Genomic DNA, 60,948 nt, shown 5'->3' with positions numbered 1-60,948 from the left:
TTTGGAATATAGCAAAACAAGTTTTACCTGTTATTGACAGGTGCTTCCTTTGTGGTTAACGGTCTTTTCTAACTTCTAGTGGTTGTGGTTACATTTTTAAGCTGAGCTGCTGCTATCTGCCTCTTAATGGAATTTTCCTCACCCTCTTCTTATGCTTTATACACACAGATAGCTTGACCAAAATTTTAGGCCTATTAGTTTAGGCCTACTACATTTTTCCTCCATAATGCCCAGAGGCTGTGGCCCCTGCAGGACGGGAAAGGAAACGTCTCCTAGCAGCAGCCAGTGCTGGGCAGGCTCAAACGCGGTGGAGTTTCAAAGGCATTGCAGGGCAGGTGGCCATGGGTCCCCTGGGAGCAGCGACGATATATAGGGCGCTCATGTGGGACCAAGTGCCCCCCTCCCCCGATTGGCCTGCTGAGTTGTGGGGCGGGGAGAGGGGCTCTGTCCTCCTGTTGCACCTGCCCAGCCGGCACGCTTGGCCCCTGTCCCCGGCAGCAGGGCCCAGGCAAAGGGCAACCCACCGCTGCTGCCAGCTCCCCAGCCCAGCTCTCTCAGGCAGCCGCTGTGCTGCGTGGAACAGAGACCTGGAGCGGCCGGTTCCAGCCGGCGTGAGACGTGGCTCCATCCCGCTCTCCACTCGGCCCGGCTGCCAGAGACAGTGACTGAACATGCCCGGGGGGGGGGGGTACAGTGGGAGAAGGACAGAGCCTCCCCCCACCCTCCCCGCTGCCTGCTAGGGCTCCGACTCCAGCTCCGCTGGCAGCAGCAGCTGTGGTTTGCGGCGCTGACTCCCGCGGTAGCAGGTCTGGCTTTGGCAGGAGCCGTGCTGATGGCTCTAGCAGCAGCAGCTCCAGTGCAGGGCATGGACCTGGGTGGGGCATTGGGATGGGCGGGGGAGCAGAGCAGGAGGTGCAGAAGCAGGGATGGGGGGGGTGAGGGAAGAGAGAATGTGGGACTTGTGATGCCATATGGGGGTCCACAATAAAAGCCTGCACCAAGGCCCATCTTTTTGTTTCTCTGTCACTGGCAGGGTTCCCCTTCCCCCACCTCTGACCCCGCAGTTTTGTGAACTAGTTACGTGCAGTGTTGTGTGTTTAGTGACTGTTTGGAAATTTGAATTGAAATTGAAACATTAACACACACTTTAAAAGCATATACAGTGTATGATAAAATATGTGCATCTGAAAAAGTATAATAGATTTGAAAAGTATGAACACAGACTAGCTTCCTTATTCAGCTGTTGTTTTTTATGACCATGTCAGTGCATTCATTTCGGTGATGTTGGTCAACCTAATAATTTCAAATTATGATTTGTAAGCAAAGTCTAAAGAGCTCTCCCTGACAGCTAGTGATGAGCTGTGGGCTGTGGGGAAAGGCTTCAGGACCAGATTATATTTACATTCACACCTAATCTACCTAGGTATTCAGCAAACAGAGCTGTGTTGCCCAAGTGATAGATTTTGGCTGGGTTGGGTTACAAATCACTTGAATGCAGGGGAAGGGCGGGTAATGAAATGTTGTTGTTCTTATTGTCTGAGTAAAGGGCAGTAGAACTATACTTAGCCTGTGCTGATTGAGGGCATCAAGAGAGAGGGTGGGGACAGGTGTTTTGCTTGATGGTCTGCCTCAGTCACAAGTACTATTTGACCTGCCCCTCTCCACTGTTTAAAGACAGAGCTGATTAGGCTCCGTAGAGAGTCTTTTGTTTTGTTAAGTGACCACTACAGCTGAAATCAGGTCTAAGTGCTTAGAGTTGCTGTGGGACAGTGTTTCTGTGGCAGAGACGGCCCAGTCTACACTAGCAGCAAGGTTCCCCCACTGAGAGCTCAGCTGAAATCACGGAGAGCCGGGTGGAACCTCAAAAGACCAACTAGCAGAGGTCACAGTGGCAAGTGTCAGCAGAAGGTGACGGTGCAGGGCCATTGGCAACAGAGTGATGGAGTGAACAGTGGCACAACGAACAGCAGTGGCCAGAGTGAACAGTGAGCAGCTGGAGGAACGAGGAAGGTGCCTTCTTGTCCCCCATCTGGGAGGTGAACTCATGTAAAAGCACCTCTGAACTCTGAGTCTCCACTGATCAAGGACAACGCCGGTGAGTGTTAATGTGGCTGTTAAGAATGCTGGAGACACAACGCAGTTCATGCGAACAAACATGGCTTTCTATTTAAACATACTTTCTATTTAAGCAAGAGATACCACACTCTACAAACTGGAGGCCAATGTTAAGTGCATGGTCACTTGTTCATCCTGAAGTTGAACACTGGTTCTGAACAAGACCAGCAAATGCTCACTGTCTTTCTGCAAGAAACTCAACTGACTGGCTAGACGCATGTGGTGTAACAGTGAAAGACTCAACAGTTGAAAAAATGAAGAACTCTCTCACCACAAAAAAAATTTGCATACATGGCTGATGAATGCACCAATGCAAATGGGCATCAAGTATTAAGTCACTGTGTACGTTATCTTGATGTCAGGGGTAGGCCAGTAGATGCATTTCTAGATGTTCAAGTTATAGAAGACACATCGGCTGCATCTGTGAAAACCCACATCTTAGAAGAGTTAAATGCCTGTCAATTGGACCCCAAACAGATGGCTGCTTGTGGATTTGATGGAGCTGCAAACTTCTCTGGAAGACATGGTGGAGCACAAGCTTTGCTCAGAGAAAAGCATAACCCTAATCTCTCCTATACACACTGCTCCAACTAGCGCTACTATAAGCGCCAGACTCTTCAAAAGACATTAAAAAACCTATAAATTTAAAGTCTTCATTATATTCTTTTTTCAGCAAGCATCCAAAAAGACTGAATATCTTGGAAAATATAGAAGATACACTGGGACTGAAGTTCAAATTAGTCCAACTTGGGAAAATCCTCTGGCTTTCTCATGAGCGATCCTTGGCTGTGGTCTTGAAATGACTGCGGCCATTATTACTCGCTTTGAAAAGTGTCTACCAAGATGGGATGGATCTAAGTAGTGAGGCTGGTGGATTACTTTTGCTACTACGTTCAGAGAAGACTATTGCCATTCTCTCCCTTGTAAGTCTACTGTTGAAACTACTTGGGTCATTAAACAATGCCATCCAGGCATCTGCTACAACAGTAGTAGATCTTTGTCCAGCAATAGAAGCTACATTTGGATCAATCAGAGAGCTATCCATTGAAAAAGTATTGGAAGAAGCAAAGACTTCAGTCCAGAAGTAATGAAGGCATTTCTATTGAATCCTTAAGTGAAAAGGACAAGAAGTGTTTGTTAAGACAACTGAAAAAGTACACAGACTTGATTCTTAAAAATCTACAGCAGCGACTTCTAGATTCTACTCAACCTCAATGTAGCTTTTACAGATCCCTGTCCTCTAAAACACCGACAGCTGAGTGGAGGGAGGCACTACCAGCAATGGGGCTGCCATGTGCTCAGGACAGAATAGAGAATTTGAACACAGAGTGGAATATCATACGACGAATGAATGAAGATTTGACTTCAACTTCTTTTTTATCATCACCAGTGGCTCTACCCAATCTTTGTGCTATGTTTCCTGGGATGAAAGAAGTAGGAATTCATCTCTTGTTACTCCCAGTCACAACAGCTACAGTTGAGTGTTCTTTTGCCTCAACTGAAGAGAATTTTGTGTTCTGAAAGAAGTCGCCGTCTGCCTGACCCTGTGAATGATCTAATGAGCATAGCAATTGAAGGAATGGAAGTATTGGACACATAAGAAGCCACCAAAGATAACGCATTGCATTCAAGATGTTCATTAACAGAGTTGTACAAAATTATAACAAGAAACCAAGAAGGATGAAGATGTCGTGCTTCATAGAAGGATTGAGTAGCCAAATTTAATTTTTGTGATGATTTTAAAACAAGAGTTAAATCTATTTAAATGGTCATGAAACATTTTTCAGTTTTTACTATGGTGCCATAGAGCCACCTTCACCCTCACGGTCTCACCCCTCATTGGCCCTGACCCCTCCCCCCCCCCCCGTAAATTCGAACACTCCCCTAATTTCAATTCTTGGGAAAAACACTGGCAGAGGGAGATGGGGGTAAGGGGGTGGGACTTGGGGTCCAGTCAGCATTTGCTGACCTTGGTGACTGTTAAATCTTCCGCTGGGAATAATACCAGCATAAAGAGGGGAGATTATGGCCTGTTCTGCCTCACAAGGCACCATGGGCTGGGCGATGGGACTTTCTAGTGCAGGTTTAGCCTGAGATCGTCTCAGTGCTCTTCTATTTCCACCCTCACCCTATTTCGACATGACCCTTCTGCAGCCACAACGCTGCTGGCAGAGGTAGCTCCCCTCTCTTGTACTCCCCAGGGTAGCCAGGCAAATAATGTCCCCTTCTGCCCAGGGCACGCTCTGCCCACAATGTTCACAATGCAGGGCCAGGCACATTTGGGCTTTAATACTATTGAACTGTCTTGTGTGTACAAACAAATCTGAGACGTGGAACTCATTGAGCAGCCCTTGCTTTATTGACAGAGGGGAAGGTTCTCCAGAGGCAGACGCAGCATCTGAGGGTAATGAGTCCTGAACACCACAGGAAGAATTGCATGGCAGTGGTAGGAGCTGTCGTGGTGCTTCTGGTAATGGAATCAAGAGACAGCAGAGCCATGCGGGAGAGGAGACATAACCTAGACAGAGCTGGCTGACATTTCTCAAATTATGAGCTCTTCTGTGGACAAACAGCTTTGGAAAAACATGAAAATTTTCATGAAATATCACTGATGTGGTTGTAACGTTTTGTTTGGCAGGAAAAAAATCATACTTTTTAATGCACAAAAGCCAAAAGCAAAAATGGGTTAATTTAGAAACTTTTGAAATGAAAACAACTGAAAAAGTCAATTTTTTCCCCACTAAACTATTTTAATCTTTTTTTACCTGCTCTAGTCCTAGTGCACTGCACTGGGTAAGTGTCTATGATGATGTCTGCCCCCTCGTGGCTGGTGCATAAAGAAAAGATCTTTAGTGTCATCTTCAGATTAATGTTCATTATGACAGGCCGATAACTGCTATATAAGAGCTCAGTATAATTATTACGGGTGCCTCCCTGATTGGCTACGCGGGCCTGATTTTCATCTCTGCCGTCTTGTAGGAGTACCTGTCCCCTTTGGATGAAATCCAGTTTACCCCATAGCTTTCATGGGCTCCATTCAGGTATAATCCGTTCAAGTTGGACCTATGACAATCCCTGTACCACCAGGCCCCTTTAGAGACTTCAGCACAGTTAGTTGAAGACCAGTCATTGTCACGGTCGTGAGTTGAAAACATCATGCCGTTTTGTGCCATTAAAGAATCCCCTGCGGAAACAATTGGGTTTATTTATTACATGTTTTTACAGAGACAAGGTGGGTGAGATAGTCTCTTCTTGTTTATTTTTTACATTTTTACAGCTCAGTTCCCACAGCCCAGCCTGGCGGTTCTGCAGTGGGGAACATTTCTCCCTTCACCAACCAGCAGAAATCTCCCTGGGGTCAGGAGAGAGATTGCAGTTCTATTTCCAGTAAGGAACATTTTTCACCATATTCTGAGTATATCTCCACACAGGATTGAATAGGAAACTCTTCAACCTGTCATGACTTAACCCAAAGACCAAAGTCAAAATGGTGCTGATCAGGGAACATCTATTAGCTGATTATGCTGCCCTCATAGCCCATGATGAAGATCTATTACAAGAACTCATGGACCACCTTTCAAGTACCTGTCAGGCATTTGCTCTCACCATCAGCATCAAGAAAACGGTTGTATTAGGACAGAGGGTTCCACAAGATCCTTCAATCACCTTAAATGCCAACCAGCTAGAAGTAGTCCAAAAGGTTCAGCGATTTAAGTTCTACAGTGACCACCAACCTCTCACTGGATGAAGAACTAAATGTTTGCATTGGAAAGGCTGCCACCACCTTTAGCAGACTAACTAAAAGAGCATGGAACAACTCAAAGCTGACCATCAAGACCAAAATGCTAGTGTGCCAAGCTTGCGTCCTCAGCACTCTCGTGTGTGGTGGGCAAATTCAAAGGGCAAATTTACCAAGTGTGACAGCCCTGCTCAAGCGAAGATGACTGCAGTGGCTGGGCCATCTGTGTAGGTTGGAAGACGGACACATACCCAAGGAGAAGCGATACGGGGAGCTATCAGAGGGAACAAGAACAACAGGATGTCCCAAGCTTCTCTACAAAGAAACATGTAAGCAAGATATGAAGGAATTTGGAATTGATCCTGACCAATGGGAAATCTTGACAAGTGATCGTAACAAGTGATGCCATCGTCTCCCTCAGAGTGTCAAAGTCCGTGACAGGAGCTGGTTCCTACGGCTTGAAGAGAAAAGAGCCCACAGGAAGCAAGCAGTTCCCAACCAAGGGTATGTCTACACTACCCGCCGGATCGGCAGGCAGCGATTGATCCAGCGGTGATCGATTTATCGTGTCTAGTCTAGATGCGATAAATCGACCCCCCAGTACTCTCCCATCGACTCTTGTGCTCCAGCTCCACGAGACATGCAGGCAGAGTCAACAGCGGAGTGGCAGCAGTCAACTCTCCGCGGTGAAGACACCACGGTAAGCCAATCTAAGTACATCGACTTCAGCTATGTTATTCAGGTAGCTGAAGTTGCATAACTTATATCGATCCCCTCCCCTAGTGTAGACCAGGGCTAATATAGATATATGTACAGCAACTGCCAAAGATCATGCAAATCTCAGATTGGACTATTCAGTCACATGAGAAATTGCAAACCATCTACATCAGAGGCTGCAATTCCCACTGTCTCTTGCAGATGAAAGGATGCCAAAAAATGATAGTCTGAGCTCAGTTACACCACTATAAACCCAGAGTAACTCATTGTAGTCAATATGCTCAGTCCTTGGGTGTCCTGAAATCTGTTTGCACCATTGTGATCGTATAATGTGAGCCCAATGTGGTCCTAACACTAATAGCTTAGCCCGGAGCCTGCTGAGGATTCAGGATCATAGAAGAGCAGAATCATAGAAATGTCGGGCTGGAAGGGACCTTGAGAAGTCATCTAGTGCAACCCCGTAGGCTGAGGCAGCCCCAAGTAAATCTAGACCATCCCTGAGAGGTGTTTGCCCAACCTGTTCTTTAAAACTTCCAGTGATGCGGATTTCACAACTCTGTTGGAAGCTTATTCCAGAGCTTACCTACCCTTATACTTAGAAATGTATATCTAATATCTAACTTAGATCTCCTTACCATAGATTAAGCTGGTCACTTCTTGTCCTACCTTCAGTGGACATAGAGAACAATTGATCACAGTCCTCTTTATAACAGCTTTTAATGTATTTAAATATTGTTTCCAGATTCCCCCCCCCCGCAGTCTTGTTTTCTCAAGACTACACATCACCAGTTTTTTAACGTTTCCTCACAGGTCAGGTTTTCTAAACCTTTTATCATTTTTGTTGCTCTCCTCTGAACTCTCTTCAATTTGTCCACATCTTTCCTAAAGTGAGGTGCCCAGAATTGGACACTTTTCTCTGGCTGAAGCCTCACCAGTGCTGAGGAGAGCAGGACAATTACCTACTGTTTCTTACATGCCACACTCTTGTAAATACACCCCAGAATGGTATTAGCTTGTCGTGCAACTGCATCACATTGTTGTGCATTTGATTTGTCCTTCCTAAGTGAAAAGTGATTCACTTGTCTTTACTAAATTTTATCTTGTTGAATTTAGACCAATTCTTCAATTTGCCAGGGTCATTTTGCATTCTAATTCTGTCCTCCAAAGTCCTTGCAACCCCTCCCAGCTTGGTGCCATCTGCAAATTTTATAAGCATATCCTCCACTCAACTATCCAACTCATTAATGAAAATATTAACTTCTACCAGACCCAAGACTGACCCCTGCAAAACCCAATTAGAACCTCCCAGCTTGACTGCAAACCATTGATAACTACTCTTTGAGTACAGTCTTTCAAACAGTTATGCACCCACCTTACGGTAATTTCATCCAGACTGCATTTCCCTCGTTTGCATTTTGAGAATGCCACGTGGGATTTTGTCAAAAGTCTTACTAAAATCAAAATATATCATGTCTACTGCTTTCCCCTTATCCATAAAGCCAATAACCCTGTCAAAGAAGGAAATTAGGTTGGTTTGACATGATTTGTTTATGAGAAATCCATGGGGGTTATTGCTAATTAATCCAATTGTCCTCTAGGTGTTTACAAACTGATTGTTTAATAATTTGAGTGAGTGTCTTTCCAGGTGTCAAAGTTAGGCTGACTGGCCTACAGTTCCCTGGGTCCTGTTTGTTCCCCCTTTTAAAGATAGGTACTATGTTTGCCCTTCTCCAGTGCTCTGGGATATTGACACATCCTGCAGGAGTTCTCCAGAAAATTATTCATGGTTTTGAGATTGTTTCAGCTAGCTCTTTTAGTCCCTTAGCATGAGTTTAGCCAGGCCCTCCTGACTTGAATACATCTAACTTATCTAAATATTGTTTAACCTTTCCCCCGAATTTGGGCTTGCATTCCTTCCCCCTTGTTGTTAATAGTGTGTTAAGTATGTCATTACCAGTAACCTTTTTAGTGAAGATTGAAACACACTAGTCATGAAACACCTCCGCCTTCTTGATGTCCTCAGTTATTACCTCTCCATTCCTGCTAAGTTGAGGAACTACATGTTCTTTAATCTTTCTCTTGCTGCTAATATATGTTATATTATATAATATAACATATAATATATATATTCTGCATCATTTTTACTTTACATTTTTCTATCTGCCACAAAGGGTAAAGAATGAGCTCAGAACATACCTGCAGTACCATTCACAAAGGGTCCAATGATCAGCCTGTATGTCTCAGTCTCCCCGGTAACTTTAAATGATGAGAATGTAGCAAATTCATACTTGTTGTCAAAATCTCTGAGATCGACACGAAGCTCATTTGGACCTTTAGAAACAATTTGAAAGCAAAATGTTCAGCACCTTCCATTAGTGTTTATTACTGTTATTGAATGTTTTTATTGCAGAAGCCCCAAAAGGCTCCACACACAAATCAGGCTCCCTTATGTTGGGACCAGTATGATCATCTAGTTTGAATTCCCTGTATCACACACATCACAGAATTTTACCCTCTGGTTCTTGCATCAAGCCAATATCTTCCTATTGACCTTTATCAATTCAATTTCCATCCACCAACCTGACCTCCCTATTAAAAACCTGCTCCATGTTATGCTTTGCGAAGGTAGTTCAGAATCGATGACCTCATCCAGGCTGTACCATCCCTTATTGCTGTACTGTGGGCGAACCACCCGAGGACAAAATGCTGCTCCAGGAATCGTGACTGGATCCAGCCCATCTACCACAGCATTATTGGCTTCAGTAGCTCTGTGTGGCAGGACTGGGCTGTAAGGAACAGGAAGGGGTGTCTGCAGCGGAAGCGTTACCTCTACCGATTAGTACAACTCTATACCCTGTGTCCGTGGCTAAAGTGTGGGAACAAAACTTGGTGGAGAAGGTTGCTGTAAGGAAAAGAATGCATCAGTGATGTCTTTACCAAGGGATGTCAGCAGGTGGATATTGTCGTTCCCCAGCCAGAATTCTGACAGCTGGCTGCCAAAACCTCTCTTGTATGTATTCCAGTCACGATAAAAATCCACAGAGCCATCCACCCGTCTCTGGAACACCTGCAGGGAAACAGGAGGTTCTCAGCTGGGAAATCCCACATTGTTTTCCATCCTACTAGAGCAGAAGACCAGAAACTCTGAGACTGTAAATCACTGAATGAGACTTAATGTGGTCAGATCTATTTCAGCCTCAGGTGACTATTGAAGAGGGAGGCTTGTCTCAGAGGATCCTATTAAATCTTGGCAGCAACAGCACTAGGTTAAAGGATCACATGGTCCAAAATCTACAGCACTGGACTGGCAATCAGGAGGCCTGAGATCTATACCCAGTTGTGCCACTTGAGAAAGTCACAGCACCTCTGTTTTCTGTCTGGTCCTTTGTCTGCCTTGTCTATGGAGACTGTGAGCTGCAAAGGACAGGGGCTGTCTCTCAGTATGAGTGTTCAGCACCCAGCGCAATGGGACCCTGATCTTCATTGGATTCTCTAGACACGACTGGGATATAAATAAGCATAATAATAAATTGGAAGGTTTAAATGTGATGAGTATACAGAGTTCAAACCCCTCATCTCCTCAGCTCCCTAGAACACTCCTCCACTCGTACTCAGAGGTTGCTAGAGCGACAGAGCAGCTAATGGACTAGAATTGGAAGGAATTCTGGTTCCGGAGTCTGGGCAGCTATTGAGCAGGCTCTGAGAGCTGGGCAGAGAATAGCCAGGAGAAGGGAAACCTGTGTCAGAGCAGTGACAAATGTCCCCTCAGACAGGGTCTTTTAGACTCTAAAGCTCCAGGTTCCTTCTTTGAAACCCATTGTGTTCACAAGCAAGTTATTTCCACAACCAAGGACTAGGGAGGATTAGAAGGGCTCAGGAAGTGTCTGTGTTTTTATTTCAGCTAACCATGGCGAGGTAACAACTTCAGAGCTTCTGTCCTCCTGCTTTTCTGCTAGCTGCAACCCACTGGCTAAGGACCACCTCCCATTCTTGGGACAGAAAATTGTTGTTCAAGAAAAAACGTCCAATGAGCTTCATTATGCTCTGTTCTTACAATCCATCCTCCGCCATCTGTGTGCATGTCACACAGCACGGTCATGGCTTTACAGTCACTAGGGTAGATGGTGTACCAGCCGCTCATGTGGATTCCTCTAGCTAACAGCTCCTTGCAGTTCTTTGCTCCTGGTTGAAAGAAGAATTGAAACATGTAAATTGGTTGTATAACTCTCCTTGGAGCAGGGATTCATGGGCTGCTTTACATTGCACTGAGGGCCAGATCAATTGCAGAATCAGGTAACTCGAAAATAATCTTTGAGCCACCACCTCCTGTCCTCCCCACTGTACTGTCTGGGAATTGGGTAGTTTCTCTTTAAATAGAACTCAGAGGGACCACGCACTATCTTTGGAAGCCTAATGCAGCAGTGTACATACCTAGCGAGGCTTTTCATACTCTCTGTAGTTAGCAAACTAAATGATTTAGACTCCAGTGTCCCAGTCTGGTTTGTATTAACTTTGTTTGTGAGAGGAAAAGATGCAACCACCTGCCTAACCCCATCTGTTCTGTGTGAGAACAGATCAACCTGAACAGAGGATTGGCTCAAAGCATCTTAAAAACTCATGGAAATTGAAATGTGTGTGAAGATTTGTACTCCAAGTGCCCATGCAGCATTTTGAAATCTCTCTGTGAGTCAGAAGGGCTCTCAGTTATCATGTGATAACAGATACTCACAGGAATACTCACATTGAACAGTTTGCAAGTGAACCCATCGGCTGAAATGTATTTCCACAAAAGATTCACTGGCCAATTGCTAACAGCAAAACACCTTCATTTTAAAAGATCAAAGTCTCTTTGCTGATAGTTTGAGAACAGCAAATGGGGTAAATCACAGATGTATTTTTTTGCAATTTGTCTGTCTCTAATGGGTTTTGATGTTTGGGTCTCTGGATGGAATGAGATGACATTTAGGGGTCGTAAGAAACTCACCTTTCTTACACTGTCTGTCTTCCAGGTTTTCTTCCACTGGTCATGAAAATAAACACAGTAGAAAGTGAAATGGAACCAGAAAATGTTCTACTGTCTTTTAAACTATGTAATTGGCCAACAGTGACAGCTGGGTTAGCAAAGTACTCGTTATCTTGAAAATGCACTAGACAGGTTTTAATTTTGAAAATCCAAGTGCTAATGGATTCACAAACGTCTCTGATCTGAGCCTTCCAGCCTGAACCATCAAGACAGCTCTCATTAGGTAGCTAATGCTATTTTATAACCCTCTCACGAGGCTCCTACTTGCAGGGTTAAGAGTTGGTTCTTAATAGACGAAGTTAATTGCTGGTCAGTTCATAGGAGCAATGCCCACAAAGTCAGGGGAGTTGCATGTGCTTACGCTAGCTGTGAACTTGACTCAATATTCTTTTTAAAAAAAAATTCCAAGTGACAACGGGAGAATAACCATTAAATAAAGTACTGGTGGAAAAAGGGTTGTTCCTTTAACTAGACATATAAATAGGATCCATTTCTTGTGGTTCATACTCCCCACTCCTGCTATGTGGGAAATATAAAGAGGGGTAGGAGAAAGTAACCTTCTCTAGGATACACCTCCAGATCTACAGATTTCACTTACATTTCAGCTGTTCTCTCTCATACCAAAGGTCATCTGGCTAGTGTTGTTCCAGATGTTACAACAGATGGATGGCCACTTGTTTTTGTAGGCACAGCTATTTCTCTCTTTATAGAGCCCAAATCTTACAGGAGGATCAGTGAGCTTGATATTGTGGACATGGTAACTATTCAAGATGAATATCGAATGAAGTGAGGTGTAGCTCACGAAAGCTTATGCTCAAATAAATTGGTTAGTCTCTAAGGTGCCACAAGAACTCCTTTTCTTTATTCAAGAAACAAGCTTCTTCAGCCTATTAATTTTTACTGCTGCAAAAATAAAACTGATATGATGTGTTCAGTATAAAGGAGAGTGCAGAGGATCTCACCAGGTGTTCCAGGGGCTCCTGTAGCTCCCAGGGCTCCTTTATCTCCTAAAAAAAGAACTCAGAATAAAATCCTTGTTTTACCTGGAGGTCACCTCCATAATTCACCATCTCACTACAGCAATCGCTTGGGTTTAATTCTATGGAGGGGCTAGTTCAAGGCCTGTGTACCAGCTACACTCCGCACAATCTGTTAAAGTTGGCGTTTCGTGGGAATTAAGTGATGTATGTTGCCAACTCTCAGGATTTGGTCATGAGTCTCAAGATAATTATTGTTTTCCTTAAAGCCCCAGCTCCTCGGGTCCAGTGGATGTGACATGATTTCAGCCTTTGGTCTTAAAGAAAAAGTAAGTTTCTAGCCCTCAAAGCTACGGCGAAAGCTTCAAAATGTGACCCCCGTGCTCCCTAAATACTCAAAAGCAGAAGGCAAATAAAAAGAACACCAGATTTATTATCTTTACATAATCTCATGATTCCAAAACCAGTCTCCGGATTTTTGATGAACCTAACTTTAAGTTTTTCAAAGATTTGGGGTTGGCAGAACTGCATTTATCTTATCTTGTCTTCTGCATTGGTTGAAATGAAATAGGCTTAGATTATGTCTACACTGCAGTTGAGATCTATTTCCTGTGACTGCATAGGACCTCATGACAGATCAGACATTACAATTAGAGCTGGGTGAAATTTTATTCACAATTTTGAAATGTTCCAACTCTTCATTTTGGAACAATGCTGTGTTTTGTCATTTGGCTATTAAACAAAAACAAAAAGGGGACATTTTTGTCTAACCGGAACCAGTTTCATTTCAAGCTTTTTTGTTTGGCAAGGAGCTGAAAGGAAAAAATTGTACAATGGGGGGATTGTTGCTCCCAATTCCTCTATCACCATGAATAGCACCAAAAAGTGCCCTGCTCTGCAGTGAGAAGAATCATCTGAGGTCTCTCACCTTTCACTCCAGGGCGGCCAGCAGGACCTCTTTCTCCTGATTGAACAAAAAATAAGAGAGCAAAGACTGATCAGAGATAGTGAGAGCTTGACAGTGGATCAGAACTGAGGTTCTATTGCAACAATAAACCCTTTATTGTCAAATATAGAGTTGTCATAAATATAAAGGGAAGGGTAAACACATTTAAATCCCTTCTGGCCAGAGGAAAAACCCTTTCACCTGTAAAGGGTTAAGAAGCTAGGATAACCTCGCTGGCACCTGACCAAAATGACCAATGAGGAGACAAGATACTTTCAAAGCTGGAGGGCGGGGAGAAAGAAACAAAGGTTCTCTCTGTCTGTGTGAGGCTTTTGCCAGGAACAGAGCAGGAATGCAGGTCAGAACTCCTGTAAAGGGCTAATAAGCAATCTAGCTAGATATGCCTTAGATTCTGTTTTGTTTAAATGGCTGATAAAATAAGCTGTGCTGAATGGAATGTAGATTCCTGTTTTTGTGTCTTTTTGTAACTTAAGGTTTTGCCTAGAGGGATTCTCTATGTTTTGAATCTGATTACCCTGTAAGGTATTTTCCATCCTGATTTTACAGAGGTGATTCTTTTACTTTTTCTTCAATTAAAATTCTTCTTTTCAGAACCTGATTGCTTTTTCAATGTTCTTAAGATCCAAGTGTTTGGGTCTGTGTTCACCTATGCAAATTGATGAGGATTTTTATCAAGCCTTCCCCAGGAAAAGGGGTGCAGGGTTTGGGAGGATTTTGGGGGGAAAGACATTTCCAAGCGGGCTCTTTCCCTGTTATATATTTGTTAGATGCTTGGTGGTGGCAGCAATAAAGTCCAGGGGCAAAAGGTAAAATAGTTTGTACCTTGGGGAAGTTTTAACCTAAGCTGGTAAAAATAAGCTTAGGGGGGGTTTCATGCAGGTCCCCACATCTGTACCCTAGAATTCAGAGTGGGGAAGGAACCTTGACAAGAGTAAAGGGAAGTTATGGTGGTTTTGGAGCCCACATATTATAGGAATTGATGTTTTATAACTAGGTGTTGTATCAACCAGGCAAGGTACTAACAAGCAAGCATGCTTTTACTATATTTTGAATTTGCTGATGTGGTGGTTTTTCATTAGTTTTCCTCTTGCAATTGTGTGTCTGCAGTGGTAGTGAACTTTTCCACAAAGGAGTCACAGCCTGGACTGCGGCTCCTGTATCCATGCTCATTATTTTGGCTTCAGCTGCAGCTGACTCAATCTGAGTAGCAATGGTTATTGCTTTTTCTAGTGTAAGTTGTGGTTCTAGAAGTAAGTGTTCTCTCACACGAAGCATGGTTGTTTTCTCAATGAGCTGGTCTCTAATCATCTCATCTGCCATATTCCCAAAGTCACAAATTACAATCAGACTCCTCAGGGAAGTAATATACTGCATTGTAATTTCCCCTCGTTTTTGCTCATGCTGGCGAAATCTGTAGCGATTAGCTGCTACATTCACTTTTGGCACCAAAAAAATTCTTTAATGCAGTGAGTGCTGTTAGGATATAGATATTCAGGCCTGTCTGTAAAGGCCTGTACTCTAAGAATTTAGGTGTATTCTTATCACTTGGCTAGTGATAGAGGTATAAAAGAAAGAATCAAAATCACTGTCTGCTGGTGTAAGGGCCTTCTCTTACTGTGACAGTTTGTGGCCCTGTTCTTAGGCTAAGGCCTTTGGCTAAGCAGCAGAGGCAGCCATAAGCTGGGAAGCGAACGGTCACATCCTCACATTCCAAACTAGTCACATTGAAATAAGGTGCTATTGGGCTGTTAGGCACTATCAGGACAGGATTGTATTCCTATCACCTCCAGAGAAAGGGAAGTGCCTAGAAAATGTAAAAGGAAACTTAGTTTGATAGCATCCTGTCTGGCAAGAACTCACTTATCAATACTGGGATGTGAAATCCTCACTTCTGTATTGTTTTGTCATTATAGTTCCCACTTTGCTGTTGTTTGTCTGTATAATCTCTGTCTGGTTCTGTGATTGTTCCTGTCTGCTGTATAATTAATTTTGCTGGGTGTAAACTAATTGAGGTGGTGGGATATAATTGGTTACATAATCATGTTACAATATGTTAGGATTGGTTAGTTAAATTTCAGGAAAATGATTGGTTAAGGTATAGCTAAGCAGAACTCAAGTTTTACTATATAATCTGTAGTCAATGAGGAAGTGACTGGGGTGGGGGTGGGGGTGGGCATGGGGGTGTGTGAGATGGGAACAGGGAATGGGGGTAAGAAAATTGGAATCATGTTTTGCTAAAGGGGGAGATGGGAACAGGGAATGGGGGTAAGAAAATTGGAATCATGTTTGGCTAAGGGCAGGAATGGGAACAGGGACACAGGTGTAAGGCTTTGTGGTGTCAGAGCTGGGAAGGAGGATACTAAGGAAGGAAACGAATCATGCTTGCTGGAAGTTCACCCCAATAAACATCGAATTGTTTGCACCTTTGGACTTCGGGTATTGTTGCTCTCTGTTCATGCGAGAAGGACCAGGGAAGTAAGTGGGTGAAGGAATAAGCCCCCTAACAAGTGCTGTCTCATATTTTCAAGGGGAAAAGTAAATGAGTACTTGTGGCACCTTAGAGACTAACCAATTTATTTGAGCATAAGCTTTCCTTATTCCTTTCAAGTACTCCTTTTCTTTTTGTGAATACAGACTAACATGGCTGTTACTCTGAAAGGGGAAACGTGTAAAATATACGCTGCCCTTCTGCTCCAAGGCAGTGGATTAGCAGAGCACGCTTTCTCACTTCAGATATCTCTGTAGCACTGATTGCAATCAGATAAGTCCCAAACATATGGATCCAGGTAGTAAAAGCAATTGGAGGCTCACCTGGGCTTTGCAGAAAGGGTGCAGGTGGGTTCAGAGGCAGAAGATCCATCCTCATTGCCAAAATGTTGTATCAACCAGGCAAGGTACTAACAAGCTTCAACAGGACTTTATTTTCAAAGTGGAAACCTCTTTACCAAGCTGCTGTTGCAGCCTCGGTAACGCTCTCCCAGCCTCTCAACTCCTTCCCCCTCCTTCCTGTTTCCTGTTCTTTCAGATTCCCAACAGCCAGTGCTCCCAATTCTAATAATTATAAGCAACATCTAAACACCACATTAGGTCTAACTGATATTTGATTAAAAACATATTTCCTATTCTCAGGTCACCTATAGGAAAACACAGTTCTCTGCCCTTTGTTACTTTACCTTTTGGGCCAGTTTTTCCCACCTTTCCGAGGATCCCCGGAGGTCCCCGTTCTCCTGCAAACACAGAAAACTGACTGAATGTTTTCCAGGGCACCGTAAATACTCAGTACATAATTACCACCTACCACCCCAAACTGGAATTACAGTAACCCATCCGTGTCAAAATTCAAATCCTGTATCTGCATCTGGCTCGCTGAGTCCCTGATCTCACATCAGGATCCCCTAGCATGGACTCTTGCATGGAGGCCTATGTGAGTCATATGAAGTCATGTGCCATGTGAGTTTCCTCATATCAGGGTTGAGGGGAATCTCCAAATTCCGAACATATTACAAAAGTAATTCCCATTTACATCAGCACCAGCCATGCCTGATTCCCATTCAGTGCCTGAGAACGTACCTTTCATTCCTGCATTTCCTGGTTCTCCTGTGGGCCCTGTGGCACCTGGAATTCCAGGGCTGCCTCGGAGAATGGAGAGTTTATCGATACTGTTGAAACCCACTAAGCTCACCTCTGGGGAAAGAAATGAACCCATAATCAATTATTGTTAGCTTCTCAGGATTGGAAACAATCTGCAGAAATCCAGAGGGATAAACCCAGCAAATGAAAGCCTAGATAGTTCCTTGATTTTCTCTTCTCTATTTGTGATAAATCCAACATTTTCTTCAGTTTTATGCATTTCAGAGACAATACCCTAATATTAAAAGTTGGGGGTTATTACTATTAGTCTTTGTTTTAAGTTATAGTGAAAACAAAAGTTAAAAAGATGTTATTAAATATTTGTATTCAAAAGAAATGACTTCAGACTTAATTTTGATGTACACATCCCTCTGCAATGTTTGCAACCCGACCATTGCAGCATTGTGTCAGTTCATGAGAATCTTTTAACGAAACTACCTACAGAGAAACAAAAGTGGACTGAAATGCAGAGGAAAAACAAATACCTGCCACTTAGTGAAGAAATTGAGCAAAAGTAACATAATTTTAAAAACAGTTGTTCTTACAAGCTCAGGTAATACATTTTAAAGAACTAAATATGTTTTTAACCTAACAGTCCCCTCTCTATATTATACACATTGTGAGATTTAAAATTATTTATAGGGACATCAGTGGAGAAAAATAGGGACATACCAGTCAACTCCATTGAGCTCTGTTGTTGTGAAAAATTTTGAGGTAAACAAAATGTGGACATGGGCAATATTACCTGTTATATAGGAACTCTACCTCCTAATCTGGAACATTTGGGCATAAATTGTACATAGTAAATGATTTTCAAAATGATCATGAACGTAAGGAGATGAACCGTGAAGGCAGTACTGCTCTGAAATAATACATTAATTTATGCATAAAGTGGCAAAGCCTGTATTCAATCCTTGTTTAGCAAACCACCCATTTCCTTCAAAGAGACCATTTGCCTGAATGAGGTCTCCACAAATTTGACTAAATCTTGCATAAGGATCACAGGATTTCATGATGAACTAAATAAAACCTTCAAATGCTGCTGGATTCTCAACCCAAAGCGCAGAAATAAATGTGTTGACATGGAAAGAGTTGTATAGTGGATTTGCAGTGATATGTACACAACAGTTGCGATTTTACAAATAATCATCTTAATTTGGTAAAGGTGAATTTTATAAAGCAGAGGGATCTGAAATCACAGGCTCACTCTGAGCTTTGAAGATTGAGATTTTATTTTCCAGAATTTAGCTCATCTGCCTGTGTGGGTCAGTCAGTCGCCAGACTAGAAAGGCTTTGGCCCCAATATGCAAAGGAGATGGGAGCTTTAGACAGAGAGATTCCAGCAGCAACACAGGGAGGTTAGAAGATAGTAAATGAGCATGAGGGAGAAGAGGTCAAGTCAAATTTTGAAGAATCTCAATGAAGATAAGAGACACCATTTTCACAACATGGTCTGTGAAAACTGTGTCTGATTTCTGAACACCTCTAGTCTATGTTGTACACTCCTGCAGTATAGATTAATGTTGACAAAGGAATTTTGAACAAAGAAGCTGTTCTTATTGTTTTAAAAGCACCATGAACAATCAAAGCACTTTATAGACATGTAGGACAATGAACATTCCTAAACAGTTCCCAGTTCTCCAGGTTGTCAAGAACCACAGTATGAAACGCTGTTGGGAACAGGATGGTCTTTCACTCACCTGGGCAGATGTCCTGAGCCTGACAAACCGTTGCTGCTAGACAGAGTAAAGAGAGGAGAGTTTTCAGAGCAGCTCTCCCCATGGCTAGTGCTGGTCTCTGCAATGGCAGCTCCACTTGTCTTCTCACCTTCTCCTCTCCTTTAGTATTTCAGTCCCTTTAAGCCTTTTATATGCAATAATGATAGAGCCTAGAGCAAATAAAGTTCTTTGCCTCTGGCATGTCAGCGCCTCCTTCCCACTCTCCACATTCCAGCAGTTCCCACTGAGATTTTTATGCTGCAGCGGTCACAACTGGAGCTGATTAAATGGCCTGATAGGAGACGTTCAATACTGGACTAGCAGCCGTTGCTTCCCCCGCACAGCAAATGCAGTATCGTGCAATGATGATTATTGAACAGAGCCAGTCTGAATCTTTCCTCACAAAGTTGATTCCTGTCAATGTGTCTTCTGAAATAGTAAAATAGGGTGCCAAATAATGAGCCCAAACTGACTTTCTCCATCCCTTCGAAGCCCCCTGTTGGCTTCAGTGGGAACCTTTGGGAGAACAAGGAGAACAGGATTGGGTGGATTTACTCGCCAACTGCTCTGTTACTATTATGTGTGTGACAGTAGCCACAGGAGGCCTCGTGTCAGATTGGACCCCCCTGTGCTGAGTGCTGTGCAAACCCCCAGTAGGAGCCAGTCATGGAAGGATCGGTTCCAAGACTAGAAGTGACCACTGTGATCATCTCAACTGACCTCCTGTATAACACAGGCCACAGAACTTCCCCAAAATAATTCCTAGGGCAGAGCTTTTAGAAAAACTGTGATGTTGCACCCCATAACACTTTATAGAAATATGCCATGTAATGTATCTTTGCAAAGGTTATGTTCTGCTGCATGTATTCAACCTATTCGTATGCATGCATGTATCATTTTTATATCTGAAGTTATGAGCATTAGCTCTATGCTTGTATTTAAAGTGTTTGCTGTAGAAAGCACCTAAGGCAGATTTGAACAACATAGTGTGAAGGGGTTATTCAAGTAAATGGAAGTATTTGGTGAACAATGGACCTTGATAGACACCAATCCACATCTGAGCTTTCCTGGGAATGTGGCATCATCAGGTAAAGTTCTGAGTCATACATGGACATATGACTTGCCCATGTGACTCCAAAACTCCATCTTGCATCTGGATTCTGCATAGGAGAGGAGAAGGGGTTTCCACCCAGAAAAGAGAGACTATTTAAGCTCCTGGAAACCTCTCCATTTTGTCTTCAGCTGGCTCAAGAGGTAGCATCTCCACCCCCACAAAGGATACCAGAAAGAAACTGGAACAAAGGACAGTAACTACAGGGGTGTGAGTGATTGCTGGACCCAGACTAGAAGGAGACTAGTCTGTAAAATAAGCTTATTGGAACATCTCTGAGGGTGAGATTTCATCTGTAATCACTTTCTTACTGTATTAGGCTTAGACTTGTGTGTTTTATTTTATTTTGCTTGGTAATTCACTTTGTTCTGCCTGTTATTCCTTGGAACCACTTAAATCCTACTTTTTGTATTTAATAAAAACACTTTTTACTTATTAATTTACCCAGAGTATGTATTAATAACTGGGGGTGGGGTCAAACAGCTGTGCATATCTCTCTATCAGTGCTATAGAGGGCGAACAATTTATGAGTTTACTCTGTATAAGGTTTATACACGGTAAAACGGATTTATTTGTGGTTTAGACCCAGGGCTGGCCTTACCATGAGGTGAACTGAGGTGGCCAGACTGTGGGGGCTGCCACTAGGAACCAGAGTGTAGAAAATGATGTCTGCTGCTGGTGCATATGTATTCTCTCTGCTCTAGATGCACAGAGATGGGGGAGTGCTGGGCTGGAGGGAGGAGGGCACAAGAGACAGAACAGGCAGGCAGGAGAAAAGGGGAGAGGGAATAACAGAAAGCAGCAGGAGCTGCAGGGAGAGAGAGGAGGAGGAGTCTCTTATGTCCCTCTCTAGCACCCCCAGGAGCCTGGACTGATTAACCCCAGCTCTTCAGGGAGCTTCCTGTGTCCTGCTGCTTTCCTGAACCCACTTGAGGAGAACAGGCAGTCAACTGAAGTAGTAGGATCCAGTTAGGCCCTTAAGACGCTGATATCTTCCCTCACTCAGGCCCTGCTACCAGGCTGCTTATTTGTCCCCTTCAACTGAGTGTTGAGAGCCACTATAGCTGACACAGAACAGCAGTCATGAGTGAAAGAAGAAAATGCCCCTCTGGGGCAGCATTCAGAAAAAGAAAGAAAGCAAAGGAAGCTTTTCTATCTAAGCAGGAAGGAGCTCTCCTGAGAGACATAGACACAAATGGTCACGGTGAGCCTTCCGGCCCCAGTGAGGATGTGAGTGGTGAGGAGATGCCTGATCTTCCAGTTAGTCAAAGTGCAGGTGACCTGCCAGCTACTGCAGCATCCGTATCTCCATCTCAAATGGATGTAACCATGCACATTCCTGAATAAAACTGTAGATCAGAGAAGAGTGTGGTGGAGGCGCAAGAAACAGCTGTTGCTGAGTTTAGTTCCTTAAGTCTAGATGACCTAGGACTGTGGACCCACTTGAGCAGTAGCCTGAGGGACTTCCTTGTAGTACATGGGCCACAGCAAGTGAAAAACTTCATGTTCCCCAAGGACAATGAAAATAGAAGTTTCCATCTAACACATTACCAGCTTGAAATCCCCAATGGTGACAAAGTGGAGAGGCCATAGCTTATGTACTCAAAAACCCAGAATACTGCATACTGTTTTTGTTGCAAACTCTTCCAGTCTAATGTTCCAGCCACATTGGGTTCTACAGGAACAAAGGAGTGAAAAAATCTGACTAGAAATCTGGCATGCCATGAGAAGGCAGCAAATCACCAGGTGATTTCCATAGGTGGAAAGAGCTTGAGATGAGACTATGGTTAAAGGCTACCATAGCTAAACCATGGCTAAACCCGACGGAGCTGATTTGCTAAGAGCCCGTTAAGGAGGTCCTGCTGGGCAGCAGGAACCCCTCCACCAGGGTTACCTACCTGGCCAAGTGGAAAAGGTTTGCACTATGGTGTTCTCAAGGTCATGCTCCACCGATGCAGGTGCCTATACCATTCATTTTAGACTACCTACTGCACTTAAAACATAGGGCCTCTTGGTATCACCTCTCCAGGTCCACCTGGCTGCCATTTTGGCCTTCTACCCAGGAGCAGCTGGCCGTTCAGTCTTTGCCAACCTAATGGTCAGTCACTTCCTGAAAGGTCTGTATACCTGCAGGTTAAGCAACTTATCCCAGCATGGGACCTTAACCTGGCCCTTTCCAGGCTAATGGGCCCCCCCTTAGAACCCCTAGAGACTTGTTCGTTGCTCTATCATGGAAGGCGGATTTCCTAGTCACCATAACATCAGCAAAGAAAGTGTCTGAACCTTAACCTCCAATCCTCCTTATACAGTTTTTTATAAGGACAAGGTGCAACTTAGGCCTCACCCCGCCTTTCTTCCAAAGGTTGTCTCCCAATTCCATGCCAATCAGGACATTTTTCTGCCGGTCTTTTAACCTAAGCCTCATGCAGATGCTCCGGAGCAAAGGCTGCACTCCTTGGACATTCGGCAAGCTCTGGCTTTTTACATTGAACACACAAAGCCATTCTGTAAGTCGAACCAGTTGTTTATGGCAGTTGCGGATAGAATGAAAGTCCTTCCAGTGTCCTCACAGACAATTTCATGGCGGATCATGTCCTGTATCCGGGCATGCTATGATCTGGCAAAAGTTTCAGCCCCTATACTAATGGCACATTCTACAAGAGCACAGTCCTCCTCAACAGCGTTCCTGGCCCAGGACCCAATCCAGGAGAGCTGCAGGGCAGCGACGTGGTCCTCTGTTCACACTTTCACTCTCATTGTGCTATTACTCAGCATACCAGGGACAATGCTGCATTCGGCAGAGTGGTGCTTCAATAGGCGATTCCGCAAGCTCCAACCCAGACTCCTAATTAGGGCTTGGGAGTCATATAAATGGAATTCACATGAGCAAGCATGTGAAGAAGAAAAAACAGTTACTCACCTTCTCATAACTGTTGTTCTTTGAGATGTTGTCATAAATATAAAGGGAAGGGTAAACCCCTTTGAAATCCCTCCTGGCCAGGGGAAAGCTCCTCTCACCTGTAAAGGGTTAAGAAGCTAAAGGTAACCTCGCTGGCACCTGACCAAAATGACCAATGAGGAGACAAGATACTTTCAAAAGCTGGGAGGAGGGAGAGAAACAAAGGGTTTGTGTGTCTGTCTGTAGTCGTCTTGGCCAGGGACAGAACAGGAATGGAGCCTTAGAACTTTTAGTAAGTAATCTAGCTAGGTATGTGTTAGATTATGATTTCTTTAAATGGCTGAGAAAAGAATTGTGCTGAATAGAATAACTATTTCTGTCTGTGTATCTTTTTTGTAACTTAAGGTTTTGCCTAGAGGGGTTCTCTATGTTTTTGAATCTAATTACCCTGTAAGATATCTACCATCCTGATTTTACAGGGGGGATTTCTTTATTTCTATTTACTTCTATTTTTTATTAAAAGTCTTCTTGTAAAACACTGAATGCTTTTTCATTGTTCTTAAGATCCAAGGGTCTGGGTCTGTGGTCACCTATGCAAATTGGTGAGGCTTTTTACCAAACCTTGTCCAGGAAGTGGGGTGCAAGGTTTTGTGAAGTATTTTGGGGGGAAGGACGCGTCCAAACAGCTCTTCCCCAGTAACCAGTATTAGTTTGGTGGTGGTAGCGGCCATTCCAAGGATAACGGGGGTAATATTTGTTACCTTGGGGAAGTTTTGACCTAAGCTGGTAAAGATAAGCTTAGGAGGTTTTTCATGCAGGTCCCCACATCTGTACCCTAGAGTTCAGAGTGGGGGAGGAACCTTGACATGGTGGCGCAGCGGTGGGATTAACCTGAAATCATTTTGAGATCCAGTTGAGATTTTTTGAACTAGAAATACAGATTTTAAAAAGGAATTTTTAGGAAGTCCAGAAGGCAGCTTTGAAACTGAAAGCAGCTTGGTTTCTCTCTGCTTTGTGGCCAAGCAGAGACAAAAGGGGATTATCTTGTGAATTGCAGGTTTCATTTGCCTGGAGGCAGGGTACTTAACTCCTGCAGGGAAATTCACAGTCTTCCAACCCAGAGGTTTTTTTTTTTTTTTTTCTTTTCTTCCTAAAAGTAAATAGGGGGTGTGTGCTCTACCCATTTGCCTGGAGACAAAAGTGGCAGGGTTTTTTTTAGGATTTTGATTTTTTTTTTTTGTTTTACAAGGAGCACAGGTTTGAAAAGAAATTTTTTTTTTTTCTTCGTTGGGCTGGGTAAGCAGGTTCCCAAGTAGTTCGAGGTTTTTTGCTTTAATTTGGGCCCAGAGCAGAGACAAGGGAATTGTCTTTTTCTGTAGGCTGACAATCACTATCAGAGAATAGGTATTCTATTCCAGCACAGCAAAAAATTACAGCCAAGTTTTGTTTGTTTATTTCTAAACCTCGGGTGTAAAGTTAGTTAAAAACAGAGAGGTTAGAATGACCAAATCCTCAGCTCGACTACAGCTGGAATTAGCCAAATTTCAGGCTGAGGAAAAACAAAGGGAACATGAAAGACAGATAGAACTCATGCGGCTGAAGGAGGAGGTACAGGAGGCTGCCCACAAGAGGGAAATGGAGGCAAGGAAGCATGTGGAGGAGGTGGAGAGGATAAAGGCCCAGCAGAATATACCAACAAACCCTAGCAATCCTTCTCCAGGTACCACTTCCCATCCCAGAAAGTTCCCCACCTACAAGGCAGGTGATGATACTGAGGCCTTCTTAGAAAACTTCGAAAGGGCCTGCCTTGGGTACAACATCTCTACTGACCAATACATGGTAGAGCTGAGGCCGCAGCTCAGTGGACCCTTAGCTGAGGTGGCAGCTGAAATGCCTAAAGAACACATGAACAAGTATGAACTGTTTAAATCCAAGGCGAGAGTCAGAATGGGGATAACACCCGAGCAGTCTCGTCGGAGGTTCAGAGCCCTAAGGTGGAAACCAGACATGTCATTTACCCGACATGCCTACCACATTGTGAAACATTGGGATGCCTGGATATCAGGAGCAAGTGTTGAATCTCCAGTAAATTTGCCCTTCCTAATGCAAATGGAACAATTCTTAGAGGGTGTTCCTGAGGAAATAGAAAGATACATCCTAGATGGGAAACCCAAAACTGTAATCGAGGCAGGAGAGATTGGAGCCAGATGGGTGGAGGTGGCAGAGAAGAAGAAAACTGGTCGCAGTTGGAGCGGAGACCAGAAGGGACCACCCCAGACCACACCCTATTACCGGGGGCCGCCCAAAGCCCCACCTACCTCCCAAAGAACCCTCCAGACCCCTTATCGTCCCACCACCCCGTTCTCCAGCAACCCTCCTCGTCCCAGTGACCCGTCAGCTGGACGATGTTTTAAGTGTAACGAGCTGGGGCATGTAAAGGCCAACTGCCCCAAGAACCCCAACAGATTACAGTTCATTGCACCGGAATCACACCAGAGGTCCACAGGCCCAGATACCTCCCAGATACCCTTGGAGCGGAGGGAAACTGTGAGTGTGGGCGGGAAGAAGGTCACCGCGTGGAGGGACACCGGAGCACAAGTGTCAGCTATCCATGCTTCCTTAGTGGACCCCAATTTAATCAACCCAGAGATCCAAGTGACGATTCAACCCTTCAAGTCCAACTCTTTCAATTTGCCTACAGCCAAGTTGCCTGTCCAGTACAAGGGCTGGTCAGGAATGTGGACTTTTGCAGTCTATGATGATTATCCCATCCCCATGCTGTTGGGGGAAGACTTGGCCAATCATGTGAAGCAGGCCAAGAGGGTGGGAATGGTCACCCGCAACCAGGCTAAACAAGCCGTGAGGCCTAGCTCTGTTCCGGAAACTTCTATCAGGACCCAGTCAGAGGTGATGGACCTGGACCCCAGGCCAATGTCTGCAACAGCAGTAGTGGATCCAGTCCCAGAGACCCAGACGGAACCAGTCCCAGAACCGGAACCAGCCGAACAACCAACACCAGACCCCGTGTCAGCACTGAATCCAGTACTTGCAACCTCAACACCAGAGGGCCCCACCGAACCTGAACTGGCAGCAGCCGATAACCCTACACAAGAGGCTCAGCCGGAGCCTGAATCCCAACATAGTGCACCAGCGGAGAGCGGTTCACAGTCAACAGAAACAGCTCCATCCCCTATATCGCTTCCAGAGGGACCAAGCCTAGGTCCACAATCCCATGAGGAACTGATGTCTCCAGCATCAAGGGAACAGTTCCAGACCGAACAGGAAGCAGATGAAAGCCTCCAGAGAGCGTGGACGGCGGCACGGAGCAACCCACCGCCTCTCAGCTCTTCTAATCGATCCAGGTTTGTTGTAGAAAGAGGACTTTTATACAAGGAAACTCTTTCTGGGGGACACCAGGAAGACTGGCATCCTCAGAGACAGTTGGTAGTTCCAACTAAATACCGGGCCAAGCTCTTGAGCTTAGCCCATGATCACCCTAGTGGCCATGCTGGGGTGAACAGGACCAAAGACCGTTTGGGGGGATCATTCCACTGGGAGGGAATGGGCAAGGATGTTTCTACCTATGTCCAGTCTTGTGAGGTGTGCCAAAGAGTGGGAAAACCCCAAGACCAGGTCAAAGCTCCTCTCCAGCCACTCCCCATCATTGAAGTTCCATTTCAGCGAGTAGCTGTGGATATTCTGGGTCCTTTTCCGAAAAAGACACCCAGAGGAAAGCAGTACATACTGACTTTCATGGATTTTGCCACCCGATGGCCGGAAGCAGTAGCTCTAAGCAACACCCGGGCTAAAAGTGTGTGCCAGGCACTAGCAGACATTTTTGCCAGGGTAGGTTGGCCCTCCGACATCCTCACAGATGCAGGGACTAATTTCCTGGCAGGAACTATGAAAAACCTTTGGGAAGCTCATGGGGTAAATCACTTGGTTGCCACTCCTTACCATCATCAAACAAATGGCATGGTGGAGAAGTTTAATGGAACTTTGGGGGCCATGATACGTAAATTCGTAAATGAGCACTCCAATGATTGGGACCTAGTATTGCAGCAGTTGCTCTTTGCCTACAGAGCTGTACCACATCCCAGTTTAGGGTTTTCCCCATTTGAACTTGTATATGGCCGTGAGGTTAAGGGGCCATTGCAGTTGGTGAAGCAGCAATGGGAGGGATTTACACCTTCTCCAGGAACTAACATTCTGGACTTTGTAACCAACCTACAAAACACCCTCCGAACCTCTTTAGCCCTTGCTAGAGAAAACTTACAGGATGCTCAAAAAGAGCAAAAAGCCTGGTATGATAAACATGCCAGAGAGCGTTCCTTCAAAGTAGGAGACCAGGTCATGGTCTTAAAGGCGCTCCAGGCCCATAAAATGGAAGCATCGTGGGAAGGGCCATTCGTGGTCCAGGAGCGCCTGGGAGCTGTTAATTATCTCATAGCATTCCCCACCTCCAACCGAAAGCCTAAGGTGTACCATATTAATTCTCTAAAGCCCTTTTATTCCAGAGAATTAAAGGTTTGTCAGTTTACAGCCCAGGGAGGAGACGACGCTGAGTGGCCTGAAGGTGTTTACTACGAAGGGAAATGTGCTGGTGGTGTGGAAGAGGTGAACCTCTCCATGACCCTTGGGCGTATGCAGCGACAGCAGATCCAGGAGCTGTGCACTAGCTACGCGCCAACGTTCTCAGCCACCCCAGGACTGACTGAACGGGCATACCACTCCATTGACACAGGTAATGCTCACCCAATTAGGGTCCACCCTTACCGGGTGTCTCCTCAAGCTAAAACTGCTATAGAACGGGAGATCCAGGATATGTTACAGATGGGTGTAATCCGCCCCTCTGAAAGTGCATGGGCATCTCCAGTGGTTCTAGTTCCCAAACCAGATGGGGAAATACGTTTTTGCGTGGACTACCGTAAGCTAAATGCTGTAACTCGCCCAGACAACTATCCCATGCCACGCACAGATGAACTATTAGAGAAACTGGGAAGGGCCCAGTTCATCTCTACCTTGGACTTAACCAAGGGGTACTGGCAGGTACCGCTAGATGAATCTGCCAAGGAAAGGTCAGCCTTCATCACACATCTCGGGCTGTATGAATTTAATGTACTCCCTTTCGGGCTGCGAAATGCACCCGCCACTTTCCAAAGACTTGTAGATGGTCTCCTAGCGGGATTAGGAGAATATGCAGTCGCCTACCTTGACGATGTGGCCATATTTTCGGATTCCTGGGCAGACCACCTGGAACATCTACAAAAAGTCCTTGAGCGCATAAGGGAGGCAGGACTAACTGTTAAGGCTAAGAAGTGTCAAATAGGCCTAAACAGAGTGACTTACCTTGGACACCAGGTGGGTCAAGGAACTATCAGCCCCCTACAGGCCAAAGTGGATGCTATCCAAAAGTGGCCTGTCCCAAAGTCAAAGAAACAGGTTCAATCCTTCTTAGGCTTGGCCAGTTATTACAGACGATTTGTACCGCACTACAGCCAAATCGCTGCCCCACTGACAGACCTAACCAAAAAGAAACAGCCAAATGCTGTTCAGTGGACCGGAAGGTGTCAGAAGGCCTTTAACAAGCTTAAAGCGACACTCATGTCTGACCCTGTACTAAGGGCCCCAGACTTTGACAAACCGTTCCTAGTAACCACAGATGCATCCGAGCGTGGTGTGGGAGCAGTTTTAATGCAGAAAGGACCTGATCAAGAATTCCACCCTGTAGTGTTTCTCAGCAAAAAACTGTCTGAGAGGGAAAGCAACTGGTCAGTCACTGAAAAAGAATGTTATGCCATTGTCTACGCTCTGGAAAAGCTACGCCCATATGTTTGGGGACGGCGTTTCCACCTGCAAACCGACCATGCTGCACTAAAGTGGCTTCACACCGTCAAAGAAACTAACAGAAAACTTCTTCGGTGGAGTTTAGCTCTCCAAGATTTTGATTTCGACATCCAACACATCTCAGGAGCTTCTAACAAAGTGGCTGATGCACTCTCCCGTGAAAGTTTCCCAGAATCAACTGGTTAAAATCGTCCTTGAGATGTGGAAAATATTGTTAGTCTTTATGTACTTGGTAGTATATTTAGAGATGCATGTGTCTTATTAACTCTGTTTTCCTAGAGCTCCAGGAAGAAATCCCAGCCAGTGTTTCACCCTAGCTGAGATTTGGGGGGCGTGTCATAAATATAAAGGGAAGGGTAAACCCCTTTGAAATCCCTCCTGGCCAGGGGAAAGCTCCTCTCACCTGTAAAGGGTTAAGAAGCTAAAGGTAACCTCGCTGGCACCTGACCAAAATGACCAATGAGGAGACAAGATACTTTCAAAAGCTGGGAGGAGGGAGAGAAACAAAGGGTTTGTGTGTCTGTCTGTAGTCGTCTTGGCCAGGGACAGAACAGGAATGGAGCCTTAGAACTTTTAGTAAGTAATCTAGCTAGGTATGTGTTAGATTATGATTTCTTTAAATGGCTGAGAAAAGAATTGTGCTGAATAGAATAACTATTTCTGTCTGTGTATCTTTTTTGTAACTTAAGGTTTTGCCTAGAGGGGTTCTCTATGTTTTTGAATCTAATTACCCTGTAAGATATCTACCATCCTGATTTTACAGGGGGGATTTCTTTATTTCTATTTACTTCTATTTTTTATTAAAAGTCTTCTTGTAAAACACTGAATGCTTTTTCATTGTTCTTAAGATCCAAGGGTCTGGGTCTGTGGTCACCTATGCAAATTGGTGAGGCTTTTTACCAAACCTTGTCCAGGAAGTGGGGTGCAAGGTTTTGTGAAGTATTTTGGGGGGAAGGACGCGTCCAAACAGCTCTTCCCCAGTAACCAGTATTAGTTTGGTGGTGGTAGCGGCCATTCCAAGGATAACGGGGGTAATATTTGTTACCTTGGGGAAGTTTTGACCTAAGCTGGTAAAGATAAGCTTAGGAGGTTTTTCATGCAGGTCCCCACATCTGTACCCTAGAGTTCAGAGTGGGGGAGGAACCGTGACAGATGTGTTGCTCATATCCATTCCAAACCCACCCGCCTTCCCCTCTGTTGGAGTATCCAGCAAGAAGGAACTGAAGAGGTGGTGGGTCAGTAGGGACCTATATTCACTGGCATGAAGGTGTGATGCCAGGGGGCTCCACAGCCAACCCGACAGATGCTGCTAGGGGAAAAACCTTCCGACGACTGTGTACATGGCATGCACACACCCAACTGGAATGGACATGAGCAACACATCTCGAAAAACAAGTTACGAGAAGGTGAGTAACCGTTTTATCTCACTTTGGATAAAGCAGTAAGACTGTGTCAGGCAACAGAAATCATTCAGTGGCATAAATGTAACCCTTCTGCCCGTCAGAGTTGGCAGCAACAAGGGCCGGGTTCAGTATCTAGGGGTTCCGTTCCAATAACACAATGCAAAACCGGCTCGAGCTCCCACCCAGTGACCTGGGACAAATATATACCACCCCCCGCTGGGCACCTCTAAGAGGCGATACTTCCCCTCTCGCAAGCACTGAGTCTGAGTGTAGCAAAAGCCTTTTAATAATGGAGAGAAACAGCGTGGCATTATATTGGGGGAACACCACCAACAGGATTCATAACACAACCCATGAGCAAAAACCCATCCCAAGCAAACTGGGACGTGTCCTTTCCCTTTGGTTCTTGAGTTCAGCAACCCAAAAGTCACCCAAAGTCCCAAAAGTCCAACAACCCAAAAGCCTCTGCCCGTGGTCAGTGCAGCCCCAGAGTTTAAAAATTTATCTGCAGAGTTTTACCTCCCAACCTGGGTGGAGGTGGGAGGGTTAAGGGGCACCTTACGTGGTCCGAAGCTGATTGCCCCACCTCTCCATGGGGCTCCGCTCCGCTCCACCAGCCATCCCACAAATCACTCTGCTCTGCCAGCCCCCCATGAGCTGCTCCAGCCATCCCACGAACTGCTCTGCTCCACCAGCCACTCCACTCTCCCAGCTGTCCCATGAGCTGCTCCACAATATATCTTCAGGCTCCCCCACTACTTAACGCAACACTCAGTGATTTCGGCTCTTAGTAATTTTAGCTCTTTTGTGATTTCACCTTGTAGTAGGGGAGCCTCAGTGCTGGTACACCATCAGCCCAAAGTGAATTCAGCTCAGCAGCCTGTAACCAGACTCCTAATAGAATCAAAATTAGCTCTGACATTCTACACTGGAGGGAGAAAGCAGTGCAATTGGCATGCAGGGCCCTCACACCACCATATGCTAATACCTGTACCCACCCTCTCTCAAGTCACTGAGTTTTGGAACCCATGTCCCTTGCCTAGCAAATCCTACTCAGTTGATGGCGAGTCCCTCCATCATAACAAAAGGCCAAGTACAGTTCCACTGTCCTTGATTCACACATTGTGTAAAGAGTTGTCACTTTGGATGGGCTATCACCAGCAGGAGAGTGAATTTGTGTATTGCCCAACTTGATTATCATGCACATTGTGTAAAGAGTTGTCACTTTGGATGGGCTATCACCAGCAGGAGAGTGAATTTGTGTGGGGGGGTGGAGGGTGAGAAAACCTGGATTTGTGCTGGAAATGGCCCAATCTGATGATCACTTTAGATAAGCTATTACCAGCAGGACAGTGGGGTGGGAGGAGGTATTGTTTCATATTCTCTGTGTATATATAAAGTCTGCTGCAGTTTCCACGGTATGCATCCGATGAAGTGAGCTGTAGCTCACGAAAGCTCATGCTCAAATAAATTGGTTAGTCTCTAAGGTGCCACAAGTACTCCTTTTCTTTTTACAATCAGGATAATAACAATTTATTCTTCCTGTCCCAATAACAGAGAAACTGGGGATCCCACAGCAGCCAAAGTGACCATTTGGGCAGCTATGGGCTCATGCTAGGCAGGGTGGGTGTGCCTATGCAAATGAGATCAGTCCCTGAAGTTCTTTTCCACAACTTGCCACAACTCACCACCAGATGTCAGGGTGGAGCTCATCCTGACTCTGCTTACATAAAAATAATGGAAGGAAAACAGGACACTGCCACTCTAGATAGAGTGACAAGAGAGAGAAAAAACTGGCAAGCAGTCAGTCTGTACAAAACAAAAACATAGACAAGAATGAAAAAGGCAAAGCACCAAGAGTTTGCAAGGGAAAGCTCAAAATGTGGACAAAGGATTGCTCAAGATGTGGACAAAAAACGACAACATTTTGGTAAGCGCTGCAATATTTGTAAGACATACAATCATTGTGCCAAAGTCTGCAACCAGGATCGGCAACTGTGGAAGAGGAAGCAAAGCCTGTATGCTTATGCAGTAATCCACGAGAGAGCACAGATAATAGCTCAGGAGTTCCATCCAGGAGCTATATCTGAAGAGGAAGGAAGAGATGAATGGGCAATTTCCTTAGACACTAATGGGACTCTTATAACCTACAAATTGTGCACTGATGCTCAGGTAAATGTTCTTTCAGATATTAGCGTTAAAAGTTTGAAAAAAATAGAGAACATGGCTAGCAAACAGGTTAAACTTATAATGGGGGAAACTCATTCCTACTTGTGTACTACCAGTGACAATAAAAGATCAAACACAGCTGATAAACTTTGAGATAGTGCAAGGGAATAAAGCACCTATACTGGATTTAAAAACACGCCCAGCCCTTGGGCTGATACAAAGAGTGCATGGGGGAGAGGAAGTAAGGGACACGTTGTCCAGAACATTTGATAAAATTGTAGTAGAAACAGCGGTGGAGTCAGACTTGTGAGACTGATGCAAACAAAGTGTCCAGCCTCAGGCAGAAAGTGGAAAGAATTTTCTTGGGCTACATCTAATGAGGGGGAGGGATAGCTCAGTGGTTTGAGTGTTGGCCTGCTAAACCCAGGGTTGTGAGTTCAATTCTTGAGGGGGCCATTTAGGGATCTTGGGCAAAAATTGGGGATTGGTCCTGCTTTGAGCAGGGGGTTGGACTAGATGAACTCCTGAGGTCCCTTCCAACCCTGATGTTCTATGATTCTACATCTATGATTCTATGATGGGACTTTACAGAGGGTATTAAGGCTATTATTACAGGGTGGCCAGGACATTCCATACCATGTCCCTGTTTACAGGTTCAAGGAGAACTATCTGTTATTGATGGCATGCAGCTTAGAGGAAGTAGGAGAGTAGATGTTACAAGCTGACATGCTCACTGGTATACAGGAAGGGTACTTGGGTATGGCAAAATGTAAATACAGAGCAGAGAGAGACTGAGGCACAAATGAACAATGACAGAGAAAACAGTTAAAACGTGTGGAACATCAAAAATACCAACTAAACAGAAAAAAGAGCCTAGGTTGATAAACAATGAACAGTTAAGAGCATGGTCTGAAGTTGGTGTGGATTTATTCACCTATGCTGGTAAACACTATGTTTTGATGGTGGATTGTTATTCTCATTATCCAGAGGTTCTTTTATGAGAAAATACCACATCAAAACATGTAATGTGCATGAAATCCATATTTTCCAGGCATAGACTGCCTGAAGATCTCATGTATGGTAATTGTCCACAGTTTGATGGACATGAATTTAAATAATTGGGTACAGATTATGGGTTTAAGCATGTAACTTTGAGTCCCAGGTATCCTCAATTCAATGGTCTTGTAGAGAATGGTGTGAAAATTGTTAAAACAGCTTTTGAAAAAGGCCACTGCCATGGGTACAGATCCATATTTGGCTATTCTGAGCTATAGAGCAGCACCAGTGAATCATGAACAGTCACCTGCACAGAGACCGTTTGGCAGGAAGCTGAGAACAAGACGCTCTAACTCAGTAGTGACTCCTAATGGCAATACTGACTTAGATGTCCATCTATAAAAAGGGAAATAAGGACAACACCCAGGAATTACAGACCAGTCATCTTAACTTCAGTACCTGGAAACATAATAACCCTAAGCAAATAATTAAGCAATCATTTTGCAAACACCGGGACGATAATAAGATGATATGTAACAGTCAGCATGGATTTGTCAAGAACAAATCGTGTCAAATCTAATAGCTTTCTTTGACAGGGTAACAAGACTTATGAATGGGGGGAAGCTGTAGATGTGGTATATCTTGACTTTAGTAAGGTGATACTGTCTCGCATGACCTTCTCATAACCAAACTCAGAAAATACAGCCTAGATGGAGCTACTATAAGGTGAGTGCCTAACTGGTTGGAAAATCGTTCCCAGAGAGTAGTTATCAGTGGTTCACAGTCATGCTGGAAGGACGTATCAAGTGGGGTCCCACAGGGATCAGTTCTGGGTCTGGTTCTGTTCAGTATCTTCATCAATGATTTAGATATGGCAGAGAGAGTACACTTATAAAGTCTATGGATGATACCAAGCTGGGAGGGGTTGCAAGTGCTTTGGAGGATAGGCTTAAAATTCAAAATGATCTAGACAAACTGGAGAAATGGTCTGAAGTATATAGGATGAAATTCAATAAGGACAAATGCAAAGTACTCCACATAGGAAGGAACAATCAGTTGCACACATACAAAATGGGAAATGACTGTCTAGGAAGGATTACTTCAGAAAGGGATCTGTGGGTCACAGTAGATCTAAATAGGCTAAACAGTAGGCTAAATAGGAATCAACAGTGTAACACTGTTTCAAAGAAAGAAAAGGAGTACTTGTGGCACCTTAGAGACTAAGCAATTTATTTGAGCATAAGCTTTCATGAGCTACAGCTCACATCCAATGAAGTTTGATGGACATGAATTTAAATAATCCAATGAAGTGAGCTGTAGCTCACGAAAGCTTATGCTCAAATAAATTGCTTAGTCGCTAAGGTGCCACAAGTATTCCTTTTCTTTTTGCGAATACAGACTAACACAGCTGCTACTCTGAAACCTGTCATGTTGCAAAGAAAGTGAACATCATTCTGGGATGTATTAGCAGCAGTGTTGTAAGCAAGACACGAGAAGTAATTCTTCCGCTCTACTCTGTGCTGATTAGACGTCAACTGGAGCCACTTTTCAGGAAAGATGCGGACAAACTGGAGAAAGTCCAGGGAAGAACAACAAAAATGATTAAAGAACTAAAAAACATGACCTATGAGGAAAGATTGAAAGAATTGGGCTTGCTTAGTCTGGAGAAGCAAAGACTGAGAGGGGACATGATAACAGTTTTCAAGTACATAAAAGTTTGTTACAATGAGGAGGGAGAAAAATGTTTGTCCTTAATTTCTGAGGACAGGACAAGAAGCAATGGGCTTAAATTGCAGCAAGGGAGGTTTAGGTTGGACTTTAGGAAAAATATCCCGTCAGGGTGGTTAAGCACTGGAATAAATTGCCTAGGGAGGTTGTGGAATCTCCATCACTGGAGATTTTTAAGAGCAGGTTAGACAAACACCTGTCAGGGATGGTCTAGATAATACTTAGTCCTGCCTCTCGAGGTTCCTTCCAGTTCTATGATGCTATGATTCTATGTGAATAACCAATGTAAGCGTAAACAAAAGATATATTATGATGGAGGGTCCAGTGTGTTGGCGCTTTTGAAGCCTAGAGATGCTGTAGGGATTCCTGATGGTACTTGCTGGGCACTGAGGGCAGTAGAGACTCATGAGGTCAGCCCACAATCTTATGATGTACAGACTCCTGAAGGACATACGTTTTGAAGGAACAGGCGTCATCTGCAACTGCATCTTCCTTATTGAGGAAGGCCAGGGCTCAACAATGGCTTGATTCACCTGGGACACCTGCCCGCCAATCAGGAAGCTTTCCACAGCACAGACAGTGATGCCAACCTGCTCTCAAGCTATAGCTTCACTGCCCCAACCAGCCTGAAGGCACTGGAGTTCTGGGTTTTAATGTGCTGTTGTAACACAGGCCGGGAAGCCATTTAGTCCCCACCCCTTCCCTCCCTTAGCTGCCCCTTTTCCTGTTCCAGGAAACAAATAAATGATATGCTTAGGAGGGTCTGATTTGCTATATTAGTTATTTATCCAAGAGGCCTTGTCGTGTTAGCCATCTGCACCTCTGACCACTAGGTGGAGTCACTAATCATCAGGGACCCAAGGCTCACTGGTCCCCAAGGGAGATCCTATATTACTCAAGGAGGGAGGAAACAGAGAGCCTCCACCAACTTTAGTGATCAGGAGTGCACCAAAAGGGGGCTACTGCACACTGCAACGAGTAACTCGGGATTTAGGTGCACCATGATCAGTCTGCACCACTGTGAGGGTGTGATGGGAACACAATGGAATCCCACTCGCTTATCACTGAGCCTACTGAGGCTTCATACTGTGCCTAGATACACCTCCGGTGCGGACTCTGCCGTCCAGCGAATGCTTCTGCCTCTGGTGTGTGGGAGTGAGGCTGTGCAGTTTGCGTAAAAGTGCGCATGTCCTCCCACTCAGTGACATGTGCCAGTCCTGCTGTTCCTGCTTCATATAATTTAGATGTTTCTCAAGGGCATTAAGTTCTAATTTAGGAAAACAATCAGCAGTAGCTGTGCCCATCTCTGCTAAGAACTCTGCTTTCAGTCACTTCCCTTGGCAGGATATCCAAATTACAACATAGCTGAATCTGTACTCCAGCAATAATTCCATAGGAGCAGAATAAATAGTATTTCTTGAAAGAGAGAGATCACTTCCATGGATTATATCACCTTTCACTTATTCAATCAGCCTCTGCATATAGATGCAGTGGCAAAGGGTAGTTACTACAGGAGCCCATCATGAGATTCCTGGTGTATGAAAGGGACAGTACTTCATAGCAATTTTGTGTTGTAATTGGCATGGGATTTATTTGGATTCTGCCATAGAATATTCTACATCTCTTTGCCTTACCATGTTTTTCTCTGCCATAATGGATAAAACAGGAGCTGCCCAGAACCCACCCGCAGTGCCGCATCTTGTCATCCCCTACCTCTGCTGTTGATCCCTGACACAAGTCAAACAGTACAGAGTTTTGCCATTGACCTCGGTGGGAGCACCCTAGAGCCTGTCATGCCTTTGTGAAATTTAACGTCTCTGATTCCCCACTCACTCAGATAAGGAGTAACTCAACTGATGGAAATGGAGTCACATTAGGGTTATACCAGCATAGGTGGGAAGAATACTGCCATGAGGAGGCCTGGACTGAGCAGCAGGAGTTTCTAGACCAGGTATAGCCAGCAATCCTTTCAGTGCCCTTCTATTTGCACCATCCCTCTATTCAGACGTGCCCTCTGGAGCCACAATGTTGCCGGCAGAAGTCGCTATCCTCTCTTGTATTCCCCACTGTAGCCAGACAAATTACGTCCCCTTCTCGCAGGTGTCCGTTCTGTCTTCCAACCCCTTTATAGACGCTCAGTGCAGGGCCAGGCAGATTTTGGCTCTAATGCTATTCAACTGCCTTGTGTCTCAAAAAGTGTTTGCGAAATAGGCATCATTAAGCCACTGTCTGATTTATTAAGAGAGGGGAGGGTTCTTCAGTGGGTGCTGGTGCTCCAGTCAGTAATGTTTTGCAGGAGAAGAATGGCATAACTGTCGTAGGAGATATACTGGAGTGACTACCTCTGACACTGGAAGCAGAGAAGGGCAGAGCCAAATTGGGATGGAGACACGAGCTAGATAGAGACAATTGAAATTTTTCACATTAAGAGTTTTTCTGTGGACAGTTTTTTTCAAAAATGAAAAATGTGAAACATCAACATGTTTGTAAATTCTTTTTCAAGAAAAATTCACAACTTTTTTTTTTTAAAAATCTCCTTTTTTATCAAAAATGTTAACAGAAAGATTGCGCATTAAATCCTCCTTTTTGATCAATGACAAATGAGGATACCATTTAAATAATATATTTCATAAAGGGGAAAATAAAAGCATATTCTGCAAAATGTCAACACACCCTTTGAAATAAAACCAGTTTGGAAAGCTCAGAGTTTCTCACAAAAACGGTTTGTCTTTTTGTACGACTGGTGCTCCCAGTGCATCTCACTGGCTACATGTGGGCCATGCTGCAGTCCCCTAGCTGCTGCTGTGCAAAAAAACCAAACAGCCTATTACTTATAGCAAAGTGTTACACGTTCTTGAGCTCAGGTTGGAAGGGCTTCCAAGTGTGGTGCTGCAGATCATGGGTTCTATGCCTAATGATGACTCGGGGTCTGTATGTATTTAACCATGTATTTATTAGACTTTCACCAAGATTCCAACTACATGGATCTGGCTAATGAGGTCCCATTTCTGCCCTGTTACGTACATGGCTGCATCTCTCATTGGGCCAGCAGAAATACAGAGTGTAAAAGGTAAAGATAAGATGATGGTATTAAAAAAAAACACACAGGTGTAACAGACATCTCCAGGTAAATATTCAATATGACCAGCCTATAATTGCTGCATAAGAGCTAGGTGTAATTACTATAACTGCTTCCCTGATCAGCTACACAGGCCTAAATTTCATCTCTGACATCTTGTAGGAGTACTGCTGCCCTTTGCCTGTCTTCCAGTTCACCCCATCAGCACAGCTTTCGTGGGCTCCTCTCAGATATAATCCATTCAGGTTGGACCACTGACATTCCTTGCACCACCAGGCCCCTTTAAAAGATGTGGCACAGTTACTTGAATACTGGTCATTGTCACAGCCTCGGGTGTAAATGGCATGTTGTTGTGGATGGTTAATGAATCCACCATGGAAACAATTGTGTGTATTTTGTCCACGTTTGCACAGTTCAGGTCCCACAGACCATTCTGGAGGTTCCGCAGTGGAGTCACTAATTTCTCCTTTAATCAGGCAACAGAAGTCTCCCTGGGGTACAGGAGAGATACTCCAGTTCTGCTTCCTGGGAGGAAGAGTCTTGATCAGGTCAGATTCAGATCTAAGTTGCACCACTATAAATCCAGAGTAACTCATTGCAGTCAATGAGCTCAGTCCAGGGGTGCTCTGCTGGCCACTCACATCTTTGTGGTGGTGTAATGTGAGTGCAATGTGCTCCTGAGTGCCTGGGGCCTGCTGAGGCCTCACAATGTCCCTAAGCAATCCAGCAGCAGACTGCATGCCAGAGAACGGCTGCCTCCAGAGCTTGAATGTGTACTTTACATTAAAGGGGGCACGTCCACCCTCTCCGTGACATGCATCACTTCTGGTGTGTCTATTTGGAGTAATTCACCTCTTTGTCAGGGGTATTACAGTCCTATTTAGGAAAGTAACCTTCAGTGACTGTGCCTAACTCTGCTTAGAAGTCTGTTTTCTGTCTCTGCACTAGGCAGCCTAATCCAGATCACGTCACATCTTTGGTGTCTTTAGAATCTGTGCTCCTTCAATAATACCTCCGCAGCAGAGTAACTGGAACTTCCTGAAAGAGAGAGATCACTTCCACGGGGATCACTTTTCACTTATTCAATCAGTCTCTGCATATAGAGGCCGTGGCACGGAACAGTTGTTACTACAGTATTCCATCATGAGACCCCTACTGTATAAAAGGGACAGTATAGTACTTAATAGAAATCTCACGTAACTGGTGTTGGATGTATTTGACTTCTGTCACAGAACATTTTACATCTCTCTGGCTTGCCAGGTTTTTCCATCTGCCGTGAAAGGTTTGGGACATGCAAGAACTTACCCGCAGTACTGGCAACCAAGATTCCACGGATTAGCTTGTTTTTCTCAGTCTCTCCTGCAATTTTGAATGACGCATAATTGGCAAATTGAGAGTTGTCAAAAAAATCTGAGATCAACACAGAGCTCATTGGTTCCTTTAGAAAACAATATGAAAGCAAAGTGTTCAGCATCTCCCATGAGCTTTTATTACTGTTATTGATTGTATTGCACAAGCCCCTAGAGGTCCCAGTCAGGTATGAGGCCCCATTCTTCTGGGACCACTGTGATCACCTAGTCTGACCTCCTGCATAACACACAGTAAAGAATTTTACCCAGATATTCCTACATCAAGCAATATCTTCATATTTATCTTTATTAACCCAATTTCCATCCACCAACCAGGCCTCCCTATTAAACTGCTCCGTATTGTGCTTCACTACGATAGCTCAGAATCCTTCAAGAAGGATGTGGATAAATTGGAGAGAGTCCAGCGAAGGGCAACAAAAATGATTAGGGGACTGGAACACATGACTTATGAGGAGAGGCTGAGGGAGCTGGGATTGTTTAGCCTGCAGAAGAGAAGAATGAGGGGGGATTTGATAGCTGCTTTCAACTACCTGAAAGGGGGTTCCAAAGAGGATGGCTCTAGACTGTTCTCAATGGTAGCAGATGACAGAACGAGGAGTAATGGTCTCAAGTTGCAGTGGGGGAGGTTTAGATTGGATATTAGGAAAAACTTTTTCACTAAGAGGGTGGTGAAACACTGGAATGAGTTACCTAGGGAGGTGGTAGAATCTCCTTCCTTAGAGGTTTTTAAGGTCAGGCTTGACAAAGCCCTGGCTGGGATGATTTAACTGGGAATTGGTCCTGCTTTGAGCAGGGGGTTGGACTAGATGACCTTCTGGGGTCCCTTCCAACCCTGATATTCTATGATTCTATGATTCTAATCTATAACCTCACCCCCTCCGTAGCGTCTCTCATTGCTGCTCCATGGGTAAACCACCAGAGGACAAAGGCTGCTCCAGGAATCATGGCTGGAGCCAGCCCAGCTGCCACAGTGTTATCGGACTCAATAGCTTTCCTGGGAGGGCTGAGCTGTAACAAGTGCCCGCAGAACTACTGCTGGTACAGCTCTGTATACAGTACCCAAGGGAAGGGTGTGGGAGAAAGGCTTGGTGGAGAAGGTTGCTATAAGGAAAAGAATGCATCAGGGATGTCTTTACCAAGAGACGTTTACAGGTGGATATTGTCGCTCCCCAGCCAGAATTCTGACCGCCGGCTGCCAAATCCTCTCTTGAACAAATTCCAGTCATGGAAAAAGTCAACCGAGCCATCCACCTGTCTCTGGAACACCTGTGGGGAAACAGGGGGTTCTTAGCTGGGAAATCCCACACTGTTTTCCCTCCTACAAAGAGCAGAAGACAGGAAATACTGAGACTGTAAATCATCTGCTCAGGCCTATTTCAGCCTCAGGGAACACTTATCCGCAGAGGGTCTTATCAAACCACAACCACACTGGACTGGGAATCAGGAGGCCTGGGTTGTATTCTGAGCTCTGCCACTTGGGCAAGTCACATCACCTCTGGCACCCCTCTTACCCTTTGTCCGTCTTGTCTATTGAGACAGGGAGCTCTTGAACACAGGGACTGTCTCTCACTGTGTGTTTTTACAAGGTCCAGCACAATGGGGACCTGATCTTGATCAGTTGAACTAGGCACTACTGGAATATAAATGATAATACATTTGAAAGTTTGAATGTGATGTGTATATACAGGGTTCAAACTTTGTCTCCTCAGCTCCCTAGAACACTATCTCCACTCATATTCAGAGGCTGCCTGAGTGACAGAGCTGCTGATGACTGTCACCAAAGTGGAAGGAAGAAGGAATTCTGGTTCCAGAGTCTGGGGCAGCTATCGAGGAGGCTCTGAGAGCCGGGCAGAGAATAGCCAGGAGAAGGGAAACCTGGTTTACTGTGTCAGGCCAGTGACAAATGTCCCCTCACAAAGGGGGACTTTTTGACTCTAAGGCTGCATGAAACCCATTGTGTTCACAACCAATGTACCTGGAGACTGTGATAAACAAGGCATTGTGGAAAAGGATCAAAAGGGATCAGGAAGTGCCGATATTTTTTTCAGCTAATCAGGCTGATCAAACAGCTACCTGTTTGAGTTTCTGTTTTCATATTTATTTCCAAACTGCAACCCACTGGCTAAGAGGCATCTCTCTGTGTTATGACAGAAACCTATTCTGCAAGAAAAAAGTGTATGAAGAGCTTCATTAGTCTCTGTTCTTACAATCCATCCTCCACCATCTGTGTCCATGTCACACAGCACAGTCAGTGTTACAGTCATGGGGATAGAGGAGGTTCCCTCGGGCTAATAGCTCCTTGCAATTCTTTGCTCCTGGATGAGCCGCAAGTTCAGGTAAGTGGAAAGATATCTTTGAGTTACCCTCTCCTCCCTTCCCCCCAAAGTGTATAAGAACTGGGGAGTATCCCTTCAAATAGTGTGTGAGCCCTCTAGTGTTTCTGTATTTAGAAACCTACCAGAGCTGCAGCGTATGGCTCTAGCCAGGCCTCGCATGTTGTAAACAATTAGCAAACACAGTCATTTAGACTCCATTGTGCCCGTGCAGCTTCTTCATGTTAAATTTGAGGTGTAAAGAATAAAAGACACTACACCCCATTCAGCCCTGTGTGTTCTGTGCAAGAAGATTTCAGCCACAACCGAGGATCTGGCTCAAAGTGACTTGAGTACTCATGGATCGGAAAATTGTCTTAAAACTTCCACTGGAAGTGTCTGTGCAGCCATTTTGAAATCTCTCTCTGAGACAGAAGATCTTCCAGTTAGGGATGAGAAATATCATCACATGACATGGGTGAGAAATTACACTGAGGGAATGAATATCAAATGCTTCTACCCATACTTGCAGAGAGCAGTTTGCAAGCAAACCCAGTGCTTAATTTGTGCCAGAGCCCCAGCACCTCTAGGCTCGGCAGTTCATAGCCCCAGCGCTTCTGGGCTTGTCACCTCAGATATGAAAGTAAAAAAATTGGTTGAGCCCTGACACCTCTTTCGTTATAAATTAGGTGCTGAGCAAACCCCTTGGCAGAACTGTATTTCCACAAATGATTCACTGACCAATTGGCAACAGCAAACACATTCATTCTGAAAACAACAAAGTCTCTTTGGCAACGGCCTGAGACCAGGAAAAGGGTAAATCACAAATTTATTCTTTGCAACTTGTTTGTCCAGCTCTATTATGCTTTCGGGTCTGGGTTCCCTGGAGAGAATGAGATGACATTTACTGGTGCTAAGAAATGCTCACCTTTCTTGCACTGTATATCATCCATCTCCTCCATCATGGAAATGAAATGAAACAAGAAAAAATTAAACTGCGTAACCATCCCAAGAGTGACAGCTGGGATAGCAAAGTATTAGCTAGAAAAGGTTTGCAGTTGTATAAACTGCGTTCAGATAATGGCACAGACATCTGTTACCTGAGCCATCCAGCCTGAAGAAGCATGATGCTTCCAAGTGAAAAGGGGAGAATATTGGTCAAAGGAAGGGTAAACTATCTGTAAAAAGTACTAATAATGCTAAATGGACATTTAAACAGGATCCAGTCCTTGGGATTCAAACACACCCCTTCCTGCATTTGGGAAGTATAAGGAGGGGTAGGAGAATGTAACATTCTCTGGGGTGTCCATCAGATCTATAGATTTCACTTACATTATAAATATTCTCTTTAACACCCAAGGCCATGTGCCTGGAGTTACAGCAGATGCTGCAACATTTGGATGGCTGCCTGTTTTTGCAGGCAGGGCTATTTCACTCTGGCATAGGCTCACCTAGAGGAACATTGGTGAGCTCACTCTGGTGTGGAAATTACTCAAAAAAGATGTTTTCTGAGCCCCTTGAATTTTAGCTTTTCAGAAATGAAACTGGAATGATCCTCCGAGTATAACGGAGAGGGTCTCGCTTATTGTTTTACAGTCCTCCAGGGGCTCCTTTCTTGCCGAGAAGAATACACAATAAAATCCTTGTTGTGCTTAGAGATCATCCCCCTGATCCAAGTTCTCACTTCAGCACCCACTTGGGCTTTAACTGGGCAGGGAGCCAGAGCAAGGCCTATGCACCAATTACTTTCCACTCAGTACACCAAAGAGGGGCTTAAGGAATGCATTTACCTTGTCTTGCCTTCTGCACTGGTTGAATTTCCCCCTTAGTGCTAATCCTGAACTGCTGCAAGAAAAACACTCACTCAAATTGCCCTCATTTCTCCATTGATTAAGTACTAACAAATTGTTGTTTAAATCCAAACAACAATTCCACCAATTCATACATATGGCAAAGAAAACACATTATGCAGTATGGCTCCGGTGTTCCTAAGCTAAATGGTTGTATCTGTGTTTGTTTATACCGTGCCTAGCACAAGGGGGCCCTGACCCATAACTGGGGACTGTACACACTGCAGTGATACAAATTCATAATAAAATCAATAAGATTATTTATTAATTTATCTAATCATAATAAAAAATAAAATGTAAGTAATGAGTGAAGCTATATTAGCCACATGTGATTTGACTCCTGCAGTTATGTCCTTTGACTGACTGGGCACTTGTGAAACAGACATTATAATGTGGCCTGGCCTTGCCCTCTATAGTACACAGGCTCTCCTATACCTCAGCAGGGTTGTGTAATGGAACAGAGAGGAAAATGTGGCTCCCAGTCCCTTTTTCACCATGTGCCATAAAGTGCCCTGCTCTGCAGTGAGAAGGAACCTCTGAGTTTTCTCACCTTTCAGGCCAGGGGGACCAGCAGGACCACTTTCCCCTTGAATAAACAATAAGAACTGACCAGAGAGGCAGTGATCTTGATAGTGGATCAGAATGGAAGTTCTGTTGTGATAATAAACAGGGTTGCACTGGTGACATTGAGGAGAATTTGGCCCCTCTGTTTTCAAACATATAGTGAAGGGAAGCTATGGCGGTTTGGATGCCCAGATATTATAGGGATGGGTGCTTTACAAATAGCTCTAATTGTGGCAAAGTACCTTGTTCTCCTCAGCAGACTCAATCCTCTTTAGCCTTGGAGACACCGGCTTGGGCAAGGCAAATCCTTATAGGTAGCACAGGGTCCAGTTAATCCTTTCCCTGATCAGTCCCTTGTGTTTGTTTTCCTTCCCTTCTGGGACAGGAGAGTGTAGCCTCCCTTCCTTGAAGGGTTCAGTGTCTTACTGCCCTTAGCCTACTAGCAGCTTCTCTCACTCTCTCCTCCCTCTCCTTCCATGCTGGGGAGGGTTTAAAAAGGTCTCCACCAGTTGGAGCCAGCTGAACCTCATTAGCTCCCTAGCAACCCCTTTTCCAGCTGAACTTTATTTCCTGGTGGTTATATCCCCAGTGAACAGGGAGAGGCCTTTTCATCCCCTGGGACTAATTACTACCCCTTCCTTTTTTGTAGCTGTTTGTCCTGGGTTTACCACACTGTTTGTCCTGGGTTTACCACATAATTAATATTTATTTAAAAATGAAGTTATCTATTTATGAGAGAACAAAGTTGTCTATGTTTTGTTACTTTACCCTTTGGGCCAGGTGGCCCCACCTTCCTAGGGATCCCCTGAGCTCCCCGTTCTCCTACAAACACAGAAAACGCAGACTGAATATTCTCCAAGGTGAACTGAGAATGAAACCCCAAAACTTGGAAATAAAATAACCCACCTCCGCCTAAACCAAATAATGTATCTGTATCAGTCTTCCTTAGTCTCTGATCTTACATCATTAGCCACTAGCATGGACTCTTGCATGGAGGCCCATTGAAGTCAACAGGATGAGCAGATCTTGATGCAGAGTGGAGACCTAATCTGGCAAACAACCATTGTCTACATGCTACCATAAAAAATTGCATGGCTCACAATGATAAAAGTTATCATGTTTGAGTACTGGTTGAAAAGCTATATTCAAAGCATAGGTATCAATGGTTTGCTGTGAAACTGGGAGGGGAGGGTCAATCCTGGGTCCAGCATTGTTCAATATTTTCATTAATGACTTGGTTAAAGGAGTGGAGAGTAAGCTGACATGGTAGCATGTAGACAATGGTTGTTTGGCAGATTAGGTCCCAACTCTGCATCAAGATCTGCTCATCCTGTTGACTTCAATGGGCCTCCATGCAAGAGTCCATGCTAATGGCTAATGATGCAAGATCAGAGACTCAGTACAGGAAGGTAGTCTAGATGACTTCTCAAGGTCCCTTACAGCCCTATGTTTCTGTGACTCTATGATCATTTGCCCTTTGGTAGTGAAGGCATGTTTAAAGCAGCTGAATGCAAGGAGTTCCCGGTTCTGCAGGCTCCAGGTTAGCAAGAACCATAATATGCAATGCTGTTGTTAACACATTTGTCTCTCACTCACCAAAGGCAGGTATCTTTAGCAGCACAAACAACAGTGGATATGCAGAGTAAAGCGATGAGTGTTTTCTGGGCAGCTCTCCACATGGCTGGTGCTGGTCTCTGCAATGGCAGCTCTGCTTGTCTTCTCACCAATTTTTCCTCTGCTTAGCAGTTCAGTCTCTGCAAGGCTTTTATATGCACTAGCCATGGAGCACTAATCTCTGCCTCTGGTGTCTCAGCAACTCCTTCCCACTCTCCACATTCCAGCAGTGTCCACTGAGATTTTTATGTTGCAGGCTTCACAGCCGTAGCTAATTAAATGGTCTGATAGGAGACATTCAAATATTAGAGTAGCAGCCATTGCTTCATCCACATGGGAAACGCACTCTCCTGCAATGACAATTTTTGAACAGAGCCAGTCTTAACCCTTCCACCCCAAGTTAATTCATGTGAACAAGTCTGTTGGAACATTACAATAGGGTCCCAAGTAATGAGCCCAATCTGACCTTCTTCATCACTTCAAGTCCCCTGTTGGCTTCGGTGGGAACCTTTGGGTGAAGAGGGAGAACAGGACTGGGTGAATTTAATGAGACCATAAGAGCAGCCATATCATGTCAGACCAATGGTCCCAATATCCTCTCTTCCAAGAGTGGCCAGGGTCAGATGATTCAGAGGGAGTGAACAGAACAGGGAAATTACTGAGTGATCCATCCCCTGATGTCTAGTCCCAGCTTCTAATACTGAAATGGTGTAATGTTATTTGCATGGCAGTAGCCCTTGGAGGTCTCATCTCAGATTGGAGCCCTATTATGTTAGCTGTTGTGCATACCCCTACTAGGAGAGAGTCCCTACCCCAAAGATATTACAACATAAATAGATAAATTAAGAGAAGGGTAGGAGAAAGGAAATATTATTAGCCCCATTATTGCAGTACAATAGAACCCCTGATCGTGGTTAGAGTCTCTTAGTGCTTCTGTCATACCAATAAAAAGAACGAGGAGTACCTGTGGCACCTTAGAGACTAACAAATTTATTTGGGCATAAGCTTTTGTGGACTAAAACCCACTTCATCAGATGCATGCAATGGAAAATACAGTAGGAAGATAGATATATATATTTGTTAGTCTCTAAGGTGCTACAAGTACTCCTCATTCTTCTTTCTGATACAGACTAACACGGCTACCACTCTGAAATCTGTCATACCAATGAGTCACAATGAAATCTTTCCTGCGTGTCTTTTCCATTTTAGTTAGACAAGTTGCCTGCCACATGCAAATGGATACCATTTACAGCCCATTGTAAGCCTGGAAAGAACACGGCCCTGTACATTAACAGTTGTGCATTTACTTGCAAAGGTAAATGGTGGCTGTGACACTACACCTCATACTCATCATAGTGGTATCATTATGATATTATTATGACATGGTTATAATCCATCTTGTACAAAACGTGTCTTGTGAGGTGGCCATGGAAAAGGTCGGATTTGCTGAATATGATAATCCTATTCACATGCATGTGTCATTTTTGTATCTGGAGTTATGAATATTGACTATGTATCTGTATTTCAAATGTGCTTACTCTGGGTAGCACCCACAACTAGCCTTTCAGGTACAACAATGAAGAAGCTAGACTGTGCTGATGGTCCATCAGCAAAGTCAATGGATTATGGAAGAGTTTGGTCTTCCTGTGAATGCTCCAGACAGCCTATGAGTAATGGCTGCCGTGACTCAGCAGAGCATGCAAGGGCATGTGACCAGACCACATGACACTGAACTCCATTTTGGTGCTTGTAGTTTCCCACAAACTGGACTGGGAACTGAGCTTGAAACAAAGGATTCCCGCTATATGGAAAAGCTATATAAGGTGGGAGTGACATCACCTCTTGGCCTCACTCCCCACACAAGAGAACTCCTGGAAATACCCGTGGAACAAAGACGGAACTGGGGAAGTGCTGGTCCCAGGCTAAAGGGCATTCTAGCCTGTGTATGGAAACTTGGTGGACTGCTTGTATCATCAGTCAGGGTTAGATGTTGCTAATTCAAATCCTATCAATCTAGTATGTTAGATTTAGTTTGCATTTTTGTTTATTTGCCAGGTAATGTGCTTTGATCTCTTTGCTATCATTTATAATCACTTAAAATCTATCTTTTTGTAGTTCAATAAACTTGTTTAATGTTTTAATCTAACCACTGTGCCTTTAAGTAAAGTGTCTGGGGATAATTTCAACTTGGTTAACACAAGCTTATTGTGCATATCTTTCCCACATCGAAGGGAAAGCAAGCTATATTAATGAGCTTACATTGTACAAATCCCTGTGCAGTGTAAGATTTTATAATTCTGGGTTTACACTCCAGCAGGGGTGCATGGCCAGGTAGCTGCGAAATTGGCTGTTGTCTCCTGCTTGTCTTTGAGTGGCTTAGGTAAAGCACTCAGGCAGCTCAGTTGGGCGTGTGGTGCCACCTGCTGTTGTGCTGCATGACAACAGGGCCTGAAGAGGCTGGCAGTATCACCAACAAAGCAGTGTGAGTTAGATCAGACCAGCTGAATGTTAGGGGGCAAAGTGGTTCCCCCGGCTCCCAGACTGCACCCAGGGGGTGACAATCTGTCACAGTGCCAATTGGTTGCTTGGATCTTATCTATTTCTGAGAGAGCAGAGTGTGTTTATAAGGCTATTTTCATAGCTTCCCCAGTCAAGTGAAAAAGACAAAATCCAACTTCTTTTTATGCAGCCAATGTTTTACTCTACTGCCACATATATATACAAAAAGCCAAACAGTCAGTGTATCAGGATTTTCCAGTGTTGTGAAACATGTGGTGACAGCTCTGATTGCATCTTACCAACTTAAGGAAATGTGTTTGTTTCATAAGGGGAACTCCCTACTGACTATTTAGTGGGCAGTGATGTACAGGACAGGAAGTCTACACTATCCACACAACATTCCCCAAATACTTAGACAGAACCAAAGGCATCAAACTGAACAGCTGAAATGTTAATTGGTAAGTTATCCAGAAACAAAGCCCAGCCATGCATTTGCAGCCTAAACGGCTTTTATTTTAGAAGAAGGGAAAATAATAAGAGAAGAAAGAACAAAAACAAAGTCTCCAGGAGACAGAGCAGTGTTTGCTTCTGTTCCTTAAAGTCTGCAGCTAAACCAAACACAAAACGGTAGCTCTCCATAGACTGCAGACACCTAGATATTTAAAGGTGCATTACACAGAAAACAAACTCCCAGCTGTTACCGAGCTTTGTAGACATTGATTGCATTAAGAGGAAGCTGCTCTCCAAGCAGAACAACATTTGTTTTCTTTCTCACAGTTGGGAAATCACAGCAAAAGATGCACTAAAATCAGGATCACAGAACTGAACAGCTCTGAAATGTGGGGAAGTTCAGATCCAAATCTGAATTTGTAAGCATGGGCCAATCTCTCATCTTAACCACATTAATATTAATTGTCCCTAAAAAAAAAAAAAACACTTGAGAGAAGAACACAAAAAGTCAACTTTGAAAAAGCAGATCCAGCCAGGAGACCAGAAGTCCTGACAGCACACGTTCCCTTGATGAAGGGGTGGTAGCATCTTCAGTGGCAAGGGAGGACACAGCTATACAGGGCACAAGCCTGGTTTTTAAAGCATTTTAGGATTTCTGTTGCCTGAGTGTCTGGAGATGGATTTGATGGCAGAAGTGACAAGCTTGGTGTCTCAGGAAGAGGAGGGAGCCACCCAGTGCTCTCTCCACAACTCTCATCTCTCTCCTTCATCTGTACCACTGGGTGCATGGGGAAGCTCAGTTAGCTGGAGGGGCGCTGTGCTGTCAGTGGTGGCAGCAGGTGGAAATGGATGAGAAATGATCAAGTGAAAAATAGTGGCTGCAAAAAGAGGTGGGTATCTCCTACCCTCAGGCAGGGGAGACCCTGTCCACAAAAACTCAGAACATGCATTTAAAAAAAAATATACGGAGAAAAACCATCTAAGGGCTTGCCTACATGAACATTTAGTTTGCAGCAAGCTGGGGTGTGAATCTACCTCACAGTAGCCTGCTACGCACTAACTATCCATGTGGCCCCTGCTGATGGACACAAAACAGTTCCTCAGCATGCTTCAACCTACGCCCCTTTCGACGTGCACTAAAGAACTGTTAGTGGGTGTCGGGAGAGTCCACGGTTACTGCCTGTCAGGTGAATGAGAGGTAAGTTCACACCCCAGCTTGCCGTGAACTGAATCTTCACGTGGACAAAAGTCCTTTGTGGCCCGATCAGAGCTGAATGCCCACATCAGTGGGAGCAGCCTTCAGCTGTTCTCCAGCTGGGCTAAACGAGCCTAAATTTCATTTCAGAGAACTTATAGGAATAGCCATGACCTTTTCCTGCCAACCAGTTTATGCCAGTAGCATGCTTCTCTTGTCTCTCCCGCCAGTAAAATCCATTCAGGGTGGAGTGATGACACCCTTTGTACCACCAGGCCCCCAGGAAGGCTGTAGCACGGGTTTCTGTGCTCTGATCACTGTCACGATCCTTGGTTGAAAAGGCCCTGCCCTTGTGAACTGATAGAGAATCCCCGAGGGAAAAACACAAATGCCTTTCTCTCCATTTATTGCTGGCTAGTATTGTACTTTAGTTCTCCGGCTGCTGGGCCTGACCCTTCTCTGTTCTTTTTCATGTCGTTTTTATTATGTGAGGCCAGATTTTCCAAAGATTTCAGGGCCAGATATCCCCAGGCTCAGCAGCCACAACTGTTGCCAGATTTTCAAGACCTCTGCTCCCATTTGGCAACAAAATAAGGGCCAGGTTTCTGTAAGCACCCAATGTGCTGATCTTTCTTGGAGACTGTAGCACTTATTTAGATGCCAAAATGGGAGCTAAGGTCTTTAGCAAACCTGGTCCATAATATCAACCCCTATTAACTGGTTTTACTCATTTTTAATATTTGCATTCTGCATTCATCTTGAGGGTTATGCTAGCTGAATTATACAAACGGATTATACACAAATTGTCCCTGTGGGTGCTGACTATAGAGTTCTCTCACTGTTCTCTCACTATTCAGAAAAATAATGCTTTTCTTAAAGACAGAATAGAGAACTATCAACCTCCTCATGTGTTGTCAATAGAGCGAATGATCTACAAATGAGGTTATTGCACTTTAAAATCTCCATCATTCTCAATATAGCACTGGAAATTGTTGGGAGGGTTGGGGAAAGACTAGTTTACATTGAAGGCTTTAGCCTAGATCAGGTAGGTATGACTGTGGCAAACTAGCTCAACCTCTCTACTCCCAATGGGACCCTCCTATAATTTCAGATCCATTTTAATTTTATCATGTTCAGAATTCCTAAAAACAATCTTTAGTTGCCTCTCCAGATGTGCAGCTCTAGAAGATCTGAGAGCAAATATTATGAAGTATAATGGCTGAACAGCAATCCTTTTCTCTAAATCCATAGTTTGCTTGAGGAGACCTCTTGATAATGCAGTGTTTAGATCTAGACTTACCAGAGCTTTACCTTTACATTTAATGCAATGACTCAAGCGTACATATTTCCCAAAGAGGTTTCGCCAATGGGGAGTAATTTATTTTGCTTCTGGCAGAGGATACCATCCATTTCTCTCGTGCAGGATTTCCAGCTGCTATGAACACTAGAGAATAAATCCAGAACCCACCTGCAGTGCCACCAAAAAGGCCCCAAGGATCAGCTTGTATTTCTCAGTCTCCCCTAATATTTCAAATGACTTGTATTTGGCAAATACACGGTTGTCTTCAAAATCCCTGAGATCTATGTGTAGTTCATGGGTTCCTATTACAAAACAATTTGTTAATAAAATGGTCAGCAGATTCCATTAAGGTTTTTGCACAGACTTCAGAGCGCTTTGCTGGTGGATTTTAGCCATGGGAGATTCAGGTGCATGTGTACCATGCACAATTGCTTTTAGTAACTCTTTCAATCTGCTAATCCCATTCCTCTCTGCAATTTATTTATGATAGCTTTTCCTGGCAGGGCTGTAAAGAGACAGATGCCTTTGACAGGACTTCCAACCCTGCTCTGTACCCTGTGACTGTAGGGAAGGACTTGGTGGAAAATAATATATGGCATTTTTCTAGGGGCTGATCCAAAGTCCTCTGAAGGTAAGTAAAGACTCCCAGGGACTTTGGATCAACCCCCCAGGGTATTTTATCTGTGTGTCAACATGCTTTGCAAAGCATCATTATCCCCCTTTACAAATGGGATATCTGTTTCTCAGAGTGTTCAGTGGTAGAGACAGGACTAGAACCAGGAGTCAGTCATGTGAGGTGAGCACACGTGTTCCCAGGGGGTTACATGTACCAGAGTACAAGAAATTGTAACAACTTTCTCAAAATTTCAACTAGTAGCCAAGGCCTCCTACAAGTCCTGATGCCCCAAATGGATTTGCAGATGGAAAAAGGGACCACACCAGAGATTCATGGGAAGGAAAAGAAGGGAATCGTGTCTGTGGTGATGTTGAAGGAATCATGGAAAACCCCAAAATACTACACATGATAAATAACTTATCACTGGAAAAACATCACAAGTTCCTACTGTCCTGGGAAGAACTGTCAGCAGCAATCAGATGCCACTGTGGCAAGCCCATGGAAATGTCAGCTTGGGAAGCAGTAACTTGCTACATCTATTACTTGTGCTTTTCTTTATTAATTATTATTAATAGCGCCTACAGACCCCCAACTGAGCTCAAGCCCCGTGGTGCTAGGTGTCAGGAATCATGGGGCTGAATTCCCTTAGCTGAGCCTGGGACTAGCAGGTTCAGTCTCCAGGGAGGTTAATGAGCCCAGATAGGCAGAATCACCTGATTGGCCAGTCCACCCGATAGCAGCCAACAGGTCTCCATTTAAGCTCAGCAGCTGCAGCAGGTTGCTGGCTTCTCAATGCTTATGCAGGCAGCTCTGATCACTCCTGCTCCACCCCACCCTGCTCACCTTCTGAATCCAGCTCTGACCCTTGGCTTGATTCCTGGTGGCTGTCCCTGGGTCTAACCACTACCTCAGACTGCCCATGTCCCAGTCCTGACACTAAATGCTGTACACATGTAAGATACTGTCGTTGCCTCAAAGAGGTTACAGTTAGGGCTGGCCTGAAATTTTCTGTGAAAACTGTTTTCAACAGAAAATTGAGTTTTCAACTAAATGAACATTTCCATGGGAAGTGTCTGCTTTTGTCAAAATTTTTCATTGGAAAACCAAAACACAAAAATTTATGTTCTTTGTTTTTTTGACAAAATGTTGAAATTGTGCACTATCCCTCCTCCCCCCGCCCCCAACCACTTTACTTACAGTCATGGCTAAGACAAAGAGTGTCTGTGTGTGAAAAAAGAGGCTGAAAGAGGCAACATGACTTGCCTAAGATCACACAGCAGGTGGTAGTAGTAAGGATTAGAATCCAGGACCCCTGATTCCCAGCCCAGTGCCTTATTTGCTAGACTATGCTCCTCTTTTCACAAAAGGCCTTTAAAAGGAAAGGCACTGATTCACAGATTCTTTGTGTTGTATTTCCATGATTTGTTGTTGTTTTTCTTTAACCTGGATGAACACATTCCCATCACTTAAATAATTACTTTCCTAAACAAAAGAAACAAACAAGTAATAAGAAAGACAAGAGATGCTATAAAGCGGTGCTCAATATGTTGAAAAGCAGAGCTGCATAAAGCATGAAATATCCATAATAGGAACAAAGCTAAGAAAGAATCACTTATTTAAATAATCACAGGGAAAAAACCCCTCCTTGTCTGAGTTCATAACCCTCACACATGGGAATTCTCTAGGAGCAGGGATGATGAATTTACAGGCTTGGTCTTTGGGCAGTTATTGCAGATGATGCAAGACGTGGATGGCCACACACTAGCATGGTTATTATGCTCTTCATGCATCACATCATTTGTGCCAGTATTAGAGAGCTCCTTACTGTGCACAGAGGAAAACTACAGTTAGAAGGATTCCTTGTTATTTAAGTGCTAATGCTTTATAAATTACACTGAATAGTGATTTGAAGAGGAAAAGAAGGAGATTTTGCCTTTTTTCACTTCTTCGTGATGTCTAAGGAAGCCCAAACTTTTTCTTTAGCTCTTGGGGTTTTCTTCTGCTGGCTTTTGACCTTAGAAATAGCATGTTGTGCCTTGTCTTCTCGGTTTGGATGGCTATCTCCCTTGACAACCCAGAGATATGGACCGGGAGTACATAATCATTTTTTCAGTTCAGCCTCTCAATAAAAACATTCAAGTTGACCCAAAACAAAACCAAAAAACTTTGCCCAAAATTTTCAAACTGAAAAAGTAAAATTAATTTTGGGTCAAATGAATCATTTTGTTTCCTTTGGTTTTCATATTTTTGCCTTAAAATGTTAGAATTGAAGTGGAATTCAAAAACAGAAACTCATTTTGAACTGAAAAGTCAAAATATTTTGTTTCAAAATGTCAAAACAAAACATTTTGACTTTTTCCGATGGGGGGGGGGAATAGGGTTCAAAATGAAACAATTCGGCAAATTCATCCTGAATTTGCAAAATGTTTTGGTGGCCCCAAATCTGCATTTTTGGGTGGAAAAAATGTTTTGTTTAAAAAAATCTCACTCAGCTCTAGCTACGAGCTCTCTCAGCTCTTAACTTAATACATGTTGTACAAGAGACAAGACCTGGATTTCTCATATGAGCAACATATAGAGTGGGGAGCAGCAAATTGAGAAAGGTTAGACAGCTAGTCTAAAACTTGGGAAAGCTGCATTTTAAGTCCTGGCTCTCCTACAAAGTTTGTATGTGATTGGCCCATCTGTACAAAGGGGATAATAGCACTGTTCTACTTCACAGGGGTGTAGTGAGGATATATACGTTTTAAAGATCATGACGTGGTGTGGCAGGGAACTACACAAGTATCTAAGACACAAAGGAGCAGGGGAGCAAACCCTTTGCTTATCACCATTGTTCTGAGAAGAGAGATTCTTACCCATTGTTGTTGAGGCTCCAGGGGCTCCTTTATCTCCTAAAGAAAGACCCTTGCATTATTCAGGGCAAATCTACACTACAAAATTAAGTCGACCTAAGTTACATTGGCAACCAACCATTGCAGTCATTGAAATCCGTTTTACACATTCATACTATGCCCCTTGGGTGGGTGGGGTGCGTCCTCACCAGGAACTGCCCATGTTGGGAATTGTGGGATGGTTTCTGAAAGGCAGCAACAGTCCATGGAAGCAAGGCAGTGTCAGCACGGACACTGCATCGACCTAACTAAATCGACTGAAACACTATGCATCTCACGGAGGTGGAGTTATTAAGCCGGTGTAATGGGTGAGTTACATTGGTAGTTGCACTCCATTTTAGTGTAGATGCTTACAGAGTTAGGTCAATGTAAGTTGCTTTACATCAGTCTAAGTCTGTAGTGTAGACCAGGCCTCAGAGAAAACTCCCTGACCTCTCATCACATTAGCAGAACCAAGTGAAGGCTCAGTTAGGTCATTCATAATGAAGTTCTTCTAGATGACTCAGTGTACCCAGAAACATTGTGGGGCTTGAACTGTGACATGCCCTGTCCAGGCAAACCAGGCAAATTCTATTTCTTACAAGCACATATTTTTTATGACACTTTTGTGACCTTTTTTATTAACTGAAAACAACAACAACATTCTCAAGAACATTCTTTGTGGTTGTTTTTTTTAACCAAAAACTTGGTTTTCGGTAAACAAAAATATCAATAATGGTTTTGATTACTTTTTAAAATTCACAATATTAAAAAAGAAAGAAGGAAAAACCACAAGTCTTTAGAACCCCATGAAATGCTGGGGGAGGGAATCTAAATTTACTAGTTTTCCACATTTTTATTTTTTAGCCCATTCTCCTCAGTGGTGAGGCCAGACGCTGCCTCCACAGGTCTCCCAGCCCTGCTAATTTAGGGATCTGACCATCTGAGCTTAGAGCAACCGCTACACTTTCAGGCCAGAAACTAACGCGTAACCTTTCTGAGCTGAAATTCCTCTCTTGTTATGTGGCATTGGATCTTCCAGTCACGTGCTAAGTAGAAAAAAAAGTTACTACTTTAAACTTTGCACCCACCAGTGTGAACTCAGGCGATTGGGAGTTAAAGGCAAACTACCAGTGCCCAGGTCTGTGAGCATGTTAGTCAAGCTGGGGTGATTCATGAAGCTGTCACAGGGTTTTGTTTGGGGCGGAATGAAGTATCTCGATATTTTATTGATGTGGACACATTCTCTCTGTTGCCATGAATGGCACAAGGGCCAGTGCACAGATCAGTGATAAGAATTATTTGAGTTCCCTCATCTTTCGGTCCAGTGCAGCCAGCATCTCCCTTTTCTCCTGATGAACAGAGGGAAAGATTTAGCAAGAATGTAGCTATAATTGATGGATATTTCATAACTCGGGTTCTCAATGATCTCAACCAACAGCAGACTGGATTTACAAGGAGACAGTCAAATCCTGGATACAAATACCCCTAAATCTTGTGAAGTGAAAGGAATGGAAGGTAGATCCAGATCCATATTTTGCAAATGACTCTAAAATCAACCTGGATCCAATCCACTCCCAATGTGGTGTTTAATGTCTAGTCCTGGATTTGAATTTTGCAGCTTGAGAGTCCATCTCTAATTTTGGCAAACATGCCATGAAGTGAAAATGGGAATGTGTTAAACCCTCTACTGTATTTTAATCACATACTGTATATCATAGAATCATCTAATATCAGGGTTGGAAGGGACCCCACGTGGTCATCTAGTCCAACCCCCTGCTCAAAGCAGGACCAATCCCGAACTACAGAGAGAACAAAGTTACCTGCTGTTTATTACTTTACCTTTCATCCCAGCAGGTCCCACTTTTCCAGGAATCCCCTGAGCTCCCCGTTCTCCTAAAACATAATTTTAAAAAAAATCCCTCAGATTAAACATTTGACCATTACAATTAGAGAATCTGTTTTTAGGATTCACTCTGAAACTCCCCAATAGTCCAGGTTTCATCCCAAACCCAAATCCAAAATTTACACGTTAGTATGAGATCAAAAGGAAAACGATGTTAAGAAATGTCGTTGGCAAAATGACATCTTCACTCACCATGCAGTCCTTACTCAGACAAAACTCCCTTTGACCTCCCGGGGCTCCCATATTCCATGCTGATTGTCAAAAAACTTGAAGGTAAAATTATTTGTCTGGCCTGTGAGTGTCCACTGCCAAGACAAAAATGAAGGATCTACTTCATGGAGCAGGTCCTCAAGGAATCAATTCTGAAGCACTTAGAGGAGAGGAAAGTGATCAGGAACAATCAGCATGGATTCACCAAGGGCAAGTCATGCCTGACTAATCTAATTGCCTTCTATGACGAGATAACTGGCTCTGTGGATGAGGGGAAAGCAGTGGACGTGTTGTTCCTTGACTTTAGCAAAGCTTTTGACACGGTCTCCCACAGTATTCTTGCCAGCACGTTAAAGAAGTATGGGCTGGATGAATGGACTATAAGGTGGATAGAAAGTTGGCTAGATTGTCAGGCTCAATGGGTAGTGATCAATGGCTCCATGTCTAGTTGGCAGCCGGTATCAAGTGGAGTGCCCCAGGGGTCGGTCCTGGGGCCGGTTTTGTTCAATATCTTCATAAATGATCTGGAGGATGGTGTGGATTACACCCTCAGCAAGTTTGCAGAAGACACTAAACTGGGAGGAGAGGTAGATACACTGGAGGGTAGGGATAGGATACAGAGGGCCCTAGACAAATTAGAGGATTGGGCCAAAAGAAATCTGATGAGGTTCAACCATGACAAGTGCAGAGTGGGGGAGGTTTAGGTTGGATATTAAGAAAAACTTTTTCACTAGGAGGGTGGTGAAACACTGGAATGCGTTACCTAGGGAGGTGGTGGAATCTCCTTCCTTAGATATTTTTAAGGTCAGGCTTGACAAAGCCCTGGCTGGGATGGTTTAGTTGGGGATTTGTCCTGCTTTGAGCAGGGGGTTGGACTACATGACCTCCTGAGGTCCCTTCCAACCCTGATATTCTATGATTCTATGACTCAAAAGAGACCTGAAATAAGGTTGCATGGGCAATCTTCAATCTTGATGGTTACTGTTCTGTTTGTTCCCTCTGAAGCACCTGGCACTGGCCACTGTTAGAAGACAGGATACTGGGGTAGATGGACCTTTGGTCTGACCCAGTATGGCAGTTCTTATGTTCTTACATGTCCTATATTTTGAGTGCTTGACTTTGCAACCTCCCAACAAATCTATTCCTCTTCCCCACCACTGCCCTCCCTTAATTTGGAATAAAAATAAAATCTTTGTTGTATAAAAGCATGGGAGTTACACGAGCAACCCAGTATTGAGCTGAATCAAATTTTTGTAATTCTGGGTAGATTTGGCTTTTGTCAACTTTAGTTTACACTGGCCCAAATCTTGAGACTCTTATTCATTATTTACTCGACCAAATAACAGGTCTGTACAGTTGAAGTTTGCCTGATATATTTTTTATCTTGGAAACTCCTAAAGCAGGTTCTTATGGAAGAGAACTAGAATAGAAGTCAGAGGTAATAAAGGAGCTGAGGGAGAAGGAAGTAATTGCTGGGAAGGAGCCTGGGAGTGAACCAGGAGGGTTGTTGTTGTGTGTGTGTGTGTGTGTGTGTGAAAAGTACGGAACAGTGGGTTTTTTTGGAGGGGGGGATTGTTAGGGAGTTGGGGAGCCTCCCCCAAGCAGACCTTGGCTTACCTCTAGCCTCCAGTGGCAATACTGTGGGAGACCCTGTCAAAACTTTTGCTAAAGTCAAGGAACAACACGTCCACTGCTTTCCTCTCATCCACAGAGCCAGTTATCTCGTCATAGAAGGCAATTAGATTAGTCAGGCATGACTTGCCCTTGGTGAATCCATGCTGACTGTTCCTGATCACTTTCCTCTCCTCTAAGTGCTTCAGAATTGACTCCTTGAGGACCTGCTCCATGATTTTTCCAGGGACTGAGGTGAGGCTGACTGGCCTGCAGTTCCCAGGATCCTCCTTCTTCCCTTTTTTAAAGATGGGCACGACATTAGCCTTTTTCCAGTTGTCCGGGACTTCCCCCGATCGCCATGAGTTTTCAAAGATAATGGCCAATGGCTCTGCAATCACATCCGCCAACTCCTTCAGCACTCTCGGATGCAGCGCATCCGGCCCCATGGACTTGTGCTCGTCCAGCTTTTCTAAATAGTCCCGAACTACTTCTTTCTCCACAGAGGGCTGGTCACCTCCTCCCCATGCTGTGCTGCCCAGTGCAGCAGTCTGGGAGCTGACCTTGTTTGTGAAGACAGAGGCAAAAAAAGCATTGAGTACATTAGCTTTTTCCACATCCTCTGTCACTAGTCCAATTTGTGAACTGAATTAGGCACAGAATTCATGGAGGAAAATGTTATTTGATCTGTGTAATTAAAGACCATCTCATAATGCACGCACACAAAAGAGACCAAATTACATTACAGGGCCACTGCTGTTTTTCAATCCAGTTCTGAAGAATCCTGGTGACACAGATGCTACATAAAGGTCACACTACAGCCACATCAGTAGGTACAGAACCCGTGACCTTTAGCTTTGCAAGCACCAGCCATTACCACCAGAGCGAAAGGAGCAACCCTTAAGTGTAAGCAATTAACTGCCACTAGGGGGCAGCATGATGACGCACCCTTAGCTGCTGCATTGCACTAGCACTAGAGCTGGTTGAAAAATAAAACACCTAAATTTTATGAAAAACTTAGAACCCTCCAAAGTTGTTTTCCGTTCAAAAGGTTCCAGATAAACCCATTTTTGCTTGATTTTTAATTTTAGTACAATTTATCATCCCCCCAAAATATACTGTCAAAACCACCATTGAAATTTCACATTTACCAAACACCCAGTTTTCAATAAAAGAAAAAACCTGTAGTAACCATTACGATCCAACATTTCATTAAAATGCAGAGGGGGGAGGGAGCTTTTGCCAAAAGAAACATTAAACCCTGTCGCTATTTTGCAAAAAATTTCATTTTCGGGGGGGGGGGGGGGGAAGGGCTGTTTTTCCTACATAAAGCCTCTGAAAACTTTTGACCATCTCTAGCTAGCTCATGCCTCGACTCATATATGGCTCTGCAATCCACCGCTCCCAGCACCAGAAGCAGCAGCTACACTGTAGCTCCACCGTGTTCACGTAAGTCTTCCCCTGCTGATAGCGGGACATTACACTCGGCGGCTGTATCTGCCACTGGAGAGCTGTCCCCTTTGTCAGCAAAGCAACAAACGTTAAGAAGTGGGTTCAGCCAAGCTATGTTTGTTAAACACACAGGACAGTTCAATAGCACTAGCATCAAAATGTGCCTGACTCTGCACTGGGGACATTAGAGGGTGAGGGCAGAGTGCACCATGCCAGACCCAGACAATCTGTCTGGCAATGCTGGGGAGCACAAGAGAAGGTAGCAGTCTCTGCCGGCAGCGTTGTGGCTCCAGAGAGAGCATGTGTGAGTGAAGTGACAGCACAGAATGAAGAGCACTCAGGGGTTCACTGGCTCCAACTGTTCTTGAGGTGCAGAAAGTCCCTCTGCCCAGCGTAAACTTCCTAGTCAGAAGTGACGCATGGGGGGGGTCATGTGCTCCCCCCCAGATTTCTGCCTTCCATTTAGCCCTGCCCCCTGAAGTGCTGATGTAGTAGGGCAGAGCAAGGGTGTGACTCCTTGGCTAGCTGCTTCCTGCTCGTGCATCTAGTTGGTGGCTGACAGCTAGTTTGGACTCACCTTGGTTGTGCTTGCAGAAGACACAAAGACGATAGGATGCCAAAGAAAGAAATGCAGGGTCCCCACCCTTGTAATCTTTTCTGTTATAGCCAACCCCATAACTGGATTTCACATCCTTCTCTAACTTCTTTTGTCTTAAAGAAATTCCACTTTAACACCTGTCATCGTTTTAAGAATTCTCATCTCTACTGCCTCCAGCCTTCTGATATCTCTGTCACTTAATGCAGCTGCTTCCAGACCAGGGCTGGCCCACAACATTTTGGCACCTGAGGCGGGGAGCTCAAATGATGCCCCCATACCCCCTCGCTTGGGCCAAAACTTTGAAAGGTCTCAATTCTGCCTTCTTCCTGTTCTACTCCTCTCATGGTACTGCTCTGCTACCTACCCCAATAAAGGAGAACTAACAACTTAAAATGCCTCGTTTGAAAATT

At 44.2% G+C, this 60,948-nt stretch overlaps 2 protein-coding genes and 1 pseudogene across 2 annotated transcripts in view; 1 reads left to right on the top strand and 2 right to left on the bottom strand.

Moving 5' to 3' along the window:
• Positions 1-4,861: 4,861 nt before the first annotated feature.
• LOC140899051 (ficolin-1-like) lies at positions 4,862-18,959 on the bottom strand. Its single transcript, XM_073313766.1, has 10 exons — positions 18,869-18,959; positions 17,109-17,222; positions 16,712-16,765; positions 13,500-13,535; positions 12,557-12,601; positions 11,556-11,591; positions 10,626-10,753; positions 9,509-9,638; positions 8,768-8,902; positions 4,862-5,299 (listed from the first exon to the last, which is right to left on the bottom strand). Exons 1-10 carry the CDS (start codon positions 18,948-18,950, stop codon positions 5,058-5,060), a joined length of 1,002 nt encoding a protein of 333 aa, XP_073169867.1. The 5' UTR covers positions 18,951-18,959; the 3' UTR covers positions 4,862-5,057.
• A 19,129-nt stretch (positions 18,960-38,088) lies between these two features.
• LOC140899380 (ficolin-2-like) lies at positions 38,089-42,762 on the bottom strand (annotated as a pseudogene).
• Positions 42,763-59,900: 17,138 nt separating this feature from the next.
• The window catches only part of LOC140899045 (ficolin-2-like), a 23,794-nt gene continuing 22,746 nt past the window's right edge, over positions 59,901-60,948 (top strand). Inside the window, exon 1 of the mRNA XM_073313752.1 lies at positions 59,901-59,937. The gene's annotated coding sequence lies outside the window, so the exon portion shown is untranslated. The remainder of the gene's footprint in view (positions 59,938-60,948) is intronic.

This window comes from Lepidochelys kempii, chromosome 16 (assembly GCF_965140265.1).
Source record: "Lepidochelys kempii isolate rLepKem1 chromosome 16, rLepKem1.hap2, whole genome shotgun sequence".
NCBI lineage: Eukaryota > Metazoa > Chordata > Testudines > Cheloniidae > Lepidochelys > Lepidochelys kempii.
Note: the sequence above shows the minus strand (reverse complement) of the source record. Positions and strands in the feature narration are given on the sequence as shown.

Bases quoted from the DNA above. Each gene is read 5' to 3' on its own strand.
- LOC140899051 (XM_073313766.1), bottom strand. From the start codon at position 18,950: ATGGGGAGAGCTGCTCTGAAAACTCTCCTCTCTTTACTCTGTCTAGCA. The intron at 13,536-16,711 runs GTAAAGTAACAA...TTGTTCAATCAG, and splicing joins GGGAAAAACTGGCCCAAAAG to GAGAAAGAGGTCCTGCTGGC. The intron at 11,592-12,556 runs GTGAGATCCTCT...TTTCATGACCAG, and splicing joins AGGAGCCCCTGGAACACCTG to TGGAAGAAAACCTGGAAGAC.